We start from the raw sequence: 72,089 nt of genomic DNA on the forward strand, positions 1-72,089 counted from the left end.
TCATTTCGAGTCCTCCTGACCCTCCAGCTCCTGTGGTTCTCCAGATGAAACCTGGCCTCGTCATTGGAGTTTCATCTCAGCTGGATTCCCTTCCTGTGCTTGTCCCGCTCTCCGCGTGGTCCATGACCAGTCTCTTCAGGTTGTGTAGGGCACGCAGTGGGACAGAGTAGTCCGCAACCAGCCCATTGGGTCCGCCCGTGATGGTGGGTTGTGTAGGGCGCCCTGAGAGACAGTGCCAATGTCCGAACCTTCCTAGCTTCTCGTCTCGTCTAAGAGTCTTCCAAATTCCTCATCTCGCCGAGAGTCTTCCAAGATCCTCATCCACTTCCAGAGTCTTCTTGTCCATGTCTTGAGTCTTCTGTGTCACAAGGCCTCCGTCTGCCCTCTTCCTCAGTCCGGCCTGCTGCTTCTTGCTGATGCCTAGCAGCGGGTCCAAGGGGGCTGGGAGCGGTCAGAGGACTGTTCATATACCAACATGGCGTTATTGGCTTCCAGAGGCATGCAGGTCTGGCAGAGGGTCAGACTCCGTCTTTGCCCATGCTGAGACACGCCTCGCCAACCCTCGGTGATGTCTTGGATTCGTCTGGAGTCGTGCCGAGGCCCAAAGGCACACATTCCCCTCAGGTTGGGATCGCTCTCCTAGCGTTCCCTAACACAACATTAAATGGGAAAGGTATAGTTGTGAAGTATAATATAAACTTGCAGTTTTCTTATTTGAAATCAAGCAATGCAAAAATAACACTGGGTATGACCTGTTAGCCGAGGAAACCAACATACTCATATGGGTAGTAAAAAACAAACAAACAATGCTATTAGAGAAAGTTGGGGAAAAATGTTGCAACCGTCCCTTCCCGATGGCTTCACTCTGCCTACCTTTCTTTCTTTGCACCTCCTCTTGCTGTGGATGGACATCTGGCTGCCGCGGCGTCTGCCTGCTGTCCTCTTCGGCATCCCCAGACTGGCTTGAGCGCTGCCTCCCGCCAAGCTCCACTGGTACCTTAGGGCGCGCACGCCGCGCGGCCCTCACTCTTATTTCCTACTTGCCGCGAACCTCAGGGGCGTCCCCCTGTGATGACGTCATGCTGCCCAGATATTTAAAGCCTACAATGTTTGCTAGCCTTTGAGTTAGCAAGGGGGGATTCTTACGGATGGGATTCCCTCTCCGTACCCAGCTACTCTGTCTCTCCAATTCCATTGGACTCTTATCGCTAACGGGGTACCCGCTCCTCGGGGGCCTCACTTGCTTTTCAGGTCGCTATCAGGAAACCGGTACTCACTCCTCAAGGGCCCATGTTCCCTGACTCGCTGCCTGCTCCTACCTTCTCTCCTGCCTGGAAGGATTTGCTATCTTCAACACCAGTGAGTTCTACCATCTTCACCTCAGAGCTGTTCCCTAGAACCAGGTACTCGCTCCTCGAGGGCCTGCCTCCATTCCAGCCCTAGTGCCATCTCCTACATGGAACCGTTGTGTGAGTACATTACCTTCAAGCCTCTCAGCTCTCAAGGATCAGGTACTCGCTCCTCGAGGGTCTGCTCTCCCTATCCTGGGGTTCTCCATACTGGGGCTTGTGCATATTCCACTGTACTCATTATTCTCAGTTCTTTCTTCTACAGCACTGCTACCGGAGGAGTTGCTGTTCCAGCACATGAGGGATATTAGCCCAGCCGGGCTACCTCTACTGCTCACTACTGCCACCTCTGGTGGCTTCATCACATTGTCTAATAAAAGATCAATCTCTGTGTTTGTGTGTCCTAAGCTGAGCCTGACCTGTGGCCCCTCACGGGACTTCCCCCCGTGGGCGTGGTCAGCTGCCACAGTGTCCAAGGGTCCACCCAAACCTCACTAATTATAACAAAAAAGCAGTGAAGTACATAGCTTTTAAAAATTGCCTTTATCCCTGAATACTTAATGCCACCAGTTTGTGAAGGGTGCACCCTGTCCCAAACACAAAATTCTGTGGGGAAAAAAAACAAGCAAGAAAATGAAAAAGTTCCTCTTGATGGTGGAGCTGGCTGTGACAAACCAAATAGATGAGCTCTGCAGTGTGTGGAAGGTCTTTCTCTCCTGGGGAGCTTCCCAAAATGGTTTACTTGGTATAAAACAGAAATCAGGCCTGTGTCTGTACCTTGTGCTTGACTTCGGCTGAAAGGCTGTAGCTGTTAGGATGAGAAACTGAATTTGTGACAAAAGGCAAGGAAATAAACCTTCTTCCTCCTCTGTTAAGATATTCTCTATGCAAAGTTTAGATTACTTAACTCAGTGTCTTAGGAGGGTGATCCAGCCATGTGCTCCTGAGCTTAGATATCTCTGAAAAGGAAGTCTCTCTTTGTCTCAGTTCCTGAATTCTCTGTCCCTTGTTGGGATTTTACTTGTAGCTCAGCTATAAAGCTAGAACAGCTGTTTGTCTCTCTATTTCCTCAGAGTACAAACTTTTGTCTCTCCCACTTGATAATTAGCTTTTCAGGAAAAGAACTGATTGCAGGGCTGCCAGATGCACATCTCTCTTCCTGACTCCTGGCTCCAACTCCTAGCCATCCCCACCCCCCACACACAGACAGACAACTAAATTGCGCCTTTTCTACCTTAAATGGTCTCCTAGCATTCCTTTGTCTTCCTCCTCTGTTTGCTATGTAATGCTTCTCTGGGCAGGCTAAACAGTACAGCCCTTTTCCAAAGTTGTCAACACTGTGAATGCTGGATGCTGGTTCTTGCAGAGCATTTATCATTCACAGGAGTAAACACAGGGATCTTTGACAGTTTTATATTCCTTCACCTTGGCTGCAGTGGCTTGTAGTCTCTGTAGGTTGAAAACCCCTTTTTGACAGGTCCAAAACACATCACTCAGATCCAGATGCAGCTCAGGCTACATTGTAAGGGTACAACACGATAAGCTCGTGGGGGCAGGAACCTGGTTTATAGTAGCTTGCTACATATGCTTTTATGCATGCTGAAAGAGTGCTTGTTGTATGTCAAATGACATCACAGTTTATTTTGTATTATTTTTTAAACTTTCAAACATAGAATAATAATGATCTGGGATTTGATTTGCAGTTTTATTTTGCCAATTTGAATAGTTCACATTTGTACTAGGAATGTGGGCTGTATTCTAAAATCTAAAGAAAAAGCATAGTAATTATCAAATAAGAGTGAGTGGACTTAGCAGAAGAAACATTTGCCTTCAGACATCTAAACTGTTTTTATCCCTTCTTGAATTGACATCAGTAGACATAACTTGCCCATATTATGCAATAGAGATTTTATTTGCATTATTTCAGTTACTTAATGCATAAATGTTGGAGCCACATCTCTACCAGTTAAGAAGTGAACACACACAGTCCCAGATTTAGCATTAATCCCGCTGCATACAGCAGCTGCACAATGAATATGATCTCTTTGTCTTCCTGGAACAATGTGCTGCAATTAAATTGGTTTTATAACAAGTTAATATGCTGCACTTGTCTCCCTTCCTTCTTATATCAGTGCTGGAATCATTTTTACTTTAATGGTCTGCATTAGACCTTTGTCTCACAAAAGCTGTACTTACCTCTCTAAAATGCTAATGCTGCTCTTTGACCAACTTAAATAAACTAGGATGGAGTAGGAGTGGCACTGAAGGTGGAATCTGTGACCTATTTAGTATTTAACTGGTTATCTACTGAGCCCCTAGAGCTTTGTGTGTTTAATTGTGGAGAGCATTTTGGGTAGAGAGTGTAGGAGAGGGGCAAATCACTGACTTCATTACCCCTGTGTGGTGGCTGCAGTGGGAGGCTCATCGTAGATCTGTGGGGCATTTTGAATTGGCAATTGGAGGAGAAGGAGCTGTTTTGCTTTGTTTAGGTTTTCCCTTATTCTTCATGTGCTTGTTCTCATGGCTTGGGTTTTGCACCAAATACTAGGAAGGGGGCAGATGCTTTGTTGGTGCACAACCTGTCTAGTAAGGGTGCCCCGGGTTTTCAGTGAAAAGACTTTTGGAGGTTTTCCTGTGACATCCCAGGTCCTTGGCTCAGGGAAGGAACATCATGGAAATCCTTTTCCTGGGAAGGGCAGGAATAGAGAAGACTCGGCTGACTGTCTCACAACCTGTGGATGGACAGTGGTGACTCGTTGCAAGGAAATTCCATTTTGCATATTTTGAAGATTTATCTTTTGGTTTGGGGAGAAGCTTTTGCCATGGCAGGGGGGGATAAAGGGGAACTGGATTCAAACAACCAACGAATGCCCTGACTTTTATGGTCCGGGGTACTGATAAGCATGGGGGTTACCTGCACAGAATGGCAGTTACTTACTACCCTTAACCAATAAGCCTTGCTGCGTTTCATGCAACTGCAACATTACTCTCCGCTTCAACGGTGGGGGAAAAAAAGGGAATTGGATTCAGATGACAAGTGATACGGGCCGTGACTTTTTCGGTCTGGGATACTGATATGCAGACAAAAGGGAAAAAGCACAGCATGTCAAGCAGTATTGTCTGAATTTTCAAAAAGGCTCCTCACCATGTAAAAATGTTGCTAGCAGTAGTTTTTTTTATGGGTTTGACAGTTGCTTGGTTTTGATTGTAAATATTACTACCTTATCATAAGGCTTAGGGATATCTGGACAGAGTGGCAGTTACTACCCTTAAGAGAAACATGGTGGTAACTTGCATGGTGTGGCAGTTACTATCATAAGAAGCTTGCTGGGCAGACTGGATGGACCATTTGGTCCTTTCTGCCGTCATTACTATGTTACCCTTCCCGTCCAAAGGTGAGGAAGAAATTAGTCTTTCTCCATTGTGAGGAGAACGAGTTTAGTATCTGGAAAGGAGAACTGAGTAAGAACTTTCAAATAGCTCCCAAATTTAATTCTTCTCACAGGGTGAAGACTTTGATGGAGACCCCTAAATTATCAAATATCTATTACTGAAGATCTGCAGCAGTAAAAGTTTGTTTTCAATCACCCAGCCAGAGTGTTCCAGCTGTTTATTTGGCACTCACATCCACCATATACACAAAGGAATAGAACATCCAGATAGAAAGGGACAGCCCCCTGCTCTTTGGGGCTGTGGAAGTCTATCCCCCTCATCAGAAGAATCTGACTGCTGGGACTGTCGCACATCGAGAGGGCAGTGCCCTAGGACTTTATGTGACCCCAGTCTTTTCAAATCAAAACCAGAAGAGGGGCAAGATAAAAGAAAATCCTACCTTGATCTTAAATGAAATATCTCGAACCAGTCACCATGCTGTATAGAACTGGAAAGGTTAGGGGTATCAGGAAATGGTTCCAGTTTTTCTGGCACGATTAAATCACCAGATGTACTAATTCCCCACCTTCCCTCATTGACACAAAGGGGGCAATTTGCAAACTAGGGGCACACTTTGAATGCAGGTACTTTGCAGCTAAGTTTCAAAGACACTACCTGGATAACTTCTGTTTGAAAATGAATTAGCATAAAGTACGTATGTAGAAAGGATGCGCATACTTTGTACCTGCTTTCTGTGTGGATGGGCGAGCAGGGGTAAAATAGTGCATGTACATTTGAAAATGGAATGGATATGTACTGCTTCTTTCCCTGACCTCAGCGTGGTTATGGGAATGCCTCTTTTTAATCAAGCTAAAAGTACGTGTGTTGTGAAGTCCTACATGCACTTTTAGCTAGGCTGGAGGGCGATTTTCAGATAGGCCAATTTAGCCAGGGAAATAAGGAAAAGTCTTTAGTACATCTGGTCCTTAGAAAATAAATTAAAACTGTTTCTGAGGGGTTGACTATTAAGCTATCATAATGGAGCAAATTGTTTCATAGCTGATGACATCATAGTTTGCTTTATAGTATAAACACCAATCCTATATGATGTCATCAGTCCTTTTATCTTCAGAAAGCTGGCGGAAGGTACGTAAACAGCAATCTTTTGAGAAAAAGGTAAGATGGGTTTTTTTCTCTTTTAAAGGAAATGGGAACAAATGTTTCAGCTTTTAAATAACTTCTTGATTTCCTCTTATTAGTGATAGCTTGGATACTAATAGGCCTTTTCCACTAAATCAAGCAAAAGGACATTTTGAATCTTTATTGCTTTGGTAGTTTGCAGTTCAGCTAGTAGCTGAAAATTCTTGTAAATCTAGCTGAGTGCTTTTGAAGAATGAGCCTTTTCAATGCCCCATTAGTTGGGCACTTTCATTTGCTCTGTCAGCTATCTTGAAATCTTCATTATTAAAGATCCACCTTTAATTGTAATCAAGGCAAAAAATATTACATGAACAAATTATCTGTGACATTCAACCACTGTTAATGGTCCCAGACATGAGAGAATGAGAGAGAGAGAGACTGGCCATAATATCATTCCCATAGGTAGGTATTTGTATCCCTATGGTAGGCCCACCTAGTAACTCGAGGTGGGGATTAGGTAAGAGTGTAGGGGGTTAGGGGCCACTTTGACATTCTACGTGACACCTACGAACAGAACAGTGGTCTCATGTAGATTTGATGACCTTTGGAGTGAGGAAACTCACTCCAAGATGAGATTTGTGCAAGGTTCTCTCAACCTAGCTTGATGGACTCTCTACCTGGGTAACATCAAGCTAGGTTGAGAGAACATTGCCCAAATCTCATCTTGGAGTGAGTTTCCTCACTCCGAAGGCCATCAAATCTTCACAAGACCACTGTTCTGTTCGTAGGTGTCACGTAGAATGTCAAAGTGGCCCCTAACCCCCTACACTCTTACCTAATCCCCACCTCGAGTTACTAGGTGGGCCTACCATAGGGATACAAATACCTACCTATGGGAATGACATTATGGCCAGTCTCTCTCTCTCTCTCTCTCTCTCTCTCTCTCTCCTACCTTATGGGAGATTCATTTTTTTCTCTTTCAAATGTTTAGGTAATTTGTTTTAGCAAACTGCATGTATAATTTGCAGAATATGTGTATATTTTGCCAGTTGCAAATTATGGAGGTAATTTTAAAAGGAGTTACATATGTAAATGTAACATATTAATGTGGCAATTTTCAAAAGCCATTTACATTCATAAATTGCACTTAAACATTAATATCCTAGGGACAATTCAATGGCATATATTCTAGACATTTTCAAAAGCATTTACATGTGTAAAACCCAATTTTAAGCATGTAAATGCTTTCTAAAATTACATCTATTTGCGCATCTTTCCTAAACAAATGACTTAAATTGGGTTTAGTTTGGTAGCAACTAAGCAAAAATTGACTCCTTTGGATAAATTTTCATTTTTGGATCATTCAAATACATCTCTATCAATCACTTCATCCACGACCCAAAAGCCCTCTTTTCCCTGGTCTCATCGCTCACCAATCCACCTTCTTCAACGATCCCAGATGACAAAGCTGCCACTAAATCAATCACTTCATCCACGACCCAAAAGCCCTCTTTTCCCTGGTCTCATCGCTCACCAATCCACCTTCTTCAACGATCCCAGATGACAAAGCTGCTACTAAAGCTTCCGAACTTGCCACATACTTCAAAAATAAAATAACTAACCTACTCGCCTCCCATACAAGCAATAAAGTTCCTACCCAACATCATTCATGCTCTCCTAATCTACTACTCAGCCCAATATATCCTCAACTTTCCTCAGCCTCCTCACCACAAACGGCCCGCTTAGAGGATTTTGAGCTTACATCTTCTTTAGAGATTGAAAACCTTTTAAAGAAACTCAAGCCATCCTCACACCCTCTTGATGCAATTCCAGCTAACCTTCTCATAACCTGCGCTAAAGACGTCACTAAGCCTATCACCCAGATCATCAACGCCTCTCTATCACAGGGCCTGGTCCCTGACCCCCTCAAACTTGCCATCTTAAAACCCTTATTAAAAAAACCAAATCTCTCTACAGATAACCCAACAAATTTCCGCCCGATTGCTAATCTTCTGATCATTGCCAAAATCCTGAAAAGAATAGTCAACAAACAGCTCTCTGAATTTCTTGAAAATAACAACATCCTCTCCCCGGCTCAATTAGGCTTTCGCAAATCCCGCAGTACAGAAACTCTTCTTTTATCTCTGTCAGACAACATTCTCATGAATCTAGAAAACAAACATCCCTGCTTGCTCATCCTCCTTGATCTTTCGGCCGCCTTTGACATGGTCAACCATGATTATCTCATCAAAGACTATCCGAGATCGGCATCAAAAGCAAAGCTCTAAACTGGTTCAAATCTTTCCTCCAGAACAGATACTACAAAGTTAAGATCAATAGCAAAGAGTCACCACCGTTCAGTTCCACATTAGGGGTCCCTCAAGGCTCTTCGCTATCCCCTACGTTATTCAATATCTATCTTCTCCCGCTTTGTCATCTCCTTTCCAATCTAAAGTTAACCCATTACTTATATGCAGATGACGTCCAAATCCTTATTCCTATCACCGAATCACTTCAAAAGACCGTACTTTTTTGGAACTCCTGCTTCCTCTCCATTAACAAACTCCTGTCTAACCTTAACCTGATACTCAACACTGACAAGACAGAATTCCTCTTGATCACTCAAGATGGCACCCTTCCATTGAATAGCTCTCACCTTACACCACTCCCAGTTCTCTCCCCATGGGTCAGAAACCTTGGGGTGGTCATGGATAACCATCTGAGCTTTTCTGATTTCATCAACACTACGGTTAAAGAGTGCTACTACAAACTCCAAGTTCTAAAAAGGCTTCGACCCCTCCTTCATTTTCACGATTTCAGGTCAGTGTTACAATCCATCATCTTCTCGAAAATGGACTACTGTAATTCACTGCTTCACGGTCTCCCAGTCTACACCCTAAAGCCTCTTCAACTGTTACAGAACGCTACAGCAAGGTGTCTCACTAAATCCAACAAAAGAGATCATATAACACCAATTCTAAAGAAGCTCCACTGGCTCCCAGTCAAATCTCGAATCCTGTTTAAACTTCTATCAATCACCCACAAAGCCATATTCAACAACACTCCACTGGACCTCAGAATCCCTCTTCAGCTTCACACGTCTTCCCGACCGCTAAGATTAGCACAAAGAGGAACTCTACATGCACCTCCCATGAAAACATCTTTAAGTAAAAGAGCTCTATCCACAGCAGGCCCCAAACAGTGGAATCTGCTTCCTCCGGAGCTAAGGCTGATACATTGCCCCAACACATTCAAAAAAAGACTCAAGACATGGCTATTCGGTCAAGCATTCCCTTAACTTACTTAGTCTTCCACAGCTCCCATAGACTGTTTTCATACTGTTGACGTCCAGAACCTATGCTCATGTTTTTACTCATCAATAAGAAATTTCTCCCTCCTCCCCCCCTCCACGAACAACCTTCCTTTCCCCTCCCCCCCATTAGCAAACCTCCCTCCCCATGTGCTAGTCTCGCTCTAATAGTGCATACTGCTACTGTTCCTAGTTATGTTATGTTATATTATCCAAGTTGTTCACTCCCTTGTTCATTGTAAGACATATGTTGTCATTGTTTTCTACTTGTTATAATGTAAACCGGAGTGATAAGTAATTCTGTTACCTGAACTTCGGTATAAAAAAAGTTATAAATAAATAAATAAAAAAATCTCTAAAGTACATCCACTAATAGGGAGATTTATCAAGCCGTGATGGTTTATCCTGGGGGGTGGACAACCTTTGATAGTTTGCCCCTTTCTGACAAAACATCACAGCATTTGCAAGGCACAATTTTTGATCACAGGAGAAACATGCGATAAAAAATCATGCAACAAAATTGGTATGAAGTGCACAATGGCAGCCCACCTTTGCTGGAGCCACCATTGCTTAACAGGCTTGAGGCCCCAAAATCCTCCCACCCCCAAATTTGGTTAAAGCCTCTGGAGATCAATGGCAACCCCTGCTCACCCCATCAATTGCTTCCTGAAAGGTGGCAGCAGCGACCCCACCAAGTAAAAAAAAAAAAGTTTAAAAATATGCGATGATGCTCTACCCCTTCCCTAGCCCCTCCACTATGTATCTAAAACAACCCTCTACCCAAGAAAAATGGCTCCCATTCAAAGCCCCACCTAGCATTATCACTTCCACTCCCTTCTACCCATTTGCTCCAGGCCCAGTGGATACCATTTTTCAAAATGACATCGACCTGATCTTTCCCCTATCACGTGATAAGGGCAAAGTCCAGGCACTGGACCTTTGCCATGTGGTTTGAGAGGTTGGGGGGGGGGGGGAAAGCTTCAGGCTGCTTTGCTCTTTAAATTTCCCGTGGGACCATCGGGTACTCGCACTAGTGTCCTGATACTGTCCAAGGAAAATAAATACACGTCCCTCACACGTGATAAAATAATGGGGCTGACATTTTTCTAGGTCAGCCGTGTTATTATTTTTACATCAAATTGCCTATGCATAAGCTGCTTTACATGCATTAGGCAATTGTATGCATGCAAAGCAGATTATTTTCATAGAGGGAGGACTACATTGAACATATTGTTTCCTCAGTTCGCCCAGGTAAGGAATAGGACTTCGTGACCCCCTAGTTAAATAGCCTCCCTTTTACCCTGATAGCACCACCCCTTACATCCACGATGGCCAGCCTAGAATTTTTTATTTTACTACCTACATGCTATCCATAGCAGTAGTAAAGTTACCCAGCATGGGATCCCGGCGTGCGCTTGTGAGCGTAAATACGCGCACATTTCATGTTAAAAATCCCAGAATACCTATGTCCTGCTCAAACTATGCCCACATCCAGCCCCTTTTTTGCAACTTATTTGTGTGTGTACCGGAAGATACACGTGCGGCGTGAACCGGCCAGCCATACTCATGTATCTCCCGGTTTTGGCGTGTGCCAGGCTTTTAAAATTCACCCCTAAGGCTTTTTTCCTCATTTAGTGTCTATGAGAAAAAAAGCTTAGAGAATCAATTTTTAAACCTTATTTTTAGGGAAAGCCCTCAATTGCTTTGAATAAAAAAACCCAATAACTTGATTGATAAATCTACATTTGCAAGGATGTTTTAAGAAAATATTGTGCCAACATGGATCACTTCCTGGTGGAGATCAGAAAACATTTTTTTTCTTTTTTAACTAAGCTTGCACACTTGTATACTGCATACTGTGGTGCAGGATCTAGAAAAAAAAATTAATTCTCTGTTTTAAAAACAAATCTTTTTTTCTTAAAAAAAACAAAACAAAAAACCCTTCAGAATCCACTTCAGATTCAAGCATAAATATAACAAGCAAGGTTGCTTTCCCCAAGCCCATTTATTTTCCAAGTACCAGTTCTTGTGTTAAATTCATCAAACTCTCAGCTTCCTCAACTCCTGTCCCAGATGAATACTTATCCTTAGAATAAGGTAAATATAAGGTCATTTTCAAAGGAATTACCCATTGACCCAGGTAATTTAGACAGATAAAATAACCTGACTCAAATGTGGCTAAAAGTATGCACAGATTGCATAGTGCTTGCACTATTTTTAGCTGCATTACAAATAGGAATTCTTGTGGCCATGTTTAGTTTTGGGGGAGGAAAACATGCGCACATTTGATTTTCAAATGTACATGCACTATTTTGACACACCTTGGCCACCAGCACAAATAAGAGGTGGAAATAACCTGGGTGGTGCTTCTGAAAAATTCTGGAATGTATGCATATCAAAAGCACCCAGGTAGTTTGCAGCTGCGTTTGAAAGTTGCCCCTCTCCCACATATTAAGCTGCAGCAAAAGGTAGGGTAGTTACCTTCGGTAGCTGCAAAATCTCATATTAAGTATTTCTTGGATAAATCTAACGGTAACACATTTTCAGTATGGGGAAGACTGAATAGAATTTTCCAGCTTTTATATTCTAAGATTCCGCATCAGATTTTCCTTCTCATTAAAATGGAATGAACAGTTTGACATTGAAGCTAGATAACCCTCTAGCTTCTGAATTTTTTTCAAATATGCAGACAATTTTAGCCTTTTGAGGAAAGCAGTTTCCCAGAGTATGCAGTTCACCACTGAGCTTATTTACCCTAGAGACCATTGCTGCTTCTGATTTCAGTATTCCCTGACTAGTCCCCACTCACGGCTCAGATTTTCAACCCTTTAAATTACCCTGGTTTACTATTCCTGCATGTGCCTCCGTCTCTTAATCTTGTACTCCCCTACTGTACACATCCCCTACTGTACATATCCCCCCTGTACATATGTTAATACCATTCCATGTTTATCTTATATCTCGCATGTAAATACTTTATTCCCAATCCTTCTCGTTATTTCATAGCTTATGTTTGTTAGTTGCTCTATATTCTTCTGCTCTGTTTAACTCTTGTTGTAATTACTAGTATCCTACTCCCCCACCCGTTTATTGTACTTTTCCATCTTTCAGTTTTAATGTAAACCGGCATGATGTTGCACACTAATGTCGGTATATAAAAGTTTCAAATAAATAAATATATAAATAAATAAATAAATAAATATTGATGAGCGATTTCAAAATACATCTACACTGACCAGCAGCCTAGGAAAGTTTAACAACCTGACTGGCTCCAATATCTCTTATTATATACCCTTGGAGTCGGTGTCGGTGTAAGCAGGCTGACACCATGGCCTCCTCTGAACTTCTGCTGGATTGCTCTAGACACTAGGGATGTGAATCGTGTCCTCGATCGTCTTAACGATCGATTTCGGCTGGGAGGGGGAGGGAATCGTATTGTTGCCGTTTGGGGGGGTAAAATATCGTGAAAAATCGTGAAAAATCGTGAAAAATCTAAAAATCTAAAAATCACAAAACCGGCACATTAAAACCCCCTAAAACCCACCCCCGACCCTTTAAATTAAATCCCCCACCCTCCCGAACCCCCCCCAAATGACTTAAATAACCTGCGGGTCCAGCGGCGGTCCGGAACGGCAGCGGTCCGGAACGGGCTCCTGCTCCTCAATCTTGTTGTCTTCAGCCGGCGCCATTTTCCAAAATGGCGGCGAAAAATGGCGGCGGCCATAGACGAACACGATTGGACGGCAGGAGGTTCTTCCGGACCCCCGCTGGACTTTTGGCAAGTCTCGTGGGGGTCAGGAGGCCCCCCACAAGCTGGCCAAAAGTTCCTGGAGGTCCAGCGGGGGTCAGGGAGCGATTTCCCGCCGCGAATCGTTTCCGTACGGAAAATGGCGCCGGCAGGAGATCGACTGCAGGAGGTCGTTCAGCGAGGCGATCGTGTTCGTCTATGGCCGCCGCCATTTTCGCCGCCATTTTGGAAAATGGCGCCGGCTGAAGACAACAAGATTGAGGAGCAGGAGCCCGTTCCGGACCGCTGCCGTTCCGGACCGCCGCTGGACCCGCAGGTTATTTAACTCATTTGGGGGGGGTTCGGGAGGATGGGGGATTTAATTTAAAGGGTCGGGGGTGGGTTTTAGGGGGTTTTAGTGTGCCGGCTCACGATTCTAACGATTTATAACGATAAATCGTTAGAATCTCTATTGTATTGTGTTCCATAACGGTTTAAGACGATATTAAAATTATCGGACGATAATTTTAATCGTCCTAAAATGATTCACATCCCTACTAGACACCAGCCTGGTCAACCTTTGCTGTAAACAGCGTCTTTATCCTACAGCTTCACAGGAAATAGCTCAGTTCCACACCCCTTAGGTTTTAGGGTATTCAGAAAAATGCAATGGACATTAAATACAGGCTGTCATAATGCTATGATACAACAAATGCCCTGTCAGTGCTGTCACCATTGTTTCTACTAGGCTTAGTTGCAGGCTGCCGCATTTTTATAGGACTATACCCACCTGGAGTGGTAGCTCTAGGTCTACTGTGGTCTTGCCTCAATCAGCCCTTGTTTCCCTGGATGTTCTGTACTTCAGTCCCCTGCAGCTTGCAGTCTCCCTCTCTCTGGTGTTTGAGAGCCCCAGTTCTCTAGAAGTAAATCCTTAACTTCACCTGTAGTTCCGAATTAGTGTTACATTCCTCTACCCTGAATTTTTTTTTTCTGATTAGCTTCAGGTTAGAACTTCCTGGAACTATACTTCCAGTCAGCCTCCTGTTTCCTATTCTCCTTGGGATTATAACTCCTAGTATCTTCCTAGTTCTTGTTCTCCCTGGAACTGTAACTATCAGAATCCTCTTTCTTACAGCCACATTACCTCTCGGGTCTTTTCTATACATCTGTATTTCTAACCGATTACATGCTCCATATCTGTTCCTGAGTGTTTGAGGTATCCAAACTAATAGCATGTGTGCACTATGGGGACTATCTTTTTGCAGGCATAAGAAAACATTTATGAATTGCCTGTTAAGTGATGTTTTAGAGTGCATGTAAAATTTTTATAACTTTCAGTGCATAGTCCCTAAATGATACACACTAATGGGACACCTTTAATTCAGTCATGGTTAAAAGGTGAGGTGAAAGAGGCTATTTTAGCCAAAAAAACATCCTTCAAAAATTGGAAGAAGGATCCATCTGAAGAAAATAGGATTTATTATTTATTTATTTAGCACTTTTATATACCGACTTTCCAATAACAGAATTACTGATCAATTCGGTTTACATTCTAAACAATAACAGTGACAAGTATATGTCTTACAGTGAACAGGTAGATAGAACTTGGATACAGATATATGGGGTTAACAACAAAAAGTAAATGATACGGAGCCTAATGTAGGCTAAAGAAACAGGTGAAGGGTATAGGGCTGGGTTTTGATTTTAAAAGGATTTAAAAAGGATAAAACATAAGCATTGTCAAGTTAAGTGTAAAACATTGATAAGACAGGCGAAGAGAGAATTTGAAATGAAGTTGGCCATAGAGGCAAAAACTCATAATAAAAACTTTTTAAAAATATATCCAAAGCAAGAAACCTGTGAGGGAGTCGGTTGGATCATTAGATGACAGAGGGGTTAAAGGGGCTCTTAGGGAAGATAAGGCCATTGCAGAAAGACTAAATGAATTATGTGCCTCCGTGTTTACTAATGAGGATGTTGGGGAGATACCAGTTCCGGAGATGGTTTTCAGGGGTGATGAGTCAGATGAACTGAACGAAATCACTGTGAACCTGGAAGATGTAATAGGCAGATTGACAAACTAAAGAGTAGCAAATCACCTGGACCAGATGGTATGCATCCTAGGGTACTGAAAGAACTAAAAAATGAAATTTCTGATCTATTTGTTACGGTTCTGGCTGCGAGTGCCGCGACCAGACCCTTACCTCCATGCTGCTGGACCTGTTCCTGCTTCTGGAGGCCTGGTTTGCGGCCTGTTTGGTGGTGTCCCCGCGGGGGCCGCGCCACCGGGAAGCCTCCCATGGATGCCCTGCTTCTAGGCGCGTGCCACTTGGGCGCCTTTCTAGGCCGTTTCCCGCCAGTGGTGACTCCGCCCAGTTCCTGACGTCAGACGCCGCGGCCTTGATAAGCCGGCTGCGGACACTCAGTCTTTGCCTTGCAACGGGTTTACCTCTTAGTTCCCTGTTGCTTCGTGCCCCGGAGTGAGTTGCCTTGGTACTCGCTCCGTTCCTGCTTGCCTGCTACAGTACCTGCTTGGTTCCTGCTTGCCTGCTACAGTTCCTGCCTGGTTCCAGTACCCGAGTCTTGCTACAGTTCCTGCCTGGTTCCAGTACCTGAGTTTTGCTACAATCCCTGCCTGGTTCCAGTACCTGAGTTTTGCTACAATCCCTGCCTGGTTCCAGTACCAGAGTCCTGCTACAGTTCCTGCCTGGTTCCAGTACCCAAGTCTTGCTACAGTTCCTGCCTGCCTGGTTCCAGTACCCGAGTCCCGCTACAGTTCCTGCCTGGTTCCAGTATCCGAGTCTTGCTGCAGTTCCTTTCTTCTGTTCTAGTCTGGTTCCAGTTCTCAGTCCTGATCATCAACTCGCCTAAGTCCCAGCGGCCGGGCCCCTACGGGCTCCTCCCGGGGGGGCTTCGGCTTCCAAGGGTGAAGCCACCTAAGTCCCAGCGGCTGGGCTCCTACGGGCTCCTCCCAGGGGAGCACCAGCTTCCAGGGTGAAGAGCACCTCCACGTCCTGCCTGAACATCTGCCTCCTGGCCTGCCACATACTAGAGACATTGAACACCTATCCCAGTCTCCTGCAGGTCAGCCCAAGGGTCCAGTCAATTGAGACTCCATAACAGATTGCAAGGCCATGGACTCGGCGGATGCACCCACTCCCTCGGACCTGCCTGGGATGGCCCGGAGGATGCTACAGCACCAGAGCTGCATTGATAATCTGGCAGCCACGGTGGAATGGCTGTCCTCTCGCCTGGAGTCCTTGCCTTCTGCTGGCGGGGTCCCCGAGGGACACAGCTCTTCTGTTACTCAGCTACCGGCACCCTCTCGCTACGCTGGAGGGTTAAGGACCTGCCGCGGCTTTCTGAACCAATGTTTCGTACGGTTCTCTGTTGCCTCGGCAGTTCCCCTTGGATGCGGTGAAAGTGGCGTATATCCTGTCCCTGCTTGATGGGAAAGCCTTAATATGGGCTTCTCCCCTTTGGGAAAACAATGATCCCTCGCTAATGAACTTACAACAGTTCATCTCAAATTTCCGACAGGACTTTGAGCCCGCCCGAGTAGCTACGGCTACATCGGATTTGCTGCAACTTCGTCAGGGGGCTCGCTCCTTGGCAGATTATGCTATGGAATTCCGGACTTTAGCCCAAGAAGTAGGTCGGCAGGATGGGAGTCTTAAGGCCATCTTCTTGGAGGGTCTCTCCGGACGCATAAAGGATGAGATTGCTACCCGAGATCTGCCAGAGGACCTCAACGCCTTGATAGAGATGGCTGCCCGCATTGACCGCCGCCTACAACAACGGGCCAAGGAGCAGCACTCCTCTCGCCACAGTTCTGCTTCTGTGTCAGCGAGATCTGCATCTTCTCCTAAGACTTCTCGTCCAGATGCTCCCACCTGCGAACCCATGCAGCTGGGACGGGCCCCGCTCTCTGCTGAAGAGAGGCAACGTCGCCGTTCGTTGAAATTGTGCTTGTATTGTGGGCAGAAGGGCCACTTCTTGGCACGCTGCCAGGAGCGTGCGGAAACGCCAAAGCCTAGGAGGTCAGGAGGAGCTCCTTCTAGGCTGTGCTACAGCTCCTCAATGTACCGTGCCTGTTACCCTGGAATACCCTGGAGGGTCCATTGAGACGATTGCATTCCTGGATTCTGGAGCCGGAGGTAATTTCATCCTGCAGGACTTAGTCTCTCAGTTACGAATTCCTACGCATAGACAGGAGGTCTCGTTGTGAATTACCTCCATCCAGGGGACGCTCCTTCCAGGACCTGTCCTGATGTCCACAGCACCCATTACTGTCCGCACCGGGGGGATCCATTCGGAGGAGATAGCCTTCCTAGTGTTGGATAAGGCTGTCCACCCTGTGGTGCCAGGGTTGAGGTGGTTACAGAAGCACTCGCCCACGATTCAGTGGGATAATCTACAGATTGTCAAGTGGAGCCCTTTCTGCCTAGCCAATTGTATGAAAGTACCTAAGGCTCCTGGACTTCCGTTGATGCACTCTGCCCTAGGTCCTCCTGCACCTTATGAGGACTTCACGGATGTTTTTTCCAAGACCAAGGTGGAGATCCTTCCGCAGCATCGTCAGCATGACTGCGCTATAGACCTGTTACCTGGAACTATACCCCCCCGAGGAAGGGTATATCCCTTATCGTTACCTGAAACCCATGCCATGTCCGAGTATATTTCAGAGAATCTGGCCAAGGGGTTTATTCGCCCGTCCAAGTCACCTGCAGGGGCAGGCTTCTTCTTTGTCAGCAAGAAGGACGCCTCGCTGAGACCGTGTATAGACTATCAAGGCCTAAATTCCATTAACAAGTGGGATCGTTACCCGCTCCCGCTAATCCCGGAGCTCCTTGATAGGCTCCAGGGAGTGAAGATTTTCACAAAGTTGGACTTACGAGGTGCTTACAACTTAGTCAGAATTCGTCCCGGAGACGAGTGGAAAACTGCTTTTAATACCAGAGACGGGCATTACGAATATCTTGTGATGTCTTTCGGCTTATGTAATGCTCCGGTAGTGTTCCAGCACCTTATGAATGAGGTGTTACGGGACCTTCTGAACACCTGCGTAATAGTCTACCTCGACGATGTGCTAGTCTACTCCCAGGACCTGCCTTCACACCGTCAGCATGTCCATCAAGTGCTCCAAATACTTAGGGAGCATGGTCTGTACGCAAAACTTGAAAAATGTAGTTTCGAGACGACGTCCCTGCCGTTCCTGGGCTACATAATCTCTGCAACAGGCTTCCAAATGGATCCTGAGAAAGTGGCAGCCATTAAGAATTGGCCCCGGCTGAGTGGCCTCAAAGCGTTGCAACACTTCCTCGGCTTTTCCAATTTCTACCGTCACTTTATTTCCAACTATTCCCGTATTGTGGCCCCGTTGACTGCCCTCACCCAAAAGGGGGCCAACGCGGTGGATTGGCCTGTTCCCGCCTGCCAAGCCTTCGAGGCCCTCAAGGAAGCGTTCTTGTTAGACACCTGCCTTCGTCATCCGGATCCCAGCCGGCTCTTTGTAGTGGAAGTCGATGCCTCCAATGTGGTCGTGGGGGCCGTTCTGAGCCAGTACTCTGATTCTGGACAATTGTTACCTTGCTCATATTTCTCGAAGAAATTCTCGCCGGCAGAGAGCAACTACTGTGTTGGTGATAAAGAGTTGCTAGCCGTGAAACTTGCCCTGGAGGAATGGAGACAGTGGTTGGAGGGAGCCAACCATCTGGTTATGATTTACACCGACCACAAAAAATTAGCATTCTTGAAGTAAGCCCAACGCCTGAAACCAAGGCAAGCTCGGTGGTCGCTGTTTTTTGATCGGTTTACTCTTCGCTACCGACCCAGCTCTAAGAATGTTCGAGCCGATGCACTCTTGCGCTCTTCTGAGGTCGAAGAGACTCATGACACTCCCCAGTACATCTTGGATCCCATGAAAGTGAGCCTTGCAACAACCTTGGTGTCCTCCCAAGGTTCCACGTCGCTCCCAGAGAGCAGTCCTCATTTGGGGCCATGACTCCCTCACTGGGGGCCATGCTGGCTGTAAAGGGACCTTGGACTTGTTGAACCGATTCTACTGGTGGCCGATGGTGAGATAGGGCGTTCAAGCCTTTGTGGGCTCTTGCCCTACCTGCGCCATTCAGAAGCCGCTCATTGGGAGGCCCAGGGGCCTGTTACAACCATTACCCATCCCCATGGAGCCTTGGACACACATCTCCACCGACTTTGTCATGGACCTTCCTGTCTCAGGAGGTAATTCGGTCATTTGAGTGACCGTAGACCGATTCTCCAAGATGGCGCACTTTGTCCCCTTGCCAAAGTTGCCTTTTGCACCTGACCTAGCCAATCTCTTCGCCCAGCATGTCTTTAGACTTCACGGTCTTCCACAGGATATAGTCTCCGATCGAGGACCACAGTTTACTGCTTGATATTGGAAAGCACTGTGCAAACGCTTTAGTGTGCAACTTAGTCTTTCATCTGCGTTCCATCCCCAGACTAATGGGCAAATGGAACAGACTAACCGAACCTTAAAGACTTTTCTCCGTTCGTTCGTGAATGAACGACAAGATAATTGGGCCAAGTTACTCCCATGGGCGGAGTTCTCGTATAATAATCACACGCATGCTGCTACTGGAAGTTCACCTTTCCTTTTTGTCTATGGGAAGCAACTTCGACCGCCTTTGCCTTCACCTGAACCTAGTGCACTCCCGGCAGTGCAACTTTCAGCCCGCCAGCTTCTTTCCTTATGGATTTCTATCCAGGGAAAGCTCCGTAAAGCCGCCCAGTCCGCCAAGAAATGGGTGGATAGGCATCGTCAGCCAGCGCCTGTCTTCCTTCCTGGAGACCGCGTCTGGCTTAGTACTAAGAATCTACAGCTACGAATCCCGTCTCGAAGACTAGCTTCGAGATTCTGTGGGCCTTTTCGAGTCGCCGAATGAATGGGAGCAGTCTCATACCGACTACGCCTACCCTCCTCCATGCGCATACATGACATGTTCCATGTGTCATTGCTGAAGCCTCTTGTTTTATCCAGATACCACTCCCGGGCTCCTGAGCCATCGGATCCTTCAGTACCGGATGATGTTACGTATCAAGTATGTGAGATCTTGGATGTCCAGTTCCATCAACGACGCTGGGAGTACTTGCTTGCCTGGGAGGGTTGTGGACCCGAGGATAATTCTTGGGAACAGGCCCGTAACATCCTTGACAAGGACTTATTACGGCAGTTCCATCTGGACCACCCAACTAAACCTGGACCGGCTAAGAGGGGGCATAAGAGGGGAGGTACTGTTACAGTTCTGGCCGCGAGCGCCGCGACCAGACCCTTACCTCCGTGCTTCTGGACCTGTTCCCGCTTCTGGAGGCCTGGTTTGCGGCCTGTTTGGTGGTGTCCCCGCGGGGGCCACACCGCCGGGAAGCCTCCCATGGACGCCCTGCTTCTAGGCGCGCACGCGCCACTTGGGCGCCTTTCTAGGCTGTTTCCTGCTAGTGGTGACTCCGCCCAGTTCCTGACGTCAGACGCCGCGGCCTTGATAAGCCAGCCCGCCCACGGGGCTGGTCACGGACCATGACATGGCTTGCCGCAAGGCACCAGGACATCTTGAAGAACAGGAACAGGGTAGAAGCAAATAGCTGCACTCCTGGCAGTCTATAGCAGGGTTTGCTGCACACCAGCAGCCTAAAGCAAGGGATTGCTGCACACCGGCAGCCTGAAGCAAGGGTTCGCTGCACACCGGCAGCCTGAAGCAGGGTTCAGTGGGAAACTCAGGAACTGGATCAAGCATAGGATCAGGAACAGACATCAGGTAACACATCAAGGCACGGACTGGAACAGACATCAAGGCAAGACAGGACAAGGAGCCATCAAAGCAAGGCAGACCACGGAGGACCTGGATCAGGAGAGGTTACAGGCAACTGTAGAACCCAATCCGAAGGCAAGTTGCAAGTGAAATGAGAGTCCTTTTATACTGCAGGATGTAGGCAACTCCCTGGGAGGAGTTTGCCAGGACCGCCCCTTGCTGGCCCTATAACTGGGGTAGAGAGCTGCGGGCCGGCCCCTAGGGAGAAGGGCGTCGCCAAACAGGAAGTCCAAACACAGCCATGCAAGCCACAGGCAGGCCTCAGGAACAGCTAGGCCTCCCAGGCCCTGGAGCAAGTCCTGGATGGTGCACAGGCGAGGCCCTGGCTTCGGAGCGGCCTCCGGAGGAAAGGTAAGATATCTCCTGTAGCGCAGCAACAGGGGGGATCGTAACACTATATCCTTCTTGAAATGCGGTGAACAGAATTGCACACAATATTCAAGGTGCTGTATCATCATGGAGCGATACAGAGGCATTATGACATCCATCCTTTTATTTGCCATAACCTTCCTAATAATTCCTAAAATTCTGTTTGCTTTTTTGATTGCCACATCACACTGAGCTGACGATTTCAATGTATTATACACTATGACGCTTAGATCTCTTTCCTGGGTGGTAACTCCTAAGATAGAACCTAATATTGTGTAACTACAGCAAGGGTTATTTTTCCCTATATGATCACTTTGCACTTGTCCACGTTCAATTTAATCTGCCATTTGGAAGCCCAATCTTCCAGTCTCGCAAGGCCCTCCTGCAATTTATCACAATCCGCTTGAGATTTAACTATTCTGCATAATTTTGTGTCATCCACAAATTTGATCACCTCACTCATTGTACCCCCTTTCCAGATCATTTATAAATATATTAAAAAGTACTGGTCCAAGAACAGATCCCTGAGGTACTCCACTGTTTACCTTTTTCCACTGTGAAAACTGACCATTTAATCTTACTCTTTGTTTCCTGTCTTTTAACCAGCTTGCAATCCACAAAAGATCATCACCTCCTATCCCATGACTTATTAGTTTACTTAGAAGCCTCTCATGATGGACTTTGTCAAATGCCTTTTGAAAATCCAAATACACCACATCTACTAGTTCACCGTTGACAACATGTTTATTCAACCCTTCAAAAAAATGTAGGAGATTTGTGAGGCATGACTTCCCTTGGGTGAATCTATGTTGGCTGTGACCCATCAAATCATGTCTGTCTAAATGTTTTGTGATTTTATTCTTTATAACAGTTTCCACAATTTATCCCAGCACTGAAGGCAGGCTGACCAGTCTATAGTTTCCCAGATCATCCCTGGATCCCTTTTTAAATATAGAGGTTACACTGGTCGTTTTCCAATCTTCAGGTACATTGGATGATTTTAATGATAGGTTACAAATTAATTGAAATAAGTCTGAAATTTCATTTTTTAATTCTTTCAGAGCCCTGGAGTATATACCATCCAGTCCAGGTGATTTATTACTCTTCAATTTGACAATCAGGCCTACCACATCTTCCAGGTTCACCGTGATTTGGTTCAGTTGATCTGATTCATCACCTATGAAAACCTTCTCCGGAACGGGTATCTCTCCAACATCCTTTTCAGTAAACAACGTAGCAAAGAAATTGTTTAATCTTTCCGCTATGGCCTTATCTTCTCTACATGCCCCTTTAACCCTTGATCATCTAACGGTCCAACCGACTCCCTCACAGGCTTTCTACTTTGGATATATTTTAAAAAGTTTTTATTGTGAGTTTTTGCCTTTATGGCCAATTTCTTTTCAAATTCTCTGTTAGCCTGTCTTATCAGTGTCTTACATTTAACTATCCAATGTTTATGTTTTATCCTATTTTCTTCTGATGGATCCTACTTCCAATTTTTGGCTAAAATTGCCTCTTTCACCTCACCTTTTAACCATGCTAGTGATCGTTTTGCCTTCATTTAACCTTTCTTAATATATGGAATACATCTGGACTGTGCTTCTAGGATGGTATTTTTTAACAATGCCCACGCCTTTTGCACACATTTTACCTTCCTAGTTGCACCTTTCAGTTTTATTCTATTTTTCTTATTTTATCAAAGTTTCCCTTTTTAAAGTTTAGTGCTAGAGTCATGGATTTACTTAACTGTCCCCCTTCCAGCCATTAATTCAAATTTGATCATACTATGATCACTATTGCCAAGCGGCCCCACCACAGTTATCTCTCTCACCAAATCCTGTGCTCCACTGAGAATTAGATCTAAAATTGCTCCCTCTCTCATTGGTCATTTATTCCTTCCAGGAACTTTATCTCTCTAGCATGCCCTGATGTTTCACTTACCCAATCAATATTGGGGTAATTGAAATCTCCCATTAATACTGCACTACAAGTTTGGTTATCTTCCCTAATTTTTCTTAGCATTTCACTGTCCGTCTCACCATTTTGGCCAGGTGGATAGTAGTATAGTCCTATCGCTATACTCTTCCCCAACACACAAGGGATTTCTACCCATAAAGATTCAATTGTACATTTAGTCTCATGCAGGATCTTTATCCTGTTGGATTCTATGCAATCCTGGACATAAAGCACAATCCCGCCACCAAGATGCTCCTTTCTGTCATTGCGATATAATTTGTACCCTAGTATAGTACTGTCCCATTGGTTATTCTCTTTCCAACATGTCTCTGAAATGCCAATTAATTCTATGTCATCATTCACAGCTTTCCACTCTAATTCTCTCATCTTATTTCTTAAACTTCTGTCGTTAGCATACAAACATTTCAAAGTGTGTTTTTTGAATGTATTTACATTCTGCTTTTCAGTTGACAGGGATAAATTGGAATCTTTTAGCTCAGGTGAGTTTTTAATTATAGGCACTTGGAGTACTTTTCTTATTATTGGAAACTCTCTTTTGGGATGCCCTAACAAGGCTTCATTGGTATCCTTTAAAGACACCTCCCTCCGAACCACGTACTGCTGAGTGACTGCCGGCTTTCCCCTTTGTTCTAATTTAAAAGCTCTTCTATCTCCCTTTTGAAGGTTAACACCAGCAGCTTGGTTCTACCCTGGTTAAGGTGGAGCCCATCCCTTCAGAAAAGACTCCCTCTTCCCCAAAACATTCCCCAGTTCCTTACAAAACTGAATCCCTCTTCCTTGCACCATCGTCTCATCCACGCATTGAGACTCCAGAGTTCTGCCTGCCTCTTGGGACCTGCGCATGAAACAGGGAGCATTTCAAAGAATACTGCCCTGGAGGTTCTGGATTTCAGCTTTCTACCTGAGCCTAAATTTGGCTTCTAGAACCTCCCTCCCACATTTTCCTATGTTGTTGGTGCCCACCTGTACCACGACAGCCGGCTCCTCCCCAGCACTGTCTAAAGTCCTATCTAGGTGGTGCATGAGGTCCACCACCTTTGCACCAGGTAGGCATGTTACCAGGTGATCCTCACGCCCATCAGCCACCCAGCTGTCTACATTCCTAATAATCGAATCACCAACTATGACGGCCGACCTAACCCTTCCCTCCTGGGCAATAACCCTGGGAGACTCATCCTCAGTGCAAAAGAACAATGCACCACCTTAACACTTCAGGCAACTGCCCCGTGTATGATGGAAGACCAAGGGAATGCCAGTAACATGTTTCTGCTGCTGCTGATGCACATACTTTTGTGGCTGCAAGAACCTGCATTACTGACAAATATAGGATTCACTAAGGGCTTAATGCCCTTTAGTGAATTCCACATTCATTGGGGAGGAAAGGGGCTGCAGCACTAAGATGCATTAAAAATGCATGTTAAAGTGCATTTTTAATGCACTTTAGTCAATAAACCTCATTATTTTGTTTACATGGTGTAGGTATGAATATAGTGATCATAAGCCCACAGTCACCAAATGTAAAATGTAAATATATAAACACATTTGAAACTAATTAAATTAATATTGTATTTGAGATACCTGCTTCATAAGCTGCAAGACATGAAATAGATTTGTTTTTATCATAGGTAACTATTCACATTTAAGTTCTATTATGGAGGGCAGAGGTATTCTGGACAACAGCTTGTACCCCAAAAGGGTTGAGTGATTTCTGTTGCTGTTGATTCTGTGAGACAGCAACAAAGAGTCAGGAATCAGCTCCATATTTATGTATTCCAAGAACAGCCTAGGGAGAGGCATATACGTATTTCTGTTGGCAATGTCAGCCTAATATGCTAAATGGGACCCTAGGGTGGAGTGCTGAGAAGAGGGTGGTGCTACGGATTTCCTAATCAGGGAAGCAAGAAGAAATATAGCCAGTGGGTTAAAGGGCAGAGATGGTGAAAGAATGCCATAGAGCAGAAGAAAAGCAGAGGGATTGTTTGTTGAAAATGAAAGAGGTATGGCTTTGCTGAGAAATACTGACCCATATCTTGATCTGCTTGTAAGGTAAAGATTGATTCACCCAATTTCAAGCCATAAAGGAAGCTGAATGAAAAGCTATTCAGGAAGGCCAAGAAATAAAAAAAAGGAAGCTGATGAAAAGCTATTCAGGAAGGCCAAGAAATTAAAAAAAAAACCCAACAACAACTCAGATTTAGCATGGGTTCTGCAGGAGGCTGAATAACATTAAACTGGTTAGTAATGAGTGTTTAATGAAGTGTTTGGAACTTATCTGAGTGAGCTGCAGAATGCATTATCAGCCTTATTACAATATGCATGATCCTCATGATCTCTTTTTTTTTTAACATGAAAAGTCCCTCAGGTGACATTGATCCCATATACAAAAAAGGGCAGGGAAACCTGATTGTGCATGTGTACGCCATTATATCAGCTCAGACTAAGGGTGAGAAGCCCAAACCACCCAACCACACTTCTGTAGGGCTGGCTAGGCACACAGAGTGCATTAGGAGCATTCCAGCAGTGGGAGATTTGGAGGTGCTAGTGATTATCTGAGTGGCAGTGGAGTGCAACCCCAAAAGGAAGGGTCAGAGTCAAAAAGGTTTTAGAAGGAGGATTCCTAGCACCCTGAGGAGGGAGTTGTTGATAGGCAACTGGAGAGAACGCCAAGGAGCTGTGGCTCTCCAGGGCCCCTGGGAGGGGAGAGGGCAGTTTTCCTCTCTTTTCCATATTAAAGCTGGAGTGGTTTCTACAAGGGAGTTACTTGCATCCAGATTCAAGACTGTTTCTAGTCCTAAGATTGAAGGGATAATGGAAATCATCTAAGACTCTAGGTTTCTAACAAAGTAGCGTGCTACAAGTCTTTGAGTTCATAAATGTTGTGTCTGTGGACGCTTGGGCTGAGGCAAGATTGGCGTAAGCTGCAGGGGGGACGCCTGCACGTTCTCACTGTCAGCAGGTGGATTCAGGCAAAGCAGAGAATGATTAAGATCTTTACCTATACTGGCCCACATTCCCTCGGGTTGAGCCTTTGGAGGCTGGGACTGGCAGGACTTAGGTACGGTCTCTGTTGATGGCAGGAGAGAAGGTCCATACCAGCTAGGGTTATAGGCAGGTGGCGGGCAGGTGTATCTCAGTTCCAGGCAGTGGTCAGAGGCAGACAGTGATCAGGTGTATCTGGGTTCTAGGCAGTGGTCAAAACCAGGTTTCTATCCGAAGAAGGAGAAGAGGGATGGATAGACTGGGCAGGCAGGCAAGGGCAAGAATAAGCAGGACAAAGACTGAAGACAGGCTGGATGAAGACAGAAGACAAGCTGGATGAAGACTGGAACCAGTTTCTGAGGCAAGCTGAGTCTGGAACACTGCCTTCTTATAGGGCCAAGGACTGACGTCATCATTATGGGCAGCGGGGACTTTCCCACCGTGGTCCCATTAAGTGTTGTCAAGAATTGTGCGCAAATGCTTAGGAAGACGTGGCATGTCGGTGACAGCAGCATTCTGCTGCATGGGTGGCTGCTGGCATTCTCTGCGCTGGGAGGCGGCATGGTGCACTGATAGTGTTTCTCCACATTGGAATGAGGTGCAGCTGGTCTGGAGCTGGAAGTAAGGGCATAGCAATAAGAACAAAAAATTTGCCATACTGGGTCAGACCAAAGCTCCATCAAGCCTAGAATCCTGTCTCCAACAGTGGCCAATCCAGGTCATTAGTACCTGGCAGGATCCCAAGGGGTAGATAGATTCCAAGCTGCTTATCCCAGGGATAAACAGTTGACTTCTGTAACTCCATCTTAATTATTTTATTTTTATATTCCACTTTTTGCACTTTTTTCAACAGAGCAGATTACATTCAGGTACTGTAGGTAGGGAGGGCTGGTGTTACAAGTGTCTACAGACCCTTGTGCCCTAGGCAGACCAATGTAACACTGCCCCCCCCCTCCCAAAACCCTCCCTGAGTTGAAAGTGCTCCTCTTACATTAGGAGATATATAGAGTGTCATATTGTCTGTCTTACAAAGTCTCTCTCTCTCTCATCCAGACCAGCAATAAAGTTACAAGGGTAACATGCCAACGTGCACCATTCAAAATTCAGGGTTATGCTCGTAAGTCTTGGCCCTTTTACACATGTATGGAGCCGTTTTTTTTCACAAGCAACATTTTTAAAATCAACCTGTTATTGTTCCCATTTCCAGGTCGTTCATAAATATATTAAAAAGCCGTGGTCCCAGAACAGATCCTTGAGGCATTCCACTATTCACCTTTCTCCATTGGGAAAATTTACCATTTATCCCTGCTCTCTTTTTTCTATCTTTTAACCAGTTCTCAATCCACAATAGGACACTGCCCCCATATCCCATGACTTTTTAATTTCCTAAGCAGTCTTTCATGAGGGGCTTTGATAAATGCTTTCTGGAAATGTAGACACACTATATCAACTGGCTCACCTTTATCCACATGTTTATTTATGCAGATTGATGAGGCAAGATTTCCCTTGGCTAAATTCATGTTGGCTTTGTCCCATTAAACTGTGCCTATCTATAGGTTCAGCAGTTTTGTTCTTTATGATTGTTTCTTCCATTTTGCCTGGCACAATCGTCAGTATCACTGGTCTGTAGTTTCCTGGATCATCCCTTGATCCCTTTTTAAAGGTTGGCGTTACATTGAGAACCCTCCAGTCTTCAGGTGCATAGTATACAAATGTTCAATTCCAGGGGGGATCACATCAAAATAACTTCATCCAGGTGAAAACAATAAGTTGAAAAAGTTCATTTCATCAATTGTATCATTCTGATAGACCAGTTGCAGAAGAAATAAATTCACATAGCTATGTCCCCCGACACAGTGCTGCATTGGGAGGGACAGGACACTAAAATAAAACAAAAAAGGAGAAAAGTAGAATGTTACATACAGAGTAACATTGCTCTTGAGCCAGTGCCCTGCAGTCTTGTGTGGCAAATTATCTGCACAATAAATAAAAGAAAGTTGCTTATCTACATAAGAGCATAAGAACATGCCATACTGGGTCAGACCAAGGATCCATTAAGCCCAGCATCCTGTTTCCAACAGTGGCCAATCCAAGTCACAAGTACCTGGCAATTACCCAAACATTAAATGAAGAGATCCCAAGCTACTAATCCTTATTGATTAATAGCAGTTTATGGACTTCTGCTCTAGGAACTTATCCAAACTTTTTTTAAACCTACCTACACTAACTACCGTAACCATATTTTCTGGCAATGAATTCCAGAGCTTTAATTATGTGTTGAATGAAAAACAATTTTCTCCAATCTGTTTTAAATGAACTACTTGATAACTTCATGGAGTGCCCCCTAGTCTTTGTATTATCTGAAAGAGTAAATAACAGATTCACATTTACCTTGTTCAAGTTCTTTCATAATTTTGTAGACCTCTATCATATCTTCCTCAGCCATCTGTTCTTCAAGCTGAAAAACCCTAACCTCTAGTCTTTCCTGATAAGGGAATCATTCCATCCCCTTTATCATTTTGGTTGCCCTTCTCTGTATTTTCTCCAGTGCAACTATATCTTTTATGAGATGCGGTGACCAGAACTGCACACAGTATTCAAGGTGCGGTCTCACCATAGAGCAATATAGAAGCTTTATGACATTCACCATTTTATTTGCCATTCCCTTCCTAATAATTCCTAACATTCTGTTTGCTTTTTTGCACACTGAGCCAACGATTTCAATGTATTATTCACTATGACACCTAGATCTCGATCTCTTTACTGGGTGGTAACTCCTAATGTGGAATCTAACATTGCGTAACCACACCAAGAGTTATTTTTCCTTATATGCATCACCTTGCAATTGTCCACATTAAATTTCATCTGCCATTTGGAAGCCCAATCTTCCAATCTTACAAGGTCCTCCTGCAATTTATCACAATTTGCTTGAGATTTAACTACTTTGCATAATTTTGTGTCATCCACAAATTTAAGCACCTCACTTGTCGTGCTCTTTTCCAGATCATTTATAAATATATTAAAAAGCACCGGTCCTAGTACAGATCCCTGAGGCACTCCACTGTTTATCTTTTTCCACTATGAAAACAGACCATTTAATCCTATTCTCTGTTTCCTGTCTTTTAGCCAGTTTGTAATCCACAAAAGGACATCGCCTCCTATCCCATGACTTTTTAATTTTCTTAGAAGCCTCTTATGAGGGACTTTGTCGAGCACCTTCGGAAAATCCAAATACACCACATCTACCAGTTCATCTTTGTCCATATGTTTATTTCCCCCTTCATAACAATGTAGGAGATTTGTGAGGCAAGACGTCCCTTGGGTAAATTCATGCTGATTGTGTCCCATTAAACCACAACAGATATTTTCTGTAGAGATCTCAATGGATCTCTACCAAAAAGAATGTTCCAATTAATAATGGGAGGGTATAGAGTGTAATGTGGGTGTGTAGCTCCCCCATGTGGAAGATGGAAAATGGTGAGCTCTGATGTTTATAAACCTTAGCTACCATTTTACTATGTGGAATTTGGAGTTGGCCCTTCTTGGGACATAACTGTTCCCTGGTTTTGACAAAGTTCCTCGTGAGAGGCTTCTAAGAAAAGTAAAAAGTCATGGGATAGGTGGCGATGTCCTTTCTGGATTACAAACTGGTAAAAAAGGAAACAGAGAGTAGGATTAAATGGACAATTTTCTCAGTGGAAAAGGGTATACAGTGGAGTGCCTCAGGGATCTGTACTAGGACCTGTGCTTTGCAATATATTTATAAATGATCTGGAAAGGAATACGGGGAGTGAGGTAATCAAATTTGCAGATGATACAAAATTATTCAGAGTAGTTAAATCATAAGCGGATTGTGATAAATTGTAGGAGGACCTTGTGAGACTGGAAAATAGCAGATTAAATTTAATGTGGATAAGTGCAAGGTGTTGCATATAGGGAAAAATAACCCATGCTATAGTTACACGATGTTAGGTTCCATATTAGAAGCTTCCACCCAGGAAAGAGATCTAGGCATCATAGTGGATAATACTTTGAAATTGTCAGCTCAGTGTGCTGTGGCAGTCAAAAAAGCAAACAGAATGTTAGGAATTATTAGGAAGGGAATGGTGAATAAAACGGAGGATGTCATAATGCCTCTGTATTGCTCCATGGTGAGGCCACACTGTGTACAATTCTGGTCACCGCATCTTAAGAAAGATATTGTTGCGATGGGGAAGGTGCAGAGAAGGGCGACCAAAATGATAAAGGGGATGGAATAGCTCCCCTAAGAGGAAAGACTAAAGAGGTTAGGGCTGTTCAGCTTGGAGAACAGGCGGCTGAAAGGGGGGGGGGGGGGGGAAATATGATAGAGATCTTTAAAATCATGAGAGGTCTAGAAAGGGTAAATGTGAATCTGTTATTTACTCTTTCGGATAATAGAAGGACTAGAAGGCACTCCATGAAGTTAGCATGTAGCACATTTAAAACTAATCAGAGAAAATTCTTTTTCACTCAACGCACAATTAAACTTTGGAATTTGTTGCCAGGGAATGTGGTTAGTGCAGTTAGTGTAGCTGGGTTTAAAAAAGGTTTGGATAGGTTCTTTGAGGAGAAGTTCATTTCCTGCTATTAATCAAGTTGACTTAGAAAATAGCCACTGCTATTACTAGCATCAGTAACATGGGATAGACTTAGTTTATGGGTACTTGCCAGCTGCTTGTAGCCTGGATTGACCACTGTTGGAAACAGGGTGCTGGGCTTGATGGACCCTTGGTCTGACCCGGTATGGCAATTTCTTATGTTTTTATTTAAGAGGGAAGGCCTCTGTGGTCTCTAGGATTGAAACCTGGGTTCAGAAAGGAGCTAAAGAGCCTTTATTAATTAAAGACCATGTTTTGGAAACCTTTGTTTCTCTTGAGAATGGAATCTTTCCACCCTCCGTCTCTCATATTTTTGGTTTCCAGTGTATGTAAGTTTTCTTTTAGGTTTTATTTTGTATTAGGGAAGCATTGAAAGCACCAAGACCATCTTTTCCAAATTTTAAAGCAAAGGAGGAGAGGGGGCAAAGACACACATGAAACCATCATGATGCTCCAGCTCCCTCAGTAGAAGGGAGAAGTTGGTGTGGTATGGGCTGCCGTCTCAGCTTTGTGGCTGACAGAGCTTTTTCACTGCTATTATGGTAATTAATAAGCAATAGTAGCTTGTGATTTATCTAAAGTTTAGGTACTGTTATGGAACCCTGCCCACGGGTCCCCCCGCGAGCAGGCACTCACCCCATGCTTCACCCGACGCGGCACGGACGCCATTGTCGGGCCCTTCAGCGTGGCCGGAGCCGCGGTGTCTTGAGTTTCCTACGCGGCCCGGAGGCCGCCCCAGATATTCCTCTTCATGCGGCAGGAGTCGTGGACCCTTGCCTGCCTTCTTCGCAGCTGGAAGCCGCCGCTGACGTCATCCATCATCTTCGCGGCAGGAGGACGCATCCCCGGGCTGGAATAGCGGCTGGAGCTGCCCCCGGGGCCTCCTGCAGCGGCTGGAGCCGCTGCCGTCATCGAGCCTGCTTCTCAGGCCAGCCCTGCTCTTTACGCGATGTCGACGCTGTGCAGGCCGCTGTCCACGTTCCTGCACAGCCAGCTTCCTGTTCCTTAGGCACCGTCGCGCGCCTCTCTACAGGATTTAAAGGACCAGCCACAGGAAGTGTGGCTGACCCCACCTAAGGATGGACTTCCTGCTCTAGCCCTATAAAAGGGCTGTCTTCACAGTATGTCTTCGCCTTGCATCGGAGTTACTTCACTCTGGAGGCTCCTGCCTGCCAGAGTTCCGTCAGGTCTTCTATCTTCTCCATGGAGTTCCTCGTCTCGTCTGTTCCTCATCATGCCATGTCTTCGTGCCTGAGGTCCTCGTCCAGGTGTCCTGGTGTTTGTCTCCTGGTGTTTCGCCTTTTGGTGTCCTGCCCTCTTTAGTGTTCACGTCTGCGCTCCTGAGCCTTCTGGTCCTGTTGGTCCTGCTCCCTCGGACGACGTATTTCCCGGGTTGGAGAGGCCTGCAGGTGGACTGGTGTCCTGAGCTCCTGAGCAGTCTTGTCCTGCCAGCCGTGTTGGTGCTTCGGATGACATCGGCTTCGTCGGAGTCCCACCTCGACTGGATCCTTCCTGCACTTGTCCCACTCCCAGCGTGGTCCGTGACCAGCCTCCTCGGGCTGTGTAGGGCACGCAGTGGGACAGGGTGGTCCGCGACCAGTCCCGCAATTGGACTGATTAGGGCACCCTGAGAGACAGTGCCAATGTCCTCCTGCCCTGCGTCTTGTCTTGTTTGGATTTCAAGTTCCTCATCATGTCTGCACTTCAGAGTCTTGTTCCTGATGTCGTCGCATCGACCCTGATCCGGTATGCTGTCACATCGACCATTGGCCCGTGATGTCTTCGCATCAGCCCTGATGTTATGTCTTCCATAGTTCTGGTGTCATGTCTTCAAGAGCCCTGGTGTCACGTCTTCACCTTTGTCATAGTGTCAAGTCTTCATGTCAAGGCCCGTCTGCCCTCATCCTCAGGCCAGGCCTGCTGCTCCATGCCGTTCCAAGCGGCAGGTCCGAAAGGACTCGGAATGGTCGGAGGACCATTCACATTCAAACATCATCCTGTTGTTGGCCTTGGGAGCTTGCAGGCCTGGTGGAGGGTAAGACCGTGTTCTGCCATAGTGGAACGCACCATCAACCCTCGGTCTAGTCCTGGATCCATTTGGGGTCGGGCTGAGGCCCAAGGGCACACAAAAAACCCCCTCAATGTAACAGGTACTTGCTAGGTACATGTGACTTGGATTGGCCACTGTTGGAAACAGGATGCTGGGCTTGATGGACCCTTGGTCTGACCCAGTATGGCAAATCTTATGTTCTTATATTCACTGCTACTGCTGCTCACAACACTCAAAGTGCGTCAAATTCAATGCATGCTCTTCCTGATTTACTCAGCCTGGGAATAAGACAGAGGCTTGAAGAACTCAAAGATGGGATAAATGAGGAGATGCTGTGTACACTGTGTGTGCTGCACAAAGCAGATCCCAACTCTCCATGCTCTGCATGCTGCCCATTAATTGCCACACTCTGGGGTTCATGCTGCAGCGAGGAAGAAGGGGCACGCATAATTACACATGTTCTCAGAAAGGAGTTCCTATAAGTTTAAAAGCTACTTCTGGTGTCACTTATAGCTGCAAGGTACTGAGAGCAGAGACCAGGTGCTGGCCTGGATCTGAGCATCAGGAGGTGGTGACTTTTCATTGGTACACCGGATCATATTTGAAGGCACACTGGTTGGGAAACACTGGAGTAGAAGAGGAAAGTGAGATGGCTATACGAGAGTAGGGTGATGGGGGTGTGTGTATTCACCAGGGAAGAAATGCATTCACCGTGTATTTCTTCTCCTGTCACCCTCCAAAATAAATTGTTGGTGTTGGGAAGGCAGAAGGCAGGAGTATGTACTCGAAGTTTGTCCCTGGTAAGTCCTGGAGGAATTTTAGAATCTCTCCATAGACTTTTGTGTTAGTATATTATGTGATATCTTTCCTATGGTTGTAGGGGGATGAGTGGGTGGATGAGTATTAGTTCTACTTAAAAGCTGTACATCTTTATATTGCTCCATTGCTATATGTGAATGTATGTACATCTTGTTCAAGAAACTTTAAATTATTTTAAAAAAATAATCTCTGCATAGGTACAACTGTTACAGGACCGGGCCATGCCGCGGTCCCTCCTCCTACCTCGGGGCCGGCCCGGCCCGCACGGAGCTCTTCCCGGCCGCATAGGCCCAATCTTCAGCCTGCCGGGGCTCTCCCTGCTCGAGGGAGACGCCGCCAACCCGACGCGCTGGGCCCCACCTCCTAGGAGCGCGTGCGCGCGTGGGGGCTCGACCCTTAAAGGGGCCAGCGCGGAAATCCTAGGACGGCCTCCGGATGACGTCACACGCTGCAGGGTATTTAAACCCTGCAGCTCGATCAAGCCTTTGCCTTGCAACGAGGTTCCTCAGTTGTCTGAGTCTCAAGTTGCTGCTGTATCCTTGGATTGCTTCTGTTTTCCGACCCGGCTTGCTTCCTGACTTGTCTTCAGCTTCCGCCCCTTGGTTTTGGTATCGAAGTCTGACTTCTGGCTTCCGACCCTGCTCCGTAACACGACTTCGTCTCCAGCTTCTGTTCCTGGTTTGGTATTGACTTCTTACCTCTGGCTTCCGATCTGGCTCTGTCCACGACTCTGTCTTCTGCTTCATCCCTGGCTTTGGTTTGGATCTCTGACTCCTGGCTTCTGACCCGGCTTCGCTCCTGGTCTCCGACTTCGGCTTCTACTTCACCTCAGGTACTTGCTGGCCCAGAGGATTCTCCTAAGTCCCAGCGGCTTGGGCTCTCACGGGCTCCTCCTCGGGGAGCCGTGGGCTTCCGAGGGTGAAGACTTTTCAGCTACCTGGGCCCAGCCTTCGTCTATCTCTTCAGCCGCTGCATAGGATCCCACCTAAGTCCAAGAGGTACGGGTCTCTATGGGCTCCTTCTGGGGGGACTTCGGACTTCCAGTGGTAAAGCCTCTTCCGAGTCTCTTCCGTGCCGCCTCCCGGCTGGGACGCTTGCTGTGGTCTTCCATAGCATACCATCCACTGTCCCAACCAGCCCAAGGGTCCACGGCCGTAATAGTTTGCAAGGCCATGGACCCGGCGGATCTTGCAGGCTTGAAAGCCATTCCAGGTATTGCCCAGAGGCTGCAACAGCAGCAAACCTGCCTTGACACCCTGATGGCGACAGTACAGGGACTAGCCGACCGCATCGGCGGAGCCACGGCTGCCAGTTCCCCGGGGCCCGGTGCGGGAACAAATTCTGGGCCTAACACACCCATACAGATGCCAGTACCTTCACGGTTTTCGGGAGACACAAAGCTTTGCCGAGGGTTCCTGAACCAGTGTTATATTCGATTCAATCTTCTTCCGCTTCAGTTTACGACAGATCGGGTCAAGACAAGTTTCATCATCTCTTTGTTGGACGGGAGACCCCTGGCGTGGGTCTCCAACCTTTGGGAGTGCCAGGATTCCCACCTGGACAACTTGGTGCAATTCGTCACTGCCTTCAGATGAGTCTTCGATGAGTCCTCCCGCAAGCCCACTGCTGCATCAGAACTACTCCAGTTGCGTCAGGGTAACTGCCCTTTGGCAGAACACGCCATGGACTTCCAGACTCTTGCCGCCGAGTTGACCTGGGGAAGTGACAGCTTGCAAGGTATCGTTTTGGAGAATCTTTCCCCAAGACTCCAGGATGAATTGGCAGCCAGAGATCTCCTGGACGACTTGAACAAGCTCATTGATCTTGTGGGCCGTGTGGACCGCCGGATCCAGCGTCGGTTCCGAGAGAGGAGGCCTGCTCACAGACCTGGGAGTGCTGGAGTCACTTCTTCCCGAAGCGGGCACTCTCCTTCTGCTCCACCAGATCCCGAACCCATGCAGGTGGGCCGGGGGCCTATCTCTCAGGAGGAAAGGAGAAGACGTCGGTCCCTGGGCCTATGCCTGTATTGCACTGGCAAGGGTAATTTCCTTGTCCACTGTAGCGAGCGTCCAGGAAACGCTCGGACCTAGGGTCATCCAGGGAGCTAACCCTAGGTCACACCCTGTCTGCCTCCCCATGTACCGTCCCGGTGACCTTACTCCTTCCCGAGGGAGAGTTCGAGACGCTGGCCCTGATTGACTCAGGAGCCGGGGGAAACTTCATCCTCAAGGATTTGGTCCAGCAACTCCAGATCACAGTTCAACCCCAACGACCCCCGCTTCGGGTCTCCTCTATCCAGGGGAGACTTCTTCCAGGGACCATCGACACTTGTACCAGACCTCTCACGCTACACACTGGTATTTTGCATGTAGAGGAGATTTCGTTCCTCATCCTGGAGAGGTCCATGCACCCAGTCATTCTGGGACTACCTTGGCTGCAGAAGCACTCTCCCATAATCTGTTGGGAAACCCTCCAGGTGGCGTCCTGGGGGCCTTCATGCTTCGGATCTTGCTTGACAGCTGTTCCGCGACCACAGATACCCCTTCTGTCGAAATCACTGGTGTTGCCGCCCCAGTATCAGGACTACAGCGATGTTTTCTCCAAGGAGAGAGCCGAGATTCTCCTGGAGCACCACCCGTTCAACTGTGCAATCAACTTGCTCCCGGGTACCACCCCACCGCGAGGTCGGGTCTACCCGTTGTCCCTTCCCGAGACACAAGCCATGTCTGCGTACATCCGGGAAAACCTGGACCGTGGGTTCATTCAACCATCTAACTCTCCAGCTGGAGCAGGCTTCTTCTTCGTGGTGAAGAAGGACGGATCCCTCTGACCCTGCATAGACTCCCATGGCTTGAACAGTATTACCCGGCGGGACCGGTACCCTCTGCCCTTGATCCCAGAACTTTTGGACAGATTACAGGGGGTCAAAGTGTTCACCAAGTTGGACCTTCGTAGGGCGTATAACCTAGTGAGAATTCGGCCGGGAGATGAGTGGAAGACCGCTTTCAACACAAGGGATGGCCACTATGAATACTGGGTCATGCCCTTCGGTCTCTGCAATGCCCCGGCAGTGTTTCAGAACCTCATGAACGAGGTTCTACGAGAGATGTTACATACCTCGGTAATCGTTTACCTAGATGACGTGCTTATCTACTCCAAGGACCTGCAGACACACCACCATGATATCTGTTGAGTGTTACAGAAGCTACGAGATAATTGGCTTTACGCCAAGTTTGAGAAATGCTTATTCGAACAGTAATCGTTACCCTTCCTAGGGTACATCGTATCCTTCATGGGGTTCCATATGGACCCAGAGAAGGTCACCGCCATCAAAGATTGGCCTCAGCCTGTGGGGGTCAAGGCGCTTCAGAGGTTCCTCGGGTTTGCCAACTTCTACAGGCAGTTTATCCCACATTATTCCCAGATGGTGGCACCGCTGACGGCCCTTACCAAGAAGGGGTCAGACGCCAAAAACTGGCCGGCGACAGCCATACAAGCCTTTCAGGAACTGAAGGAGGTGTTTCTCCAGGACACATGTCTCCGGCACCCCGATCCCCAACGACAGTGCGTCGTGGAAGTCGACGCCTCCGACATTGCTGTCAGGGCCGTCCTAAGCCAATTATCCCCAGGAGGTAAGCTCCTGCCCTGCTCCTACTTCTCTCGAAAATTCTCACCTGCAGAAAAGAACTATGGCATAAGGGATAAAGAATTGCTGGCCATCAAGCTGGCGTTTGAAGAGTGGCGCCAGTGGTTGGAGGGGGACCAACAACCGGTGGTTGTGTACACAGACCATAAAAACCTAGAATACCTATGTCGTGCCCAGTGCCTTAATCCCCAGCAAGCTCGGTGGTCTCTTTTCTTCAGCTGCTTTGACTTCCTCCTCCGCTACCAGACGCCCTCTCCCGTACAGCGGAGATGGAGGACATCCCTAATCCACCACAGTACATCCTTGACCCGGCCAAGGTGCTCCTAGTGGCCTCCGACACAGTCCCGATGGGGAAGACTGTAGTGCCCCTCTGACTGCGGAAGAAGGTCCTCTCCTGGGCCCACGACTCCCTAACTGCTGGCCATCTGGGAGTAGCCAGGACCCAGGAGTTACTCTCGGAGTACTACTGGTGGCCTCAGTTTAAAAGGGATGCCTGTCTCTACGTTAAGTCCTGCCCGACCTGCGCCCGACAGAAGACTCACACCGGCCGCCCCTGGGGTCTTCTTCAGCCTCTGCCTGTTCCCACAGAACCATGGATCCACTTATCCACGGACTTCATCGTAGATCTGCCTGCTTCAGAGGGGAAAACAGTGATATGGGTTACCATAGATAGATTCTCAAAGATGGCTCACTTTGTGCCCCTCGCCAAACTGTCCTCAGCACCTGAACTGGCGAACTTGTTTAAGCAGCATATCTTTCACCTTCATGGGCACCCCCTACACATTGCCTCGGATAGAGGCTCTCAGTTTACGGCAAAGTATTGGCGGGCGCTTTGTGAAACGTTTGGGATCCAACTAGACTTCACAACCGCCTTCCATCCCCAAGCCAACGGTCAAGTTAAACGCATAAACTGGACCTTGAAGATGTTCCTCCATTTGTTCGTAGGAGACCTGCAAAATGACTGGGTGGCTCTGCTCCCGAGGGCAGAGTTCTCTTACAATCACCACAAACATTCCGCCACCGGCAAGTCTCTCGTTTACACGGTTTACGGCAGACGCCTATGGCCTCCTTTGCCACCACCAGTAGAAGTGCTGTCTCCAGCCGTCCAGACTACCGCCCGACTGTTACACCAGATCTGGAAATCCACACGGGAGAGACTCGAGCGCACGGCGGTTACTATGAAAAGAGTTGCGGACCGCTTGCGATGGCCAGCTCCAGTGTTCCTTCCCGGGGAGAAGGTGTGGTTAAGTACCAAACACCTCCACTTACGGCTTCCTTCGATGCGTTTGGCTCCTAGGTACATTGGCCCCTTCACGGTCAAAGATAGGATAGGGGCAGTCTCCTACCGCCTCCGTCTCCTGCACATTCTCAGGGTCCACAACGTCTTCCATGTTTCCTTGTTGAAACCCTTGGTTCTCTCTCCCTACCACAAGAAGTCGCCTACACCAGCCATGCCTGAGGCGCAGGAGGATACTGTCTATCAGGTTAAAGAAGTACTTGATGTACGGTTCCGTCTCAGGTGTTGGGAGTACCTCCTCTCCTGGGAGGGTTATGGCCTCGAAGAGAATTCCTGGGAGCCAGCCGCCAATATCTTGGACAAAGGCCTTCTTCACCAATTCCATCTGGATCATCCGGGTAAACCCAGGCCTCCAGGGAGGGGCTGTAGGAGGAGGGGCATGGAGCTATTCCTGGCCGCATAGGCCCAATCTTCAGCCTGCCAGGGCTCTCCCTGCTTGAGGGAGACGCCGCCAACCCGACGCGCTGGGCCCCGCTCCCCTAGGCGCGCACGCGCGGGGGCTCAACCCTTAAAGGGGGCAGCATGGAAAATCCTAGGACGGCCTCTGGATTATGTCACACGCTGCAGGGTATTTAAACCCTGCAGCTCGATCAAGCCTTTGCCTTGCAACGAGGTTTCTCAGTTGTCTGAGTCTCAAGTTGCTGCTGTATCCTTGGATTGCTTCTGATTTTCGACCTGACTCATCTTCAGCTTCCGCCCCTTGGTTTTAGTATCGACGTCTGACTTCTGGCTTCCAACCCAGCTCCGTCCGACGACTTCGTCTCCAGCTTCTGTTCCTGGTTAGGTAGTGACTTCTGACCTCTGGTTTCCAATCCAGCTCCTTCCACGACTCCGTCTTCTGCTTCATCCCTGGCTTTGGTTTGGATCTCTGACTCCTGGCTTCTGACCTGGCTTCACTCCTAGACTCCAACTTCGGCTTCTTCTTCACCTCAGGTATCCGGTACTTGCTGGCCCAGAGGATTCTCCTAAGTCCCAGCGGCTCGGGCTCCTACGGGCTCCTCCCGGGGGAGCCGTAGGCTTCCGAGGGTGAAGACTTTTCAGCTACCTGGGCCCAGCCTTCGTCTATCTCTTCAGCCGCTGCCTGGATCCTTGGTCGCATAGGATCCCACCTAAGTCTAAGAGGTCCAGGTCCCTAAGGGCTCCTGCTGGGGGGACCTCGGACTTCCAGTGGTAAAGCCTCTTCCGAGTCTCTTCCGTGCCGCCTCCTGGCTGGGATGCTTGCTGTGGTCTTCCATAGCATACCATCCACTGTCTCAACCGGCCCAAGGGTCCACGACCGTAACAGAACTGCATGTGCTATATGTGTGTGTGTGTGTGTGTGTGTGTGTGTGTGTGTGTGTGTGTGAGAGAGTACGTGTGTGTATATATACATATGATTCTATGATTGGGTTTCTTTTTGTTATGTTCCCCTCATTCCTTGAAGATATTTTGGAAGTGCACCTAGGTGGGAACATCCCAGTGCCTGATGAGGGTTGGTGTGGGTTTGCATGTCCTTCTCCTCCCTCCACCTTCAGTGAGTCCTCCCACTGCTCCCAGAGGCAGAACAGAAGCACTGCCGGGGCGAGGATTGAAAAAACAAATGAGGACACTCAGGGCTGGATGTGTGCTGAGGGTTTTAGAAAAATGCTTAGTACCTATGGGTGCTTAGTGAGGATACCTCTCAAACCACACAGAAAGCAACAAGTGCAGACCAGGAAAGCAGGCCACACATAACAAAGCTAGCATGTGCCTTTCTATGACATGCCACACAGGACCCCATCCAAAGTGTATAAAGGAAGTAACGCCACAGCACAATAGAGAAGGACAGAAGGAGGGAGCATGCACTGTGGATAAGCTGGATCAAATAACACGGTCACAAGTTGCCTGCCCATCCAAAGTCTGGGGTTTGCCCTTTAAGAGAGAGAACACCGCCCACACCGCTGGCATAGCAAGCTGAACAGGTTTATTCACAGAGGGTTTTTCCTTTTAACAATTAAATAGTACTTGCATACTTCAGCAAAATAAAATCTAGCTCTGCCAGAGTTCTGCCCAAGTGTATGAGTCCTTATACCCTTATTGTGGCAGGACCAGGCTAGCCCTGGTCGCCATGTTGTCTCCGCCACAGACAGGGTGCTTTGTGTCTCACCAGGTACAGTCTTTTGAGCCAAGGGAAAAGTGAGGCCACAGCCATTTCTTGACTGTACCTCTGGAGACTTGGAGCTCTTCAACACAACTTTATATTTTACTTGCCTTCTGCTGTGCTTCATCTGCTCTATGCTATTTTCTGGAGCAGAGGAGAAAGGCTAAGTTACTCTCTCTCCCTGGCTGGTAGGCTTTCTCTTTCTCTGCTTATTTCTCTGCAGCAGGCTTTGGGCAAGCACTAGTGCAGGAGTTAACAATCCCTTGGAAACCTGCTTGTTTCCCAGGGTGTGGCTGCATGGTCACACCTTGCTTGTAGCTGCTTTATAGCTTTGTACATGAGTGTGTGTGTGTGGGTTGGAGATAAGGGCATAAAAAGAGGGTTGCAAACCCTGTCACAGACACTTACAAATATAATTGGAGGATACACTGTTCTGTACTTTGCCAGAAATCTTGCATAAACTTCTTTATTAGTGACAAGAAAACAAACAAAAGCAGCTCTACTATTCTTCGCAGTTTAACAACACAAATGTAGTATCACAACTTACAGTTCAGCAGTATTCTCTTTCTCTAGGCTTCCTTCTCTCCCCTGGGCCTCCTGATCCCTCCTGGGCCTGGCTAGTTATGTTATGAAAGTGGACTCCTGTCTCGAGGTAGACAACTACCGTCGAAGGGCGAGGCCGCAGGACAGGAAGAAGTTGATTGAAGACTTCACCCTGGAAGCACGCAATCCCCTCAGGAGGAGCCTGTAGGGATCCGGCCGCTGGGACTTAGGAGACTCCTCAGAGGACTGAAGAAAGATCTGGATGCAGGCGCCTCCAGCAGGTCGAAGCAGTCAGAAGATGGAGTCGTAGAGTAGTCCAAAGCCGGTCCGGGGGTTCGGTACACAGACGAGGTCAAAATCCGGTCCAGGGTCTAAGCAGGAGAATGGTCCAAAACCGTACCAGGATCTAGCCAGGAGAAGGGTCCAACGCCGTACCAGGATCAAGCCAGGAGAAGACATGTCCACCAGTCCAGAAGTCAGAAGCCAAGAATCAAACCACGGAGCGGGGAAGCAGAGCGGGACGAAGAACCAGGAACAGAGAACACAGGAGCAACCTCAGGCAGGAACCTCAATACCAAGGCAAGGTCTGAGAACCAGACCTTGCCTTAAATACAGGATGTTTGGAGGCGGAGTTTCTGAGAGGACCATGACAGTTTCCTGTCATGGCCCCTTTAAGAGCAGTCTTCAGCCGCGTGCATGGCCCTAGAAGAAGTGATGGGGGCAGAGCCATCCCCGAGGAGCCAGCCTGCCCGAACAGACGCGGCAGTGGCCGCAGGAGAGAGGCAGAAGGGCAGCCTAGCCTGCCCTGCCGGAGCCCCGACTGACTCCCGAAGCCCCAGGTACATTTACCCGCCGGCCCGGTCTAAGCCGCGGATTGCCATGACCAGTGGCCATGACACCTGGTCCCGGTCGCCGCTTGCCGCGGCCGGCGGTGCTAACAAGTTATACATCTTCCCAGGGACTTCCACCCGGTCCAGGATTCTCTGCTGTCTTAGGCTTAAAGTAGACTGAGCCAGATCTCTGGATATGGTCCTTTACGTTGTCTTGGGGTTTTCTTCTATATACTCCTTCACAAGTGAATTTAAATACTGATCACAATCCATCTTTAGACAAGCTTGCAATCCACACTGAACACAGGTAGCTTCAAGAAATATAAGATATGAAATAATAAATAAATAGAATTATAGGGCCACGTAGTATTTGCATTGGCATTTATATCTACATAGTATTATATTTACATAGATCACCAGGTGAAAACATTTTGCAACATTAACAGGGGACTCTCCAGGCAGCTAGCACATTTATCCTATCACACAAGTTTTATCTCATATATATATTATTCCTTGTGGATAACCTGAAAACCTGACTGGCTGGGGGTAGAATGCATATCACACAATCCAAAATTGACTATTGATTGACATTTCAACAGTGTTTCTGCAAGGTGACTGCAGCGCAAATTGGTTCCATTGAGATCTCAGATCATGCTATTATTTGATGTGATTTAAACTGATGTGTCAGTTGTGATGGAATTAGACAATGGATATTTCCTGCATACATGAAGAGTTGAATTTTCAAGAATATTTGGTCAAAATATGGAAAGAATTCCAAGAAAATAACTGGGCTTCTTCAGTGCTTTTCTGGGAAACTGCGAACATTTAATTGTGAGGGAAATCACTGCATACATGATAAAACATAGGAAGGATTTAGATAACAGACTGCTCAAATTAGAGAAGGAAGTCAGGCAAAATAAATTGGTCTGTACAGACAAACCATCGGTGTTAGCTAAAGCTAATTACATTGCATCGCAGGTGGCTTTAAACACTTTAATTTACTAGGGGGGAAAATGTCCTTGATTTACTATAAATATAGGTTATTCAAATTTAGGCATACACCAGGCAAGTTGTTAGCCTCACTTGTTAAAAATAGGGAGGAACATAAGTTTATTGCAGTCATTTAGGATAGGGTTGAATACTTGGTGAAAACTAAAGAGCATATTAATAATGTTTTGTATAATTTTTTTTTTTAAATCTTAATGTTTGAGAAGGTACCAATCATAAGGTGGCTAGTAAATATTTGCATGAACGAGAGTTGGCTCAACTTAGTGATTCATAACTTAATGTACTAAATATGCCCTTAAGTTTGCAAGAAATTCAAGTAGAAATTAAACAAGATAAGCTATCTAAGATCTCAGCGCCTGATGGGTATAGGAGGGTGGGGAATTGTATAAATTGTTACTGGAAGCTATGGGTACTTGTCAGGTACTTGTAACCTGAATTGGTCACTGTTGGAAACAGGATGCTGGGCTGGATGCTGACCCAGTATGGCAATTTCTTATATTCTTATGTTATTTCCACTTGGTGCAATGTATGAACAAGTGATAAAGCTGGGGAAATTCTTGTATGGGATCAATAAGGTGTTAATTGATATAATACCTAACAAAGGCAACAGTCATCTAAAACTGGAATCTTATAAGCCAGTTTTGCTGCTGAATCTTGATCTCAAATTACTTTATGTAAAAAATGTATATATTTATTTTATTGCAAAGATCATGGCAGATAGATTGACTCTGATGCTTCCTCACCTGAGAATCAGGTAGGATTTGTACAACAAAAGTATTCAATTATTAATATATGTTGGCCTCTCTTGCATGTGGTAAACCATAAACACATCTTCACTACTGGTCAGCGTTGACATGGAGGAAGCATTTGGATTAATTGGTATTATTTATTTTCTGTTTTGGAAAATTATGCTTTGATAGTGGGTTTTCTCAAAATGATTCATCTACTTTACTCAAATTCAAAGGCTATGATTTTAATTAATGGTGGAAGGACTGAGAAATTTAATCTTCAATGGAAAATCTTTTAAGACTGCTCCTTTTCATCTTTGCTTTTTCTCTTATCTCTGGAACCTTCGTTGAGAAAAATACAGTTTATGAAGGACATTGAAGGAGTAAGGCTTGGGGAGCATGAATTTAACATTGCTGCTTTTGCATGTGATATTATTTTAGTACATCTTACTAATCCCTATGGTTCTCTCTTCATGTTGATGCAGGACGTTTTCTTCATCAGGTCTTTCTCAGAACTAAAACTGAAGCATGACAAATCTGAAGCTATAGGGACAAAATAAGGGGACTTTGGGGGAATGACTTCCCCTTAAATTGGGTGAAGGCTGATTTAACTATCTGGGATTAAGTTGCCATCAGATATGATAGAATGAACTTCTTTCCTTTTATTGCTCAGATGAAGGCTAAGAGGTAGTAATGGCAATTACTGCAGTCATCCTTTGCTGGTTGTTGAAGGCATGGACCCTTGGACCAAGGTGTAGTTGGTGCAACCTACAAGGTGGAGCCCTGCAGGTCCCCACCATTGGCTGGTGAAGTCAGGTGAGGCAGAGGTCCAGCTGGAAATTTGCCTATACCAGCCCATGTTCCCCTTAGCTTGAGCCCTCAGGTGCCGAGGCTGGCAGGTCTTAGGTGGGGGCCTCTGCTGACAACCAAAAGATCCATAAGCGAGGCAGACACAATCAAGCAAAGTCAAAGGCAGGCCAAGGTCATGGCAGGTGGCATTCAAGAGAAGATCCAGTAGTCAGGCAGTAGTCAGTGGCAAGCGGCAATCAAGAGAAGGTCCATAGTCAGGCAGTGGTCAGTGGCAGGCGACAATCAAGAGAAGGTCCAGTAGTAAGGCAGTGGTCAGTTGCAGGTGGCAATCAAGAGAAGTCCAGGGAGTGATCCAGGGTCCAAACAGAGATCCATTCAAGGGAAGCTGGGCAGAGGAGCAGGCAGGAGAATGAAGAACAACATAAGAGGTGAAGAACACTGAAGAACTGAAGACTGACCACAGGAATTGATGGATAAGACGTAGGTCACAAGAACTGAAGACCAAGACTAAGACAAGGTAGACAACAAGGACCAGGAACTGAAGACAATGAAGACCAGGAAAGCAGGAGAAATGCTGAGGCAACTCACACTATACAGGGTAAGAAACCTACTGCCGAGGTGAGGACTGCAAGGGAAAGGAGCCTTATATAGGCCAAGGCTTCTGACATCATCTGTGGGTGCCATGGAGGATTTCCTGCTGCAGGCCCTTCAAACCTTCAAATTAGGGCAGATTGGGCATGCGCGCCTAGGGATGTCCATGTTCGGGGCCGGCAGCATCATCTCCTTTGTCACGTCAGGCCTGCTCAAGTACGGTGGTCTGCTGTGCATCCATCCAGAGGCCTTCCCTGATGTTGGAGGTTCTAGCTGGCAGTTTGCAGGGCCAAGCAGTGGACAGCCAAACGCAACACCGGTGTGGAGATTTGTAAGATTTCCCTCTAATTGGCTGCACAAAAAAATAGACAAATCTGCTGCAGTACAATTTTAACACATTTATTTTAAATTAAATACTACATGGGGGAAAACCACACTTTGAACAGACTCTCGGTGGGTGTTCCCCAAAATCCAGGACATACAATCAGACTTATATACTGTTTGTTTCTTCAAAGTCATGGTTCAGCAAAACATTTCAGATTGACCAATCACAGTTTCACCTCTGCATTTTGCCTCAACAACATATGTCTTACATGTCATGATCAGTTAACAGATCAGCATGACCTAGGTCCTATTTCCAATTACCTACAAGCACAGCACATTTTGTTACGATAAGAACGGATCACACATAAGGAAAAGCTAAAGAAGTTAGGACTGTTCAGTTTGGAGAAGAGATGACTGAGAGGGGATAGGATAGAGGTCTACAAATCATGAAAGGACTTGAACAAGTTAATGTAAACTGGTTATTTACTGTCTCAGATAATAGAAGGACCAGGGGAACTCCATGAAATTAGCAAGTAGCTCATTTAAAACAAATTGAAGAAAATTCTTTTTCACTCAGCTCATAGTTAAGCTCTGGAATTCCTTGCCAGAGGATGTGGTTACAGCAGTTAGTGTAACTGGGTTTAAACAAGGGTTGGATAAGTTCCTAGAGGAAAAATCCATAAATTGCTATTAACTAATAAGCAATAGTAGCTTGTGATTTATTTAATGTTTGGGTTCTTGACAGGTACTTGTTGCTTGGATTGGGCTGCTGTTAGAAACAGGATGCTGGGCTTGATGGACCCTTGGTCTGCTACAATATGGCATATCTGCTTGCTGAGAGTATTTAATTGAAGAGTTTTATATTAGATTTTATTTGTGAGATTTTAATTATTGTATTTTTTAATTTACATTTTTGGTTTGGTTTATTCTATTAAGTTGTGTGTTTCATATTGTAAATCACTTTGGTCAATTTCTTAAATCAATAAAGCAATACACAAATATTAAATATATAAAATAAATCTCTGTTAGAAGTTAGAGCATAGTCACGGGGTGACACCCCCCCCCCTTTTTACCAGTACAAGGCAATTTGGATTTTATTCCTGGTTCTGCATTTTAATAGGTGAATTTTAAAAGCTCAGCACGCACCAAAACCAGGAGATACACGCACAAGTTGGGCTGGCGTGCACTGAGCAGATTTTAAAACTGCCCGAGGATACATGTATCTCCCGCTGTGTGCACAAGTAAAACGTTTGCATAAAGGGGTGGGGTGTGGGTATGGGCGTGTCAGGGCCAGGTCAAGAGATGTGCACCTACTTACATGCACAGGTGAGTGCCAGCATCCCCTGCCATGTAACTTTACTACTGCTATGGAGGGCATGTACATCTTAAAACAAAAAAATCTAAGCTAGTCAGTGGCATTTTAAGGGTCAGCCTAACAGAGGGAAAAGGAGGCTATTAAACTAGAAAGGTTTGGAAGCTCTATACCTTAACTGCGCGAACTGGGAATGAACTGGGAAAACTACCTATGGCTTTGGCACGCATCCCTTCTAATTTTTCCCCACTTATGCAATAGATGAGGGATTTGCACGCACATGGGTGCATCCATTTAAAATTGTGTGCACAAATACGTGTGCTCACGCTATTTTATAGCGTGCATGCATATACAAAGGTATGTTATGAAATGACCGCGTTCCTGGGTGCGGGCCGACGAATGCACGTACATGTGTGTCCATGTGCCTGTTTAAAAGTTACCGTCCAAGATTTTTAGTATTTGGGCTTCTAAAGGGATCTGTCACACCATGCAGATGGTTAATGGTGAAGGTGTGTTGCAGCAACTCCAAGATCTCACTGTGTTACCTTAAGGGAAATACAATACAAAATATTAAAATTGTGGTAGTGAGCCCTTGGACCACTGTTACATTGGTGCTGCTTATCTTGTGCAAGCACAGTTCAGGCAAATACAAGATAGACCTTAACATGTGGCAGCTGGCTCGCCAGGAGAAGATCTTCTGCCTGACCAACTAGCTCCCCTTTGGGTTGAGCCCTCAGGTTCTGGTGGCCGGCAGGACTTACAGTTTGAAGTCAAGGTGCAATCCAAGGCAGGCTGAATTTGAAACAAAATCAAGGTCCGATCCAAGGTCAGGGCAAGCTGAAGATGAAATAGAATCGAGGTCCGATCCCAGGTCAGGCAGCAAAGAGACAAGCTGAGGCAGAGACTACACAGGAAGGGAGTGGGACAGGACTCATGGAGTGGGACAGGACTCATGGAAGGAAACCAAAGCAGAAGCAGGAAAGCAGCAATGTAAAACAGGCAGGAGCACAAGACGAACAGAAACAGAGTAATGCAGGCAACTAGCACTGCTGAAGGCAGGAGACCTGTGTGTAAGTGCCTGTCAGATGGGAGACTAAATCCCCCGGCCTGATGATCTCATCACCTGGCGCTGTGAATGAGATTCCCGCCGCAGGGCCAGTAAAGAAGGCACGTTGTCTAAGGAGCATCAGAGCATGGCAGTGGCAATGGGCTGAGTGTAGCCCGCTGCAGTGTAGCTACTGCAGTCGGTGAAATGTAACAAAAACATGCCTATATTTTCTCATCTCAAGCATTTTGGGCCAACTTTTCAGACATAGTTGTTTGTTAGAAATGCAATAATGCTAGAGAAACTTTGGGATACCTATTCTGGTCTTGTATTACAATGTGAAGCAAAGGAATTTCTTAACTTATGGTAGGTGTGGGGGTAGTGTTACACAGTCTGAGGAATTAACTGCAAATTTGCAATCATTGAAGAATTTCTATTATTTGAATCTATGAAAGGTACAAGAAGAGTTGATTTGTACAATGCAGTCTCAGAGAAATGATAGATATTCTTCAATGATTGCAAATTTGCAGTTAATTCCTCAGACTGTGTACGTAACACCACCCCCAAATCCACCCTGAGTTGAATGTGCCCATCTACAGTGTTAGATATAGAGTCCTATTCTCCCTATTAAAGTGCTCTTTCTCTCTCTCATTTCTTTTATCGCAGCGCTATTTCTGCTGTATTTACAGCATGTTGATTAATCTAGCTGTTAGATACAGCTTACCTGTCAGAGATTTTCAGATAAAAATAAAGGAATTATTTAAATTAGAGGAGCTAGAAAGAACTTCATAGTCATAATAATTTATAGTCTCTTTCAGAATTGCATCTCAGGACTGATCATGGAAGTGAATAGACAAATGGAAACAGGAGTTGGCTATTGATTTTACTGATTTCCAGATGTTATAAAGTTTTAAAAATATCCCAGATTTAGTTCACTATGGGCCTTATTTTCCAATATCGCATTGGTAACGCATTAGGGGGCGTTACCAATGCAAATGAGGCTTCTTTCGTGCAGTGGGGAAACATCGTGTGCGGCGATGTTTTCGCCATTCGCGAAAACATTAGCGCCGCACACGATGTTTTCCCACTGCACGATGATTCTTTCAGTCTTTTATCACGGTGCACGATATTTCAATAGTCCCAGACAGCCTGTTTCAGAGAGAGAGAGAGAGAGAGAGAGAGAGAGAGAGAGAGAGAGAGAGACTTACTATAGTGCCTATGCCCTACATAGGTATTTTAACCCCTATAGGAGGGCCACCTACTAACTCGGGGTGGGGATTAGGTATGAGCGTCGGGGGTTGGGGGCCACTTTCGCATTCCACATGAGACCTACGGACAGAACAGTGGTCTCTAGTGCAGATTTGCTGGCTGTCGGAGTGAGGACGCTCACTCCAAGAAGTGGTTTGGGCAACGTTCTCTCTACCTAGCTTGATGGACACTCTACCTGGGCAACAACATGCTAGGTGGAGAGAATGTTGGCCAAATCTCCGCTTGGAGTGAGCGTCCTCACTCCGACGGCCAGCAAATCTGCACTAGAGACCACTGTTCAGTCCGTAGGTCTCATGTGGAATGCGAAAGTGGCCCCCAACCCCCGATGCTCATACCTAATCCCCACCCCGAGTTAGTAGATGGCCCTCCTATAGGGGTTAAAATACCTATGTAGGGCATAGGCACTATAGTAAGTCTCTCTCTCTCTCTCTCTCTCTCTCTCTCTCTCTCTCTCTCTCTCTCTCTCTCTCTCTCTCTCTCTCTCTCTCTCTCTCTCTCTCTCCAGGAGGCTGGGTCAGGCCTATAACGCGAGGTTGGAGTTGTAGTTATTAGCCACGCTAACACTGCGGCTGTTTCGCCGCACATGATACACAGGTTCCTGCTTTACATATGCTCTGCCCCGACTCCGCCCCTGAATACCAAATGACTAAATCGTGTTAACAGCTGTTAACGTGATTTGCAAATTTATCGCACACGGTAAAGTGCTTGGAAAATGAGGCCCTATGTCACCTTAAGAGAAACTAATACTCAAAATATTAAAATGTACATATATTTTCCTATCTCAATCATTTCGGGCCAACTTTTCAGACATAGATATTTGTCAGAAATGAAATAATGCTAGAGAAACTTTGGGTTACGTATTTTGGTCTTGTATTATATAATACAGAAATTTGGGGATAAGATCAGGAGATTTTTGAAATTTGTTGAGGGGCAAAAGGTCAGTTCTATACTAAGAGGAATGTTTTTTTGATGTCTCAGCTTCCCTAAAGTCATGGAGAGGAATTTGAGACTTTTCAAAAGGAAACCACGCCTGGTAGGGAAAAAAAGTATACGCCTAATCTGTTCCTAGAGGAGTGCATTGCACAATTTAAGGAAAATGGAGAAGACAAATTCAGAATGATCTTTTAAAGGCAAAAACAAAAAATGTTCCTAGTAATTTGGGCTGATTATATACAATTGTTCTCCCCCAGGGCCAGAAGCAATGTAATCAATGAACTGTAATATTAGTGCACGCTGAATTATAATGAAGGTTTGGAGCTTCAGTTTGCTTGTTTCTGGATACTATTTAATTGCTTAGAAAATAACTATGGTTATCCTCAGGACATCAAAGTGATGAAAGAATCTTGAAGAGACAGAGTTTGGAAGAGTTGAGTATTTGGGTGGGGAGGGAGGGAGAAGGGGAGTGGAGGTTAGAAGAGGGGATTAAAGATTTTGTTGAATTTTGTATATAAGAACATAAAAAGTTGCCATACTGGGTCAGACCGAGTGTCCATTAACCCCAGCATCCTGTTTCCAACAGTGACCAATCCAGGATACAAGTACCTAGCAAGTTCCCAAACATTAAATAGATCCCATGCTACTAATGCTAATATTAGGGACTATTTCCTATCTTGACTAATAGTTTATGGACTTCTCCAGGAACTTGTCCAAACCTTTTTTAAACCCAGATAAGTTAGCTGCCATAACCAGTTCAAGAGTTTAGTTATGCACTGAGTGAAAAAGAATTTTCTTTGATTTGTTTTAAATATGCTGCTTGTTAACTTCATGGTGTGTCCATTAGACCTTGTATTATCTGAAAGAGTAAACAACCAATTATATTAACCCATTCTAGACCTCTCATGATTTTATGATAAATCTGTTTTTATTTTTTAAAAAACATACAATAATGAACATTACAATATATATATCTGATTACATACAGTATATTTTTGTAAAACTTATGTTCATTTTTCTCTTCCTAGTCCATTTAACTCCCATCCCTTCTCTCAAAACCCAAAACCACCCCTACATTCTATTCCTCCCTTCAAAACCCAAAACCACCCCTCCATTATATTCCTCCCTCCCTCCCTCCCTGCACCAATGGAGTTCTTAAATAAAAATACATTAAAGATCTTAACAATCATCTGTTAGATATCTCATGATTTTAAACACCTCTATCATATCCCCACTCAGCCACCTCTTCTCCAAGCTGAGCAGCCCTAACCTCTTTAGCTTTTCCTCATAGGGGAGCTGTTCCATTCCCTTTATCATTTTGGTCTCCCCTCTCTGTACCTTCTCCAGTGTATCTATATATTTTTTGAGATGTGGCAACCAGAACTGAACACAATACTCAAGGTGCGATCTCACCATGGAGCAATACAGAAGCATTATGACATTCTCTGTTTTATTTACCATTCCCTCCTTAATAATTCCTTACATTCTGTTTGCTTTTTTAACTGCCACAGCACACTGAGTCAACGATTTCAATGTATTGTCCACTATGATGCCTAAATCTTTTTTCTGGGAGGTAACTCCTAACATAAATCCTAATATCGTGTAACCACAGCATGGGTTATTTTTCTGTATATGTATCACCTTGCACTTGTCGCAGTCTGATACTGCAGGCGAGGTAGTGGACCCTTGGGCCGGCCCACCTAGGATGACAGGGTAGGCCGGGAGGCGGAGCCACAGGCTGGCGGTGTTCACCCGGGAACCAGGAGCCCCCCAGGAGGAGCCCGTAGGGTCCTGGAACCTTGGGACTTGGGGAATAGGCTCAATGTCCAGTGGCAGGAAAGGCCTAGGCCGGAACTGTAGTATAGGAAGTCCAAAGTATAAGATAGTCCGAGGACCGGCTGTAGAGGCCGAGGGCCAGCTGATGACAGGACAGTGGGCGGCAGCGGGAACTGTAGCTAACCGGATACTGAAGCAGAGTCTGTAGTAAGCTGGAACTGAAGCAGGCTGAAGACTGGAATGGAGTCTGTAGCAGGCTGAGGACTGAAGCAGGCTGTAGACTGGAAAGGAGTCTGTAGCAGGCTGTGGACTGAAGCAGGCTGTAGGCTGGAATGGAGTCTGTAGCAGGCTGTGGACTGAAGCAAGGTCGAGAACAAGCCGGGGTCGGAGGCAGGCAGCAGACAGAAGTGAAGTCGGGAACGAACCAAGGTCAGAGGCAGGCGGCAGGCTGAAGCGAAGTCGGGAACGAACCAAGGTCAGAGGCAGGCGGCAGGCTGAAGCAAGTCAAAGGCAGTCCGAAGGTCAAGACAGGAACGAAGAACAGACGAAGCGTAACTCAGAACTACTAGGCAGTAGTGAACCTCGTTGCAAGGCAAGGAGAAGGAGTCCGGACATCGGTTATATCGGGCTTAGGGCGGGACGTCATCAGCGCAGGCGGGGCCAGACTTCCGGGAGCTGTGCGCACAAAGTGGGTGTCCTTGCGCGCGCGCGCGAGGCAGCGGAGCAACAGGCAAGCAATGGCGGCCGCCAAGTGGAGCAGGCAGTGCCGCCGGGGTCCCAGCCATGCGGAACGCGGCGTTTCCAGCAGCGGAGGTAGGCACCGTTCAGACCTAGCGAAGGGGAAGCGGCGGAGACCGCAACACTTGTCCACATTAATTGGAACTTTGATAGAGATGGGGGAATGAATATTATAAAACTAAAATTATTTATATTCTGTCAATACCAACTGAGTGCTTGTCATATTTTATTGCATTATTAGAAAAGTTTAAATATAAAAAAAATGAAATGAAATTCAGCTGAAAAACAAGCCAAAAACAAATGAAACAAAACTAAATGAACCAAAAATTATTGCTGCACATCCCTAACGGAAGTATACAAGGTTGTCCTCACTAGCTAGATTTCTTCTGCCTTTCACATACCTGAAAGTGTTTCATCTGCCGTTTGGTGACCTAGTAACCAGAAAGCAGAGCACACCATTCCAAACCTTGAATCAGGTACAGCCGCTTCATGGAGTTTGTGTCAATTTGAAAAACATCCAAAAATGAAGACACTCATTAATGGATCGAGTCTAACAAGTACAAAGCAAAGTGTTAGTCCTCTAGAGAAAAGACTGTAACTCTGGACATATTGGACCCATTATTAATGTGTGTAGCCTGTACTCTTCTCACACCTTCTTTTAGCTTTCATTAATTATTTTGACTGCTAGTGTTTTATTATTGCCCATATGTTTATGTGTTATTATTATACTACCGCAGTAACTGATTATGGGTTCTAGTCTCTGATGCATGTTTGCTAATGTTATTATTACATACACTGTGATTTTTTTGGATTTTATAATTTTATTATGTATCCTTTGACTGATTTTATTTATTTATTTATTATATTCTGTTTTTCGGCATTTTGTGTTTTGATGATTATTATTTAGTACATATTTTAGTATTCATTACATTCATATTTTAAGATATTATTGTTTATTTTATTAATGTTCTTAAAATTTTGGAAAGGTGTGTTAAAAATCACAATAAATAGGAGGCTCATGGGGTAAGCCACCTCATCTCAGTAGTGATACTGGCAGAAGGCCATTTAATGTGTGGCAGTAGATTTGCTGGCTGAGGCTATGGCCACGCTTGACTCTCCATCAGGAAATAACTGTTCTTACTGTCATCTCCTCTTCTCAATCAGGCACAGAGCATGAGCACATGATGGCATGAGGGCATCACATTACCAGCATTTAAAGGAACAACATCTGTTTCTTTTTTTTTTTTATTTATGCATTTTCACAAACAAATACAATCACTTGTTACACAATTCAGATACATTGTAACTTTTCTACCTAAATTAATCTTAAGCTATACATCATTTGATCTGATTCAAAAGAAGTAATATTTCAGAAGGGTAGCTGAAATTAAAAAGAGCAATTCAAAAGGAAATAGGATAGCAGGATATCCCTGCTTCCTGTAACAATTGAATATTGAGAGTACTACTGATTTATGTTATTGCATCAAATACCATCACAGCTAATTATTGGGTGTGGGAGTCAAGGAAAACACGCAATTGCGAAACTTCAAAGAAGACATATTTTTGGTTTTGATGGATAATTTCACATTTACATGGAAATTTTAAGTTCATTTTCCCCCTATAGCTTCTATCTCTGTTCTCAAGTTAATAAACTTCCTTCTCCTCTCTTTGGTTACTCTAGAAAAATCTGGATAAATCCAGATTTTTTCACCATGGAACAGCAATAATCTATTTCTCATATACAATCGAAATATGAGGCAAAAGAAAAAGAAATATGTAAGGTAGCCCTGTTTGTTATCACTGTCTCAGTACTAGCTTCAATAACATCAGTCAAATTTAACTGTTCTTCACTAGTTTTCTTCTCAGCTAATACTTTAGTTTTAGATGTAACATAATAAATCTTAGAAAGAACTGGAAGGGTTTGTTGTGGCATTTTCAATATTTGTATGAGATATTCTTTGAACATATCATAGGCAGATATTAAATCATGCCTAGGAAAGTTAATAATTCTAAGATTAAGATATCTCAAAGTATTTTCTATCCCTTCTAGTTTCTTATCGTACATAATCTCTGCTTTGGCAAACTTTTGCTGCCAGTTCTCTACTTTACATAGTTTAGTCTCCATCTGTACCAATTCATTTTTATTTTTCCCCAGAAAGGTTTCGATGAAATTAATACAAGGCTGAGGGAACAATTACCTTTTCTGCTTCAGATTCATCGCGAGGTGGGACCCCTTCTAGCCCAGCCGGGCATTTGTTTTTCCAGCTGCATCGGCTTGTTGGAACCAGCGCGAGTGAGAGGGAGGTACTCCTGCCCAGTCGGGGCAGAGCATTTCCTCGTTCCTGACATCATCAGTGGGGACCGGTTAAGGTTTAAAAACTGGCCCCCCTACGGCGCGTAGCCGACGTCAGCGTGCAGCCGAAGCCGCGCGCGCCAAAGGGGCGCGTGGCTTTGTCAGGATAACGTTACATCAAGTTAACGGGCTGAGCTGCAAGAGATCGGATCTTTAAAAGTGAGTAATTTAGTAACTTATTACTTGAAACTTTTGGCCTCCTCTCAGAAGAACTGCTTAGAAAATTGAGAGAGAAGGGAAAAACTGTAGTCCGTGGACACTAAAATAAATTTTAGATAATACCCCAAAATAAACAGAAAGCAAAAATTAGGGAGATGGCTGTATCCTCTCCCAAATTGGAGCTTTCCCAACAACGGATTCCGGCTATTTTCAACCCGACTACTGGCCAGATACAGAGGAAGTGGCTGCAGGGAAATCTGATATTGAGCAAATATCAGATTCATTAGCCGAAACATCTTTTAGCCCTGGTGCACCAAATATCCCTCCCCCACCATATGTTTTACCTGCGGATTTCCTCAAGATGAATTTATTACCTAAGCTGGGGGAAGGGAACCCAAGCAGCAATGGAAAAGGTGGAAGTTAAAGGAGCAGAAGGAGGGGAGCATATTTTGGAGAAACCATCAGAAATTACTCTGGATCTGCTTTGGACAGCAATAAAATCTTTAGAGGGGGCTATTATAAATCTCTCGAAATCAACAACATCTGTTTCTGCTGCCTAGGCACAGTTGATAGGTATCATGTGCTCTTTGGTAATGATAAACAGCAGCCTTTAGAGATGGGGCAAAATGTCTTAAGTTGCTATTTGGCTTCTAGATGTATCCAGTTTTGTGTACCTGACATGGTTATCTCCAGTTGTATTGTATCCATCCCTGCTCAGAGCAGTGACAGCAGAAATTCTGTACAGCATCCTTTCCTAGAGGACACAGTGCAAATATGGATATTCTTATGGGTGCGGAGGAAGTGACATCATAGCCTGATATGACCGCCTAAATCATGAGCACTGAACAGGCAGATGCCAAAAGTGTGAATTATAGCTTATTGGTGTGATTGTCCCCAATTTTCACTGCCCAGATTGAGATTGACATTCAGGATGATGACCAGACGAAAAATGGCCAAAATTAAAAGTTATTTCAATGCACAAAAGCCGACAGTGAGCTGTGAGGGTAAAGGCCATGTGGCAAGGCCTTGGTCATCTTTGGAGTTGGAGAGGGATTGCCAAGTGAGGAACAGTTGGATGTGGCCCTGAAAGAAATGACTTGAGCAGAACTGCGGGCGTGGTTTGAAGAATTACAAAAATAAATTTCTGGTGTGAAGAGTGACATTTTGGAAATGATTGGAGAACTGCAAAGGGAACTTATTGACTTGGGTATGCACATAGATGAATGAGGTAAAGCAGAGGGCCAAGGAACACTCAGAGCAATTAGCAGACCTCAAGAAAGGGTCGGAGGTCCTGCAGATGGCTAATGCCAAACTATGGGATAAAAACAGAGGATTTGGAAAATAGAATGAGACCAACAACATTCGTGTGCAGGATCTGCCTGAAGAAGGAGAATTTGTGGACTGCTGAGGTTGCCCAAAAAATCTTCAGAGTGATTCTTGGCAATGGTAAGTCATATATGTCCAATACACCTATCACTGATGTTGAGCGGGCTCACTAGGCCCTGGTTCCCCAGAGAAATAATCTCCCCCGAGAAATAATATAATTTGAAATCATTAACAATTTGGCACAAATTACTCTGTAGTGTTGCAGAGAGATGAAGGAGGTCACCTCAATGCTTAAAGGTGGGAATGTCCAATACTGTTGGCGTTTCCAATTTCATGGTTAGTGGAGCTAATTTTCAAGTGCGGAGTTTGGAGGAAGGAAAGCAGGCGCTACTGAAGTAGGATTTGTGCTCAGAGGATTCCCTGCCATCTGGCTTACAACAGCATTGGAAAGCCCTTTATATTGGAGTTCCCTTTGCAGTTCTCCAATATAAACAATCATTCTTCTGAACCATACTCTATTGCATCGGGTGTTCCACAAGGTTCTTCTCTATCCCCTATTCTCTTCAACATCTATCTACTACCTCTTTGCCGCATCTTAGCCTCACTAAACATACAATTCAAAATCTACGCCGATGACATACAGTTTATGGTACCATACAACACCTCTTGGACTCACACATTATCCTTAGTATCTTTATACCTCACGACTATTGACACATGGCTCTCTCACAGTAGACTAAAACTAAATCCAAAAAAACCAGAAATAGTCCACCTCTCATCAATTACAGATTCATCCATAGGTCCCCCCCTCAATTAGTATTTAACGGTATTACTATCCCCATCTCCAAATCTGCAAAAAATTTAGGTATTACCATTAATTCAGATCTTTCATTAAAACAACACATATCCATAATTACCAGAAATTTATTTTATAAGCTTCAACTCTTGAAACGGCTTCGTCCTCTACTTTTCTTTCACGATTTTCGGACTATACTTCAATCACTCATCTTTTCGGGGCTTGACTACTGTAATTCTCTTTATATAGGTCTCCCAGATAACACACTTCACTCACTTCAACTGATCCAAAACGCAGCAGCACGTATCTTAAAAAACTCTTCCATAAAAAATCACATCACTCCGATACTTCAATCATTACATTGGTTACCAATTAAATACAGAATACAATTCAAGATCCTGTCCATTATACACTCTCTCATCTACACTCCTAATTCAATTACCTTATGTTCCATTCTCCGGATTTACAAACCCACCAGACATCTAAGATCACTGGACAAAAACCTCTTAGACATCCCATCACCACGACAGGCCCATCTTGACATCACCAGAAAAAGATCATTCTCTGTCATTGGACCAATCTTATGGAACGTATTACCAGACTCTTTAAGATCCATATCCAACTCCAAACACTTCAAAAAATCCCTAAAAACACATTTATTTCAATCTGCTTTCCATATATCACACACTAAATAACATAACTACTTCTCCATCACACAGGGCACAACATTATTATATATTGATTTATTTTTTATGTAAACTATTCATTGTTTTAGATTTTTATTTTTATTATATATTTTTGTAATTTTGAGCTTTTATAATTTGATAATCTTTATGTTCTTTTAAATTTAAATCTTTATTTACATTTGTTTTTTTTATTTAGTTATGTAAACCGTTTTGATTAAACACTGTAAAGATGGTATACAAACACTTTTAAATAAATAAATAAAATAAATAAATAAAAGCCCCCTCAGCCGGCTTAAATAAAGTGGGTTCTAATGGGGAGGGGAGTGTTCTAAGTTCTTTGGGGGAAGATGAGGGAAGGGGAGAGGGGGAGGTGAGAAGGTCTCAAGGAGAGGAAGGGTGTAGGGGAGTTTGGGGGTGGAGCGGGGAGGGGGGCTACTAGTTTCAGGCTTGGTTGGGTATATGGGGAGATTCTGCTAAATGTGGGCTCTGGATGTTACATTAAGATGTTACCATGGATACCAGGGATTTGTTGCCATTTAAGATAGTTTCATGTAATGTCCAAGGTTTAAATACGCCAGTGAAATGTCAACTATTGTTTAAAGATGTAGTTAGGTAGGATGACAGCAGATGTGGCCTATATTCAGAAAACCCATCTTCATAAAACATATCAGGAGCTGCTATGCCTTAAGCATTACAATCTGGTTATCTTAAAATCTAATAAATTGAAGAAAACATGCAGGGTGGGTATAGTATTTGCAAATAGTTTGAATGTACCAGTGCTTGATGAGGAAAAATATACAAATGGTAGATTATTTCTTAATGTTAGTATTCAAAGAGTCGTTTTAACTCTTGCAAATATCTACACCTTGAATACAAGAGTGAATTTTTTAAATATTGCTGACCACCTTGCACATTTTGCAAGGGGTCCTCCATAATAACGGGGGGAGGATTTTAATTGGACTTTATGTCTGGAGTTAGATAACTCCTTCCCTGCTTGTCACAGGCTAGCTAGCAAAAGAGCCAAATTGCACTGGTTAATCACAGTATTGGGCTTGGTAGATGTGTGGAGAGTATGGAATCCTTCTTATCAGAATTATAGGTCAGTTTATCATATGGGCTTTGAAGAAATAGGGAAGATGTTATGGGATCTCTGAGAAGGCAGATTGGGGACCTGGAAGTGCATATAAACAATCTGATTGTAGCAGGATATTGAGGAAGCTCAAGAGCCTTAGAGGGAAATTAAAACTATTGTTGTTCTATTCCACTGAATATGAACTCCAATTTAGCAAACAGTGATTCTATAATCAGGGCAATAGGGCCTCTAAGCTATTTGCGCATAAACTCAGACCTAGATTCATCATTTTGCTATAAATTTCATGAGAATAGCGCCCGCGATAAAAAGAAAAAAAAAGAAAGAAGCATGGTTAGGGTAATTTTTCAGATACTGCAACGTGTGCTATTCTACCACATCACATAGCTATTTTTTTTTTTGCAACACATGTTAAATTTATCGCACCCACGATATTGGCTTTTATTGATATTGGCTTTTATCACATTTTGGGCTGCTGGGGAGGGAGGGAGAGAGAAAGGGAGAGAGAGACTCTTTATAAGGCTCTCATTTAAGTAAACTATTTATACCACTGTAAGAGGGGCAACTAGTAACTCGGGGTGAGGTTTTGGTGGTGCCTGAGATTTTGGTGGGCAGTCTTACATGCACAGTCAGAGGTACAAACAACACAGTAGGCATCAGTGAAGATTTTATGTGATTTGGAGTGTTTTTCCCTGTATGGTGTTAGTTGCTGCATCTCATGGAGTGAAATGCTGGGACAAACCAGGCAGGACAAAGCATTGGGTGTTAAATTAAATGTTTACTGATTCTTTTAACAAGTAAATTAATTCCCATTTTTCCATAAAAGTTACATTTCAGCTGCCTTATGTACAAAGGTGTTTTTTCTCTTCTGGGTAGGCGTCCTTTATCTCAGGTATCTGGGTGAAGCTTTCCATGGTGATTTTAAAGTGCACAAAACTTTCCTAGTGGAACAAAACTGGAATCCTATTGGAGGGGTCCCTTCAAGCACGAAAAATCCTACCTGAGTCCAGTTTATTCATGGTCACCCAGCCTGTCCTGGTCCCTGGGGTGGAGATCCGGTAGGGAAACTCCATAGATCTTGATCATACTCCTTAGTCTTGGTGTCAGTGATTTCTTGTGCAGGAAAAGTCTTGGGAAATCGAGAACCAGGCAGTCCCAGCCCTGGAACCCTGATGGGGAGGGATGGATCAAAAAAATCTCCTCACAAAACAATATATGAATACTTACTTGACACAAAAATCTCTCGGTGATTACTGCTATATTGTCATTTGTGCTTGCCCCATCTAGGGAATAGATTAGGGCTCACAGGTCTTCAGCTCTTGTCCTTTATGTCTGAGAAGATCCTTCACCAAAAGGTGCAAGGTTTAAGCAGCCATCCCTTCTGAAAAATCAGGATACATTTTGGCCATAAAAAAATCTCATGCTGTTAGGTACATTCACTGGTGCTTGACTCACACAGGGAGCAGAGTGAGGCTCACAGGTCTTCAGCCCCTTCACGGGAGCACACAAGAGAATCTGGAAAAAAATATGAGGGAGATCCTTTGGAGGGGAGAAATCTCCTCCAAACTAAATTTCTGATGAGGCAGGGAGAGCTCATCAGGGAGTGGGAAAACTGCATCCTCACTACTCTGAAGTTAACTCAAAAGACCACCCGAATATTAAAATGGCTTCACTAAATAGGCACAGGCAATTAATTGTTGCATTTGAAGGTGGACCCTTGTCCTGGAGCAGTGGAGAACGGCTCCCTGGTAAGGACCAGGGAGCACCTGCCCCCAGTGGGCCGAGTGCAGGAGGAGACAGAGGCTAGAATGAGCTTCACCACTGGAAGCCCGAGGTTCCCCCGGGTAAAGCCCGTAAAGACCCGGGCTGCTTGGACTTAGGTGGGCCTCGCAAGGTCTCCCAGAGAGGTAGTAGAGAGGCGTGCCCACGATCAGCAAGGGAGCGCGGTCGGACTTCACACTGTTGGCCTGGAGAGGCAAGGAAGGCCCAAACAGCGTAGGTGATGACAAGGCAAGGGACAGAGCCAGAATCAGGAGACGTAGTCAAGGGAAGCCAAGGTCAGAATCCTAGGATCAATCCGAGAAGTAGTCAACGAGGCAGAGGTCAGGTTCTGGAGGTCAGACGAGGTCACAAAGCAGGCAGAGGTCAGGATGCAGGCAGCAGACAGGAAGGTCAAGGAACAGGCCGAGGTCAGTACCAGAGAGACAGTCCAAGGGTACTACCTGGGAAGATGAACAGACAGATGCTGGAACAGTAGGACACTGGAACAAGGCTGGAACAGTAGGATCCTGGAATAAGACTGGAACAAGACTGGAACAAGACTGTGAATGCAGAGGCAAACTAGCTCATAATACAATGCCGACCCGATTGCCAAGGCAAGGAAGTACAGGCAGGGACTTCCTTATATTGTTCCATCAATCAGGGTGTACAGCAGAGCTAGGACCCACCCCTGGCCTTACAAGAGGCCGGGCGGTCGGCGTGCGTGTGTAGGGGCGTGGCCAATGCCACTGGAGAAGCCGTCCTTCAGCGTGAGGCCTGGTACACAGTGGAAGGCCCGGCGACCACCGCTGTGGGACGCCGAGGCCTAGCGGAGCTCGCGGCTGCCACTGGGGAGGCCGACCCATGACCTGCAGAGGAGCTAGCAAGGTGAGCAGGCCTGTGTGCAGGCCAGACACGGACGGGGTGCGCAACACTAATCCTGGTTATGCAGGTTGGGAGGGGTCGAAAAGGATGGAAGGCTCACAGGGATGTTAACTTTCTAAGCAGGAACTTAGGGCATCTAGTGGCTGACTCAGGGGCACCACATTTAAAAACTGTTAATAAAAATATAATTAAAGAAAAAAAGAAGATGAAAGGGTGCTTGCATGAGTGGAATGAATGAAAGTAGTATTTCTTCTATTATTAGGCATAACTGCTGGAGAAGCAGAGTAGCTGATACAGTAATGGAACCCTTGTCAGTGATAGATGATGCATCAGTGTCCTAGTGCCCCTAGCTTTGCAGAAATGTGTTGATGGGTGGAAGGTAGTTGTGAAGCTCTGACAGCAATGCAGAATTTGAAGATTGCATGGTGGTGTATGTAAGAGAAAGATATTTGTCCTGCATGAACAGGACAGCTTTGAGTGAAAGATATAGAATAAAGAATGTATAGATAGCAACAGATGCTTATTGTGTTGCCATGCATGCACCCAGGGGCCCATAACATATTGGGCAGAATGGGGTATGCCACAGATTACCTGAGGAAAGAGAGCTTGGTTTACTTTGTAGTAGAAATGACTCGGGAGTCTTCAGTAGTAGTAGGCAATAATACTTTACTGTAAAAACTGGGGTAGAAAATAATACAGGTTTATATTCAAAAGTTAAATGGCACTTCTGAGACAAGTCCTGTTCTTACCAGGGACAAAGTTTAGTAGAGAAAGTAGGTAACTCAGGTTGCAAAGCTACATGACTACACAATAATTAGCATATTATAAAACAATCTTTCCAGGCGGAGAGACCGATGTGCTGAGCCCTCGGAATTGGCCCGGAACATCGCTACACACAGAGGCCTGACGTGAGTGGGAGGAGCCATACGCGCCATAAGAACGGCGCGGAAGTGAGCCGGATGCGGAGACACCGATGTGCTGAGCCCTTGGAATTGGCCCGGAACATCGCTACTCACAGAGGCCTGACGTGAGTGGGAGGAGTCATACGCGCCATAAGAACGGCGCGGAAGTGAGCCGGACGCGGAGAGACCGATGTGCTGAGCCCTCGGAATTGGCCCATAACATCGCTACTCACAGAGGCCTGACGTGAGTGGGAGGAGCCATATGTGCCATAAGAACGGCGCGGTAGCGGCGCCCCGCTGCCGCTGGCGCACTGCCAAAGCCATGCGCACCTAAGAGGTACACACGGCTTGGTCCGGCTTAGTCCGGACTAGGGCGGACTAAAGGAGGAAGCTCTACACATCGGAATCCATTTACTGAGATCCTGGACAAGAGAAGGTACAGAAAGCGTTTGAATTCTTGAGCTCTTAATTTGTATTTCAAATCTTCCAATTTCGAGCTATGCCAGCCAAAAGGAAAGGGAAGGTAAGGGTTTTTCCTTCAGAACCCTTACCCCCATTCCTTCAGCTTGAGAGCGACTGTTTTATGACTCATCTAGAAAAAGAGGGACCCGGTTAATCTGTTGGAAGCCTCTTGGAGGGAGAACGAGAGGCTCCCCAGGATGAGGCCTCCCTCAGTCCTGATCACCATCCGCCTCCAGTCCAACGTGGAGCAGACGGAGACGCAGCAGATTCGCCCACTGAAGTGGTGGAGCGAAAGACAGCTTTTGAAGGAGCATGCTCCGTACTGATTTTGGGGGAGAGAGGAGCAGAGGAGAGAATCTCTGAAGAGGCTCCCCTATTGGAGGAGGCTTCAGCGTCAGCTGTAGGACAACAACAGGAAACCCTCCACCCTGAAATGCCCGTGGATTTGCGGCCATTAATATCTAGGCCAGAGACGGTTACATTGGGAGCTATATGGGACTTGGTGAGTGGCCTAAGTGCTACTGTGAATAGACTAGAAGGGAAAATTGACTCTGTTTCCTCCAACTTACAGCAACAATTTCAGGGTATGCAGCGACAAGTAATTGGAGTAGCTACTAGAGTGGAGGAAGCTGAGAAAAATATAAAATCTGTGCAATCTTTGAATAATATAATGATAAAAGATCAAGCAGCCTGTTCTAGGCGTTTAGAAACAATTGAGAATAGTATCAGACAATTAAATGTAAGGATTGTAAATTTTCCTAGAATTGCGGGTGAAATTTCATTTGTCTCTTTAAAAAGATTTCTCACAGAGGTACTTGGTTTTTCTGATAATAATATGCTGTCTATAAATTCTTGTTTCTTTGTAAAAAAAAAAAAAAAGAACCTCTGATCCAGTTGTATCTATCCCAGCTAATCTCACGAGTTTTCTAGAAAACTCAACCTTACAGGTCTTAGATAGAAATACATTAATTGTTTCCTTCATAACAATGTCTGATATAAGTAAATTAATGAAAGTATACTTTCAGAAATTTCCAGTTTCTTATTATGGACAAGATGTTAAAATTTTTACGGACTTAGCACCTATCACACGTAGCAAACAACGTGATTTTCTAGCAATAAGACCAAGAGTTATATCTTTGGGGTTTTCGTTCCTGCTTAGATACCCATGTCGGTGCATTATAAAGCGGGAAATGAATCATTTGTTTTTACCCAGATAGAACAACTAAGTCAATTTGTGGAGGCACGAGAGCCTGGCAGTTACTACTTCCCCTATTCCACCCTGAGGTGTAAGGTATGAATAAAAGATTAGCTGTAGTACTGTACCAATCCCATATAGGGTAATGTTTTCTTTTTTCCTCAGTATTTTCCTTATATATATCGATGTCCAGTAATCTCAGATTTAATATATTATATTCCTATGTATAACTGCATAACTTACAATGGAAGTATTTCAACATTATTAGTTAATATTCGTTTTAAGATATTTCCTTATGTGTTTAACTATGTTGACATATAAAGTTTACATTTCAATGATTTAATTGAATACAAATTTACAAATGTATTATGTAACAAAAATTCAAAAATAAATTAAAAAAAACAAAAAACCCCCAAACAAACAATCTTTCCAGTCCATCCTCTCACACCTATCTCCCAATCCTCTTCAGAGCTCCTTGCTGTCTAGTTGAGTCTCTGCTATTGTATCTCCAATATGTTGTGATTTGAACAAACGTAGGCCTTGCAATGGTTACTTGGTCACTGCAGCTTGCTGAGGCATTGGTGGGGGGATTTGTTTTCACAGTATAAGCAGTTTAGCAGTGGCAAGGAAGAGGCCTGGTATTCCCTGGAGTTCTGGCTCTTCCATATGGCAAGAACCCTTATCAATCCTATCTCGGGTCCCTTGGGAGCTACTGGGCTACAGTAGTATGAGGAGGATGTTTCTGTCTTCTGATAACATTTCCATACAATGCAGCAGAACTGACTGTCCCACATCTTGGAACATTTGCAGCAATTTCTAAACAAATCACTGGGGTTGAGAACCCTCAAAAACATTAAAAAAAAATAGGAAACCTTTTTTTAATTTCCCTTTTTTTTAATGTCTTCAGCCCCCTCTTTTCCTTTCCTTTTCAAAAGAGAGATGCTGTAACAGCTCATATAGTTGCTCATTCCTTGAATTTTCTGTTTTAAATAATTCAGAAAGGAAAACTGTTTTTAGATCTGAGATCCCGTTGGTTTCTCTCAGTAAAGTTTCTCCTAATCTTAGTAATCATGGAACGATACCCAGACCTTCAGTTTAAAATTTGGAGTTGTGTGTATTCACTAAACTATGGCCCCCCTGAGGAAACGCAGTTTAATGAAATGATGGTGGTAGGAAGCTTAAAGTATCCTCATGCTGGCTTTTAAAAAAGATCTGCTGCCAACTCAAAACTTAATCATGTGGATTGTGCAAGGCAATTGCAATAGATTTATGGTAAACATGTTTTATATCGTCAGGTTCTTATGTCACACCTTATTGCACAAACCAGCCATTTGATTTATTGTCAGTCTCATTGGTGATGCATGGGGAAGACAATTTTCAAAGCCATTTACCTAGGTAAATATTGATTTTTACCTGGGTCATCTGGCTTGTCTGAAAATTGTCCTCTCAGGTCAGCTAAAAGTGCATGAGGGGATTCCACCCTGCGTGCACTTTTACCTGGTTAAAAAGCAGCATTCCTGGGGCTGTGTCCAGGCCTGGGGAGGAAAACAGCATGCGTACATGGGATTTTTCAAAAGTACACATGCTAATTTACCCGCCCAGCTACCTGCACAAGTAGCAGCTACAAAGTGCGCAAGCTCTCATGGTGCTCATACGTTATGCTTGCTCATTTACCTACAAAATGAGGGTCTGATTTTGAAAAGCATTTACACGCTTGAAATTGGGTTTTACATGTGCAAATGTACTTTACCTAAGTGGGCTTTTGAGATTGCTACAATATATGCCATTGAATTGTCCATAGGATATTCATATGTAAGTACACTTTACACATGTAAATGGCGTTTTAAAATTGCTACTAAAGTATGGTATGCGTGGTAAGTGTACCTGCGCATTTTGCAGCTGCGCAGGCCCCATAGTGTCTCAGTTCAGTATAAGCCCACTGAAACAGGAATGTAGTTTGATTCTTGCTCTTGTTGCTTTCTTTAAACTGTAAATATGCGCAGACACATAAAAACGCTAAGTATAAGGTAGCCAGTTTGGTGAAAGCGAGACAAGGTATGTCATCAGTGATTTAATTAGTAAATTTAAAAGGTTCTATCTGTTGTACCTGAATTATTTATCAGAGTGTTGCATAAGAAATCTTCAGAAAATATTTTTAGTTTATGTGGTATTTATTGCCTTCCGCAACCCTCACGAGTATAGTCTGAGCTGGTGGCTGTTTTCCTTAAAGCTCCTTTTTATGGTCTGTGACCTGCTTATTAATCTTGACCAGTAAAATACTTTTGGAGAATTTGCTTTGTGGCATTGGTATTTCTAAGGCCTTCTTATACTGCAGGTAGGGGCTTTTATTTGCACAGCTCATCTCGTTGATGAATGGTGTGATTGGGGCTGTTATGCAAGTTACTTTCATTTATTTATTCATGGTTGAAATAGCACTTGCACAAACACTAGGTGTTATTTTCCCTGCATTTCACATATTTAATTACACCAGTATGAAAGCACAAGCAGATCTGTAGGATAGATGGCACCCTATGTGTGTGGCTATTTCAGTACAAGCACATCTAATAAAACATGTCGCCACAAGCAAAACAAGAGAAAACTCGCAACGGAATAAAATCCAAACCAAAACCACGTAGGTTTCTGGTCTGTGCCATGTACTGAACCACAATCTGTCCCTGACAGATGTCGTATGGGACCGTGTTCCAGGTGTAGAGGCTTTTTATGGAAGATTGAAACCCAGAAATATACAATACGACTGGATAATGACCACCTGGCCTTTCCAGTCTATCCGTTTTCCCTTCTAGCTACAATAATGTAGGCCCCACATGACCGCAAGCTTTACCATTAGTCCTATTTATGCTCTGCCTGTCCTATGCTTTCTTGAATTCCAGGGCTGTTTTTCCTTCCATCATCTCCACTGGGTTGCTGTTTCATCTATCATTCTTTCTGTGAATATTTTCTTTATGTCACTAGGGAAGTGTATTTGTTTGAAATGAATGGGGAATCCAAAATGAAACACGGCACTTTGTTTCAGTGAAAATTAAAAGAATACACAGTGCCCCTGAAAATAGCAAAAATGTTTATTTTCAATCATTTTCAAATCCCATTCAAGTCTATGGGGCAAGCAAAACTGTGGGTTTTTTTTTTCTTTTCCCAACTCAACTCAAAGCAATCCAGTGAAGCTGTGGAAGCTGTACTGAAAAGGGCCAGAGTGGGAAGGGACAAGGAAGAAGCAGGACCAATGAAGGTCAAGCATTTCTTTAACCAGAGTATCCCAGCTGGCACCTGCATGGATTTACAAGAAGTTTGGGGGGTTTTTTTTTCAATTGGAAACTGAAAGCAACTTACAACTTTGAGTAATTACCATTTTTGTTTCCTCATTTCTCTGCTGGACTTCATTCAGAGAGGTTGCATTTCTAAGTTCTCCCAGAACAAAAAAAAAAAAACACTTAAAAAAACAGATTTAGGAAGGAAAGGGAAGAAAACCTTAAATAAAGTGGGCCGTGCAGTTTTCTTGTCACACAATGTTACTGCATAAGAGGAGAAACTGCAATTTTCCATCTGTTCAGCATTACAGAGTTACTGTTCTATCATTGAACAGGCAGAAGTAAGAAACGGTGTTTCTCTTCCGCTGCTCTTCCTTCCCTGCTGCCGTTGCTGCCAGGCTAACAGCATGTTCAAGCCCAATGGAAACGGCAGCGTTGTTAGAGGAAGCTGTGGCACCCGCGGCTGGCCTTTTCTTCTTCCTGTGCCTGCCCTGGAACAGGAAGTGATACCCAGTGCAGTGCACGGGAAGGAGAAAGAGCCGTGCCGCGTGGAAAAGTAGCGGCAGTGGCGGCAGCAGTATCGGCCCCCAAGCAGTAGCGTGGCCCGGAGCAATCGAAGCAACCAGCAATTGTCAAAGGAGACAGCAGTATAAGCCTCCCGTAACCGATGGGATTCTTCTTTCTTGCCCTGCAGGGGCTGGAGGAGGCTGCTGCAGCTACCATTTGTGCTCGGGGGAGGGGGGGGAGGAAGTGAGTGAGAGAGAGAGAGAAGACAGCCAGTCTGTAAGTGAGAGAATGTGTGTGTGTAATTGAGAGCATGTGTATGATTGAGAGCATGTGTGTAAGTGTGTGAGAGAGAGTATGTGTGTGAGAGAAACTGGTCAGAGAGGTGAAATGTGTATATATGTGAGACAATAAAAGTGACTGGTCAGGGAGATGACTGGAGTGTGTGTGCGAGAGTGAGAGATTGGTCAGGGATTTGACTGATGTGTGTGTGTGTGTGTGAGTGTGGGTGTGTGTGTGAAAGAGAGAGAGAGAGAGAAAGCATGGAAGTGAGAAATATGGGTATGTGAGAAAGAGAGAGACCTGTTGGTAAGGTGACAGTGTGTGAGAGAGAGAGACTGGGGTATTTGTATGTGAAAGTGATTAAGGGAATGAGAAGCCTGTGCATGTGGAGAGAGCGAGCATGGGAATGAGAGAGAGACTGGTGCATGTGTGTGTAAGAGAGAGAAAGTGATTATGGGAATGAGAAGCCTGTGCATGTGGAGAGAGTGAGCATGGGAGTGAGAAACCTGGGTGTGTGAGACACAGTATGGGAGTGAGAAGCCCGTATATGTAAGATAGAACACGGGAGTGGGAAGCCTGTGTGTGTGTATGGCATGAGAGAAACTGTTCAGGAAGGTGACTGGTGTCTGTGTCAAAGACTGGTTGGGAGATGATTGATGTGTGACAGACAGAAACTGGTCATGGGGCTGTGACTGGTATGGTGTGTGTGTGAGAGACAGAGAGACTGGTCAGGGGCTCTAAGGAAGAGGACCATGAGTATAGAGCTTAGCCACTACTGCTGCTTCTGGTGTGTACTATGGCCTGCATGGAAGAGGAGAGGAGTAGGAGAGCTGCTGGAGGGGGTAAGTAAAGGTGGCTTTTTAAGTTTATCTTTCTTGATTGACTGCCATTTTAATTAGTTAATATTATGTGATGTGTTTGCTTTTTTGAAATATTTTATTGGTGTTTGGAGAATTTTTAATAGTTTTTATGAGTTTTTAATTGTTGGATGCTATTCTGTTCATAGCTGTTTTGAAACTTTTATTCTGCTTATTAGTATAGTTTCACAATTATTTCTGTGTGGGGATCTATAGCTGCTTGCTAGTTCTGTTTTCCTAATAGGAGGTGTATTGGTGTTTAGGGCCTGATTTAATATTTGTAGTGTTGCATTTTCATAGATAGGGTTGTTACTGGTTGAGTGCATTCCATAATACAGGTGTAACTGTGTGCGGATTAGTTTATGTACATAACTGCAGATCCTGGGAGTATGCTAGGTCGGTTCTGTGTGTGTTACTGAGGTGAGATATTTTACTAGCATGTAAGTGTTTGTATCAGTCTTATTTGTTGTGTTTTCTCAAGAGGACATGCATTGGTGATAAACTGCTGTCTTTTCATAAGTAGGGCTATTGAGCCTGGTAGTAGAAGGAGTTTGAGTTGCTGTTACTGAGATGACACCAGAACCAGAATATCTTTTTTGTAGGGTGAGTTGTATGGGGAATGTCGTAATTCTGTTTACATCCATTTTTGTGGGTTAGGTGGGGTTCCCATGGATGCAAACTGTACTTTTACATCTAGCCCCCATGACAATCATAGGTTCAGTGTGTCATGCATGTGAGAACCATCTGCCAGGTGTGTCCCGACAGAAAAAAGGTTGAGAACCACTGCTCTAGGGTATAGACGTTTAGATCTTTAAGTCTATCCTCATATGTTTTAGAACGAAGACCACAAACCATTTCAGTAGCCACCTTTTGGACAAACTCCATCCTGTTTATAGCCTTTTGACGGTGCAGTCTCCAGAATTGTACACAGTACTCCAAGTGAGGTCTCACCAGGGACATATATCAGGGCAATATAATCTCCCTTTTCTGCTGACCTTTCCTCTCCCTATGCAGCCAATCATCTTTCTGGCTTTTACTATTGCTTTATCCACTGTTTGGCCACCTTAAGGTCATGAGATACAATTATCCATAGATCCTGCACTTCCTTTGTGCTTAGAAGAATTTCATCTCTAATACTGTACCTTTCCCTTGGGTTTTGCATCCTAAATGCATTACTCTGCATTTTTTAGCAATAAATCTTAGCTGCCAGACCTTAGACCATTCCTCAAGCTTTGCTAGATACCTCCTCATGTTTTCCACTCCTTCCTGGCTGTCCATCCTGTTACAGATTTGGTATCAATTTATGTGAAAGTCTAGCGCAATTGTGAGTGAGGATTGTGTGGGAGCATCTGGGGAAAACCTCATATAGTGCCTTGAATGGGCTGCTGATGCTCCAACCCCACGAATGTGGATGTTGGATATGTTATACTCATTGGTTACCCCAGAGCATATGATGCTGTGCTCACTGCTGTGGCGCCAAGATCATAGTTGAAATATCTTCTTGCTGTCTGTGTATCAATTTTGGGATTGATAGACAGCATGAAGCACAGACAGCATTGATACACAGACAGCATTGATACACAGACAGCATGAAGATATTTCAACTATGATCTTGGCGCCACAGCAGTGAGCACAGCACAGCACAGCAGTCTGGTAAAACAAGATATTGTATACCAGCACATCCACGTTGGTAGATGTGCTGGTATACAATATGAGGCACTATTTGAGGTTTTCCCCCAGATGCTCCCACACAATCCTCAATCACATTTGCGCTAGACTCTTTCACATAAATTGATATTTTTTAAGTGTCTAGCATTTTTTGATTTTTTTCTTGTGTATTTATACAACAGATTTGGTATCAGCAGCAAAAAGACAGACCTCTCCCGACAACTCTTCCATTATGTCACTCACAAAATTGTTGAGGAAAAAAAAGTCCAAGAACTGATCCCTGAGGTAGGGATGTGAATCGTGTCCTCGATCGTCTTAAGGATCGATTTCGGCTGGGAGGGGGAGGGAATCGTATTGTTGCCGTTTGGGGGGGTAAAATATCGTGAAAAATCGTGAAAAAATCGTGAAAAATCTAAAAATCTAAAAATCGCAAAACCGGCACATTAAAACCCCCTAAAACCCACCCCCGACCCTTTAAATTAAATCCCCCACCCTCCCGAACCCCCCCCAAATGAGTTAAATAACCTGCAGGTCCAGCGGCGGTCCGGAACGGCAGCGGTCCGGAACAGGCTCCTGCTCCTGAATCTTGTTGTCTTCAGCCGGCGCCATTTTCCAAAATGGCGCCGAAAAATGGCGGCGGCCATAGACGAACACGATTGGACAGCAGGAGGTCCTTCCGGACCCCCGCTGGACTTTTGGCAAGTCTCGTGGGGGTCAGGAGGCCCCCCACAAGCTGGCCAAAAGTTCCTGGAGGTCCAGCGGGGGTCAGGGAGCGATTTCCCGCCGCGAATCGTTTTCGTACAGAAAATGGCGCCGGCCATACGCGTATGGCCGGCGCCATTTTCCGTACGGAAAATGGCGCCGGCAGGAGATCGACTGCAGGAGGTCGTTCAGCGAGGGTTCCGGCGCCTCGCTGAACAACCTCCTGCAGTCGATCTCCTGCCGGCGCCATTTTCCGTACGAAAATGATTCACGGCGGGAAATCGCTCCCTGACCCCCGCTGGACCTCCAGGAACTTTTGGCCAGCTTGTGGGGGGCCTCCTAACCCCCACGAGACTTGCCAAAAGTCCAGCGGGGGTCCGGAAGGACCTCCTGCCGTCCAATCGTGTTCGTCTATGGCCGCCGCCATTTTTCGGCGCCATTTTGGAAAATGGCGCCGGCTGAAGACAACAAGATTCAGGAGCAGGAGCCCGTTCCGGACCGCTGCCGTTCCGGACCGCCGCTGGACCCGCAGGTTATTTAACTCATTTGGGGGGGGTTCGGGAGGGTGGGGGATTTAATTTAAAGGGTCGGGGGTGGGTTTTAGGGGGTTTTAGTGTGCCGGCTCACGATTCTAACGATTTATAACGATAAATCGTTAGAATCTCTATTGT

This window comes from Rhinatrema bivittatum, chromosome 7 (genome assembly GCF_901001135.1).
Source record: "Rhinatrema bivittatum chromosome 7, aRhiBiv1.1, whole genome shotgun sequence".
NCBI lineage: Eukaryota > Metazoa > Chordata > Amphibia > Gymnophiona > Rhinatrematidae > Rhinatrema > Rhinatrema bivittatum.